We start from the raw sequence: 60,948 nt of genomic DNA on the forward strand, positions 1-60,948 counted from the left end.
AAATTGTAGGTGAAAGTAGACTTTGTTTTAATTTATCGAAAGCTTCTTGGCATTCCGGAGTCCATTCGAATTTAACATCTTTCTTAATTAAGTTATTAATGGGTTTTGAAATCTTAGCAAAATTCTGTATAAATTTACGATAATAATTACAAAATGCGACAAAACGTCTTGCTTCATCTGCATTGGTTGGAATTGGATAGCTTTTGATTGTTTCAAATTTTGCGTCATCCGGATAAATTCCCTTATCAGTTATTTTATGACCTAAGTATGTTACTTCTGTTTTGAAGAATCTACACTTATTCGGATTAAGCTTAAGATTATATTTCCTAAGTCTATCAAAAACCTTAACTAAATTACTGATATGATGCTGTACACTACATCCAGTAACGATTATATCGTCTATATATACAAAAGCAAGTTCTGGTGTTAGCCCGGCCATGGCTATCGCCATCATTCTCTGAAAACTATTTGGACTTATATTCAATCCAAATGGCATTCTGGTAAACTGAAAGTGTCCAGACGGGGTTGAGAATGCAGTAAACTTGCGTGAGTCATTTTCGAGAGGGATCTGATGAAAGCCTGACATCAAGTCTAAAGTACTAAAGTACTTGGCTCTTCCTAGTTGATCCAGTATAGTGTCAATCCGTGGTAATGGAAATTTGTCTGGTTGGATTTTCTTATTCAATTGTCGAAAATCTACGACTAATCTCCACTTTTTATTAACATCATCCGATTTCTTTGGTACCAAAAGGATCGGTGAGTTGTAAGATGATACAGAATGTTCTATTATGTCATTTTGTAACAACTTTTGGACTTGTTTGTTTATCTCTTCAGTTTGAGAATGAATCTGTTTGTAATTTGGTATGTATGATGGAATGTTATCTTTAAGTATTATGTCCTGACTGTAGAAATTGTTTGTAGTAATTGGATCATTTTCGGTGCAAAAAATATCTGAATATGTATTTATGATTTTTCTAAATTCTTTCTGTGCATATGTAGGAATGTTTTCAATCTTGATGGTTTCTAAAATACTGTTAAGACGGCTATTATCTTTCATTGGCTCGCTACGAGTTGTATTTAGGATGTAAAAATTTCTCAGTGGTTCTATTGTAGGGAAAAAATTATTTTCATTGATGACAACATTTTCGTTAGTTGTATTTATAAATTTTACAAATGGATTAGTTTTGGAAATAATTGTATTTCCGCAAAATACACCTGCTTGGATTTGTTGAGAGAAAATTATTGAATCTTCTGTCAATGTTGGTAAATAAATCCTGCGTACTACCTCACTTCGCATTGGTAGCATAAAATTTCTTTCTCTATTGTCTTCGATTGGGTGTGAGATTGTTTCTCCTTCATGCATAAAATTTAATAACCAGTGTTCATAATCAATGTTACATCTATGTTTTGTAAAAAAGTCTCTTCCTAGAATTCCGTCTGCATTTAATTCAATATCTTTCGTTATCAAATGGAATTTATGTTCTAATGAGTTATTTTCAAAATGTATTTTAGTCATGGTTGTGCCTAGAGTGCTGATTGTTTTGTTTGAGATTCCGGTCAGATTTATTCTTTCGTCCGTATATGCTTGTTGTTTAGGTTTGACTTTATCAACTTTAAATAGTGATACGTCAGCTCCTGTGTCCACAATGAGAGTTGAATACTCATCATTAGCCATATCAAGTTTTATTTTGACATAGTTACATGCAGATAAATTTACTGCAAGGATTGGCAATCTGTTGTGGACTGTGTTCGGTCTTCTAAAAAATTGTTACCTTTGTTGCTAAGGTAAGTTTCTCTGCTTTGGGCCATATTGGAATTCAATCTAGAATTCTGTCTCCAAAAATTTTCGGCCTCTTGTTCGTCTTGAGCAATGTAGACTCGTCTAGCATTGGTGTTATTTCCATTGTAATGGGTTATAGCTAGCCTGTCTCTTGGGTTGTTATATCCCATGTTTCGAGGATTGGAACTAAATGCTCCATTCCTGTACCTGTTTTGTTGTTGGTTGTGTAAAAAATTGCGTCTGTAATTGTCGCTGTTTCGCATTCTATTGTTAGGGTTTCGGGGCCTTTCGTAATTGTTTTGTGGATATCTGTTATTGTAGTTGTTATTACTACTAAATCGCGGTTGGTAGCTGTTTTGAGAGTGGTAACGGGGTGTGTATCTATTTTGCCTATTGTATAGCACTTGAGCGTGCGTGGTTGCGCTTTCATTTTCTAGCAGTTTTTGTATTGCTTCTGATATTGAGGTAAAGGGTCTGGCTTTCAGTAATGTTTTTGTTTCCTGGTTTGTAGTTTTTTCTATGAGGGTATCTACTCCTACTTTGATTACCATTTCGTTTGCTATTTTGCTTGGTATTTCTTGCTGTAAGTAGACTTCTTTTAGTTTCATTGTGAGGAGTTCTATCTCGTCACACATTGCTTTCGGTTCCCTTTTCTTAACCGCTTTAAGTTCTGCTATGATTTTGTGAGGATCTGTTTTTTCCTCGCATCTGCTTTTGACATCTTCTATTAGTTCCTTAAATGTTACTATACTTTGTGGTAAACCAATTCTTGCTTTACCTGCTAATCTTGTTTTTAGGAATCTTACTAGCATTGCTTCTTGTTCAACTGGTATAGAATCTTTCACTAGATGTGCTGAATCAATAAAAGTGTTTAATTTATCAGCCTCTCCATTGTATACCTGAACCAGTGCTGTAGCTGTTTTCATATCGAGGGTAGCCATTTTTGCTTTTTTATTCCAAGTTACTAGTTTTAAAATTATTAATGCAATTGTTTTAAACGATATTAATTTTGTTCCTTCTAGTTTTTGTAATATAATTGCTCTGATATTAGCAACAATTTCTCTTGCTACTTTTAGTGCAAATTTTTGTTTATCTTCTTCCAAGTCGTCTACTAATGTTATAATGTTGTTATATACTAATTTTACTTCGTGCAATCTATTGGTTAATGTTGAATGCCTGTAACGTCGATTAGGTGCTTTTTTAAAGTTGCTTAAAATGTTTTTCAACCTGTGTATATAATTGTCAATAATGTCCATTTGCACTCGTTACTAAATCGTTTAATTTTTTCGTCCTTTTTGATTATTTCGTATTTCATTTTACTATAAAAAATCGCTTATTTTATACTTTACTCAATATAGCGTGTTTGATGGTCCTCGATGTCATCCTCGTCGCTTGTAGCTGTTCCGGATAATCCTCATCCATATGTACATGTATTTCTTCCTCGTTGGAGACTCCTGTCTCTTGGGATCCCGCCGGTCAAGTTTATGATCCGTGGTCTCGCCTTCCACTAGTTTTAGCCTTTTTTTTTTTTTATTCACTGTACTATAGGTGTTTTATTCCCATTGTCCATTTACACTCGAGATGCGTTTGCCATTTGTATTGCTCTCATTGTCTGTTTTTTCATTATTGCTTTATATGCTTTCCATAGTGCATATATTAGTTGACACACACACAATATTACGATTAACCACAATTTCCAATCATGGTTCTCATGGGCTTGACTGTGATTTTCTAAAATGTTCATCACTTTTACTTGGGCGTCCCCACTAAACGAAGGGTTATGGTTGTATTTGTCGAACATTGTGATAAATTGAAGTTCCCCTGTTTTCGACACTCTGACTTCCTTCTGCATTTTACTATGATGTTGTAAACTATTTCACTTCACTTTTCTAGCGGTTTACTGTTTGCACGTTTCTTCTGATATTGGTAATTAATTGTACCAATTCCATTATTAACCTTTTTAGCACTTCCCACTAATTCTGCAATTTCCTCCTCGTAGATGGTTTTGACGGTTTCGTCGGGAAATTCCACGAGAGATTTAATGAAATTTTCTAATAAGTCCTTGGACATATTCCTCTGCCAGGCTAAAAACTCTCCCAAATCAAGGTCGTCATCACTATCCATCTTTCACATTTCACCGACTAACTATCGGGCACTTTGTCTATTATTATTATTATTTTTTTTTTTTTTTACTAATGTTTTTATACTGTTACTGCACCACACTTTTTTATCGTTCACCGTTTCAGATTATCGTTCACCGTTCAGATCAATCACTTTTCGTATGTTCGTACGCTTTTTTTTTTCTTGTTTCCGACGATTGCAGCTTATCGTCACGGTCGCCATGTAATATATTTGCTACGATCACGGTCGCTATGTAATATACTTGTATCGCCATGTAGTATATTTGCTGACGCGTTATATAGATGCGTATTGATCACTATGCGATTGTTCTTTCGGGCGGACTACGGGACAGAGTCCCCCATAACACAAATAACACTAGACTTCTTTAGTTGAGCATAACGATCAACTATGACAGTAACCGCGTGTGCACGTAGCTGCGAGTGACTCCGAGTGACTCCGAGTGACTCCGAGTGACTCCGAGTGACTGCCTAGTCAATTGTCAATCTTTATTTTATAACATAATTACGGGTATACATCGTGAGAACAAATTTGATGGAAATTTCCATTCGTCCACATACCGGACTCTCGGATATCTGATGCTTTTGTTTGTCTGAATTTTGATTGGTTGGTTTAACGTTTTCTTGCATTCAGTTCTTACTTGTTAGATGGATTAGTTCTGTTTCCTATAAGCTACATACGGTTGGGTCGTCTCCTGTTGCAAACTTGAACCAAGTCAAGCGCACGGGTGTGGGGTGTATTGCTCAACTGCAATGGTTGATACGCACCTGTACTGTCTTGTAATAAGAGCGTTATGGTTTTTACTTTTGGCATTGCGCAGATTCTTTGCGTGATCGTGGGAATCGGATTGATGGTTACTTTCCACGCGCTCGGTGCATTTATGGTGTATGTTTTTTATGTTTTGCATATTGGATTTGTACCTGCAACTTGTGTGCATTGAATGTGTGCTTGCAACTTGTGAGTGATTAATAATTGTTTTAATCGCGCCTGAGGTTTATGCTATTTGCGTTACTTGTTTATTGCAGTTCTTGTTCTAATATCTCGATAGAGGTGCATGGGGTGAAACATAAATAGATTTTGGAATGTTTTAAGACTGTATAGCAGATATGCTACACCGTAATTATGTTATAAAATAAAGATTGACAATTGACTAGGCAGTCACTCGGAGTCACTCGCTGCTACGTGCACACGCTGTTACTGTCGTAGTTGATCGTTATGCTCAACGAAAGAAGTCTAGTGTTTTATTGGGGACTCTGTCCCAATCCGTACTGAAAGAATGTAGACCTATACATGGTGTGTTGTCCCGTGGTGATCACGTATGACCGTGTTGTATCTATGGGACAAGCAGTTATATTACATGGCGACCGTGACCATAAGCTGCAATCGTCGGAAAGAAAAACGCAACAGTGATCGACCTAAAGCGAGCGATGAAAAGTGTTGACAAGTGCAGTGCCCGTGGCATTCGTCTGTGGTCTTCAGAATGTAAAGTGCAGTTATAGTATGATCAGCGGGAATCGACAAGTACGAGTGTAACAAAAAAAAACATTACGTGGATTGAACGCTACGTCGCAAGTGCAGAAATAGGAGATCCAAAGTGAAACATGGCAAATGAGTAGCGGAGAAACAGACTAGGTGCATACCAAATTGTTACAGTTTAATCTGCAATCTTGCAATGGAAAAGTGCGTGAATTCAATTATAAATCGCTGGATGTGAGTTTAGAGAACCAATCATTCTGCATAGAATCATAGACTTGTTATTGAGAACGGATCATAAATGACAGACGTGACAAACACTTTATTCGGTGTGTAAAAGAGCTAGACGTTTACTAGTAGCGAAACACTAAAAATGACATACAACGGCAGTGTAACGTTTTTAAGAAATCAGATTTTTACTGTGTAATACGTATGGTGCGCAGAAAATGTGTAAACGTCGTATAAAAACTTTCATCTCGCTTAGTGAAAGATATGTGCAAGATGATACATGCAAGTAGCATGTACACAAAATTCGAGTGCGGTTATTCCGAAATGAATAGTGACAGAGAAGATACAGTGAGTGTGAAAGTGATACTAAAAACAATGAAATAGTACTGGTGAAGGAAGAACAACGCAGTGTTAAGAAGAACAGAGCAAGTGGAAAAAAGACAGTGACTTTAATCTAATAATAGTGGAAACTGCTAGAAAAGTGAAGTGAAAGTAAAATGCAGAAGGAAGTCAGAGTGTCGAAAACAGGGGAACTTCAGTTTATCACAATGTTCGACAAATTCGACCATAACCCTTCGTTTAGTGGGGACGCCCAAGTAAAAGTGATGAACATTTTAGAAAATCACAGTCAAGTCCACGAGAACCATGATTGGAAACTGTGGTTAATCGTAATATTGTGTGTGTGTCAACTAGTATATGCACTATGGAAAGCATATAAAGCAATAATGAAAAAACAGACTGTAAGAGCTATACAAATTGCAAACGCAGCCCGAGTGTAAATCGACAATGGGCATAAGACACCTATAGTGTAGTAAAACAAGTTAAAAAAAAAAGTAAAAACTAGTGGAAGGCGAGACCACGGATCATAAACTTGACCGGCGGGATCCCAAGAGACAGGAGTCTCCAACGAGGAAGAAATACATGTACATATGGATGAGGATTTTCCGGAACAGCTACAAGCGACGAGGATGACATCGAGCACCATCAAACACGCTATATTGAGTAAAGTATGAAATAAGCGATTTTTATAGTAAAATGAAATAAGAAATAATCATAAACAAAAGTTAAAGGTCATGCAAAAATTAAACGATTTAGTAACGAGTGCAAATGGACATTATTGACAATTATATACACAGGTTGAAAAACATTTTAAGCAACTTTAAAAAAGCACCTAATCGACGATACAGGCATTCTACATTAACCAATAGATTGCGCGAAGTTAAATTAGTATATAACAACATTATAACATTAGTAGACGACTTGGAAGAAGATAAACAAAAATTTGCACTAAAAGTAGCAAGAGAAATTGTTGCTAATATCAGAGCAATTATATTACAAAAACTAGAAGGAACAAAATTAATATCGTTTAAAACAATTGCATTAATAATTTTAAAACTTGTAACTTGGAATAAAAAAGCAAAAATGGCTACTCTCGATATGAAAACAGCCACAGCATTGGTACAGGTATACAATGGAGAGGCTGACAAATTAAACACTTTTATTGATTCAGCACATCTAGTGAAAGATTCTATACCAGTTGAACAAGAAGCAATGCTAGTAAGATTCCTAAAAACAAGATTAGCAGGTAAAGCAAGAATTGGTTTACCACAAAGTATAGTAACTTTTAAGGAACTAATAGAAGATGTCAAAAGCAGATGCGAGGAAAAAACAGATCCTCACAAAATCATAGCAGAACTAAAAGCGGTTAAGAAAAGGGAACCGAAAGCAATGTGTGACGAGATAGAACTACTCACAATGAAGCTGAAAGAAGTCTACCTACAGCAAGAAATACCAAGCAAAATAGCAAACGAAATGGTAATCAAAGTAGGAGTAGATACCCTCATAGAAAAAACTACAAACCAAGAAACAAAAACATTACTGAAAGCCAGACCCTTTACCTCAATATCAGAAGCAGTACAAAAACTGCTAGAAAATGAAAGCGCAACCACGCACGCTCAAGTGCTATACAATAGGCAAAATAGATACGAACCCCGTTTCCACTCTCAAAACAGCTACCAATCGCGATTTAGTAGTAATAACAACTACAATAACAGATATCCACAAAACAATTACGAAAGGCCCCGAAACCCTAACAATAGAATGCAAAGCAGCGACAATTACAGACGCAATTTTTCGCAAAATCAACAACAGAACAGGTACAGGAATGGAGCATATAGTTCCAATCCTCGAAACATGGGATATAACAACCCAAGAAACAGGCTAGCTATAACCCATTACAATGGAAATAACACCAATGCTAGACGAGTCTACATTGCTCAAGAGGAACAAGAGGCCGAAAATTTTTGGAGACAGAATTCTAGATTGAATTCCAATATGGCCCAAGGCAGAGAAACTTACCGTAACAACAGAGGTAACAATTTTTTAGAAGATCGAACACAGTCCACAACAGATTGCCAATCCTTGCAGTAAATTTATCTGCATGTAACTATGTCAAAATAAAACTTGATATGGCTAATGATGAGTATTCAACTCTCATTGTGGACACAGGAGCTGACGTATCACTATTTAAAGTTGATAAAGTCAAACCTAAACAACAAGCATATACGGACGAAAGAATAAATCTGACCGGAATCTCAAACAAAACAATCAGCACTCTAGGCACAACCATGACTAAAATACATTTTGAAAATAATTCATTAGAACATAAATTCCATTTGATAACAAAAGATATTGAATTAAACGCAGATGGAATTCTAGGAAGAGATTTTTTTACAAAACACAGATGTAACATTGATTATGAACACTGGTTATTAAATTTCATGCATGAAGGAGAAACAATCTCACACCCAATCGAAGACAATAGAGAAAGAAATTTTATGCTACCAATGCGAAGTGAGGTAGTACGCAGGATTTATTTACCAACATTGACAGAAGATTCAATAATTTTCTCTCAACAAATCCAAGCAGGTGTATTTTGCGGAAATACAATTATTTCCAAAACTAATCCATTTGTAAAATTTATAAATACAACTAACGAAAATGTTGTCATCAATTAAAATAATTTTTTCCCTACAATAGAACCACTGAGAAATTTTTACATCCTAAATACAACTCGTAGCGAGCCAATGAAAGATAATAGCCGTCTTAACAGTATTTTAGAAACCATCAAGATTGAAAACATTCCTACATATGCACAGAAAGAATTTAGAAAAATCATAAATACATATTCAGATATTTTTTGCACCGAAAATGATCCAATCACTACAAACAATTTCTACAGTCAGGACATAATACTTAAAGATAACATTCCATCCTACATACCCAATTACAAACAGATTCATTCTCAAACTGAAGAGGTAAACAAACAAGTCCAAAAGTTGTTACAAAATGACATAATAGAACATTCTGTATCATCTTACAACTCACCGATCCTTTTGGTACCAAAGAAATCGGATGACGTTAATAAAAAGTGGAGATTAGTCGTAGATTTTCGACAACTGAATAAGAAAATCCAACCAGACAAATTTCCATTACCACGGATTGACACTATACTGGATCAACTAGGAAGAGCCAAGTACTTTAGTACTCTAGACTTGATGTCAGGCTTTCATCAGATCCCTCTTGAAAATGACTCACGCAAGTTTACAGCATTCTCAACCCCGTCTGGACACTTTCAGTTTACCAGAATGCCATTTGGATTGAATATAAGTCCAAATAGTTTTCAGAGAATGATGGCGATAGCCATGGCCGGGCTAACACCAGAACTTGCTTTTGTATATATAGACGATATAATCGTTACTGGATGTAGTGTACAGCATCATATCAGTAATTTAGTTAAGGTTTTTGATAGACTTAGGAAATATAATCTAAAGCTTAATCCGAATAAGTGTAGATTCTTTAAAACAGAAGTAACATACTTAGGTCATAAAATAACAGATAAGGGAATTTATCCGGATGACGCAAAATTTGATACAATCAAAAGCTATCCTATTCCAACCAATGCAGACGAGGCAAGACGTTTTGTCGCATTTTGTAATTATTATCGTAAATTTGTACAGAATTTTGCTAAGATTGCAAAACCCATCAATAAATTAATTAAGAAAGATGTTAAATTCGAATGGACCCATGAATGCCAAGATGCTTTCGATAAATTAAAACAATGTCTACTTTCACCTACAATTTTGCAATACCCAGATTTTACCAAGCAATTTATAATTACCACAGATGCATCGGATATGGCATGTGGTGCAGTACTATCACAAATTACGAATGGAAACAATTTACCAATCGTGTTTGCGAGTAAAAGTTTCACACCAGGAGAAAAAAATAAGCCAATTATCGAAAAAGAGCTTACTGCTATACACTGGGCAATCAATTATTTTAAACCTTACGTTTATGGTCGAAAATTCAAAATACGAACAGACCATAGACCACTAGTATATTTATTTGGTATGAAAAACCCTACTTCTAAGTTAACTAGAATGAGATTAGATTTAGAAGAATTTGATTTTGAAATAGAATTTTTAGCGGGAAAAGCTAATGTTGCAGCAGATGCACTCTCAAGAATAGTACTTGATTCTGAGGAATTAAAAGCATCAATCCCCAAAAACAAAGAAGCCGCTCAAACCGTACCAATAAAAAGTACGATATTAATGGTAACAACCAGAGCAATGACAAACCAGAAACGAAACAAAACAAAAAAGGAGTGTCATAAAAAGGAAGATAACCAATCGCGGATTGATCAACCAGCGATGTGGCAAACAGATAAACCCACAGAGGTATCCAAACTATTGAAACTAAAGTCGACAAAAACAATGAAAGGAATAGAACTCGAAATATATAATCACAAAGAGAATAAAGCGCTAGGGTCGATAATAATCCCCATAAAAGAAAATTCACATGGAAATGGAAGTCAAACATTAGAGTTTGCTCTTCTAAAAATGTGTAAAATTGCAAAACGATATAAAAGAAACAAAATAGCTATGTCTAATGAAGACATCTTATTCAAATATTATTCCCATGAAACCGTAAAGGAAATTGCCAACAAATACATTTCAGGTTGCAACATCATTCTGTACATTCCAACTAGATGGATAACAGAAAGGGAAGAAAGGCTGAGAATAATCAACGATTATCATATGACCACTTCGGGAGGACATATAGGCCAATACAGACTATATTTGAAATTAAGAGAAAAATACAGATGGAAAAATATGAAAGAAGACATAAAAAAGTTTGTGAGAAATTGTCAAGCATGCATAGTTAATAAGACAAATAGGCATACGAAAGAGGAAACAGTTGTGACGACAACTCCCTCGAAACCATTTAGCGTAATTTCAATAGACACAGTAGGACCATTACCCAAAACCGACAATAATAATCGTTACGCAGTAACAATTCAATGCGAACTCACTAAATATGTAGTAATAATACCGATTATTAACAAGGAAGCAAATACAATAGCAAGGGCTTTAGTCGAAAATTTTATTCTTACTTTCGGAAACATCTTAGAAATGAAATCAGATCAAGGATTAGAATACAATAACGAAATTCTTAGCAAAATCGCTGAAATTTTAGAATTAAAACAAACCTTTGCTACAGCATACCACCCACAAACAATAGGATCTTTGGAAAGAAATCATAGATGTCTCAACGAATATTTAAGATCATTTTCCAACGACCACCATGATGATTGGGATAATTGGACAAAATTTTATGAATTCGTTTACAACACCACAACCCATACAGACACCAACTATACTCCATTTGAATTAGTTTTTGGCAGAACAGCTCATTTACCCCAAGAAATATACAAACAAAAAGTAGATCCAATTTATAATATCGAACAATACTATAATGAAATGAAATTCAAGCTTCAAAAATCACACGAAATAGCCAGAGGAAATCTTATAGCTGCAAAAGAAAAAAGAAAAGTTGCATTCAATGAAAAATTAAACCCCATGCACATTAAGATAGGTGATAAAGTATACCTATCAAATGAAAACAGAAAAAAATTAGATCCATTATACATAGGACCATTCATAGTAACAAAAATTGAGAATACTAATTGCACCATTAGAAATAGTACCACACAAAAGGAAACAACAGTACATAAAAACAGGTTAATTAAATATACAGGAGAATAACTTCAATCATTATCATTCATTACGTTATTCTACTAAAAGGGGGGAGGTGTAGCATATCTGCTATACAGTCTTAAAAACATTCACCCCATGTCTTATGTTGAAATTCACCCCATGCTCCTCTTTCAAGATATTAGAACCAGAACTGCAATAAACAATTAACGCAAATAGCATAAACCTCAGGCGCAATTAAATCAAACATTAATCGCTCACAAGTTACAGGTACTCATTCAATGCACACAAGTTGGAGGTACAAACCCAATAGGCAAAACATAAAAAACATACACCATAGAAGCGTCGACCGCGCAAAGAGCTTACGCAAACTCAATCCATACCCGATCAATACGCAGCGTCAAAAAAACCCATCGCGACCTCATTGCAAGACAGTACAGGTGCGCTTCACGCCAGAGTTGCAACCTTTGCAATATAGCAATAGACCCTATTGCTTGACTTGGTTCAAGTTAACAACAGGAAACGACCTGTCCATACATAGCTTATATGAAACAGAACTAAGCCGCCAAATAAATAAGAACTAGAACTCAAGAAAACAATTAAACCAACCAATCAAAATTCAGACAAACAAAAGCATCAAATTTCAACTAGTTCGATATCTAGGTTAATGGAAAATTCCATCAAATTTGTACTCACGATGTTTACCCGTAATTATGTTATAAAATAAAGATTGACAATTGACTAGGCAGTCACTCGGAGTCACTCGCTGCTACGTGCACACGCTGTTACTGTCGTAGTTGATCGTTATGCTCAACGAAAGAAGTCTAGTGTTTTATTGGGGACTCTGTCCCAATCCGTACTGAAAGAATGTAGACCTATACATGGTGTGTTGTCCCGTGGTGATCACGTATGACCGTGTTGTATCTATGGGACAAGCAGTTATATTACAGCATGCTCTCCTGGTATCAGAGCTTGACAAACTGGTCATTTTTGGCGCGTTTTCTGACTCGATTGACACGGAAAAAGCATCCTCCTGCATTGCATGCTCTCCTGGTATCAGAGCTTGAAAACTGGTCATTTTTGGCGCGTTTTCTGACTCGATTGACACGGAAAAAGCATCCTCCTGCATTGCATGCTCTCCTGGTATCAGAGCTAGAAAAACTGGCCATTTTTGGCGCGTTTTCTTACTCGATTGACACGGAAAAAGCATCCTCCTGCATTGCATGCTCTCCTGGTATCAGAGCTTGAAAAACTGGTCATTTGGAGCGCGTTTTCTGACTCGATTGACACGGAAATAGCATCCTCCTGCTTTGCATGCTCTCCTGGTATCAGAGCTTGAAAAACTGGTCATTTGGAGCGCGTTTTCTGACTCGATTGACACGGAAAAAGCATCCTTTTGCATTGCATGCTCTCCTGGTATCAGAGCTTGAAAAACTGGTAATTTTTGGCGCGTTTTCTGACTCGATTGACACGGAAAAAGCATCCTCCTGCATTGCATGCTCTCCTGGTATCAGAGCTTGACAAACTGGTCATTTTTGGCGCGTTTTCTGACTCGATTGACACGGAAAAAGCATCCTTTTGCATTGCATGCTCTCCTGGTATCAGAGCTTGAAAAACTGGTAATTTTTGGCGCGTTTTCTGACTCGATTGACACGGAAAAAGCATCCTCCTGCATTGCATGCTCTCCTGGTATCAGAGCTTGAAAAACTGGTCATTTGGAGCGCGTTTTCTGACTCGATTGACACGGAAATAGCATCCTCCTGCATTGCATGCTCTCCTGGTATCAGAGCTTGAAAAACTGGTCATTTGGAGCGCGTTTTCTGACTCGATTGACACGGAAAAAGCATCCTTTTGCATTGCATGCTCTCCTGGTATCAGAGCTTGAAAAACTGGTAATTTTTGGCGCGTTTTCTGACTCGATTGACACGGAAAAAGCATCCTCCTGCATTGCATGCTCTCCTGGTATCAGAGCTTGACAAACTGGTCATTTTTGGCGCGTTTTCTGACTCGATTGACACGGAAAAAGCATCCTTTTGCATTGCATGCTCTCCTGGTATCAGAGCTTGAAAAACTGGTAATTTTTGGCGCGTTTTCTGACTCGATTGACACGGAAAAAGCATCCTCCTGCTTTGCATGCTCTCCTGGTATCAGAGCTTGAAAAACTGGTCATTTTTGGCGCGTTTTCTGACTCGATTGACACGGAAAAAGCATCCTTTTGCATTGCATGCTCTCCTGGTATCATAGCTTGACAAACTGGTCATTTTTGGCGCGTTTTCTGACTCGATTGACACGGAAAAAGCATCCTCCTGCATTGCATGCTCTCCTGGTATCAGAGCTTGACAAACTGGTCATTTTTGGCGCGTTTTCTGACTCGATTGACACGGAAAAAGCATCCTTTTGCATTGCATGCTCTCCTGGTATCAGAGCTTGAAAAACTGGTCATTTTTGGCGCGTTTTCTGACTCGATTGACACGGAAAAAGCATCCTCCTGCTTTGCATGCTCTCCTGGTATCAGAGCTAGAAAAACTGGTCATTTTTGGCGCGTTTTCTGACTCGATTGACACGGAAAAAGCATCCTCCTGCTTTGCATGCTCTCCTGGTATCAGAGCTAGAAAAACTGGTCATTTTTGGCGCGTTTTCTGACTCGATTGACACGGAAAAAGCATCCTTTTGCATTGCATGCTCTCCTGGTATCGGAGCTTGAAAAACTGGTCATTTTTGGCGCGTTTTCTGACTCGATTGACACGGAAAAAGCATCCTCCTGCATTGCATGCTCTCCTGGTATCAGAGCTTGACAAACTGGTCATTTTTGGCGTGTTTTCTGACTCGATTGACACGGAAAAAGCATCCTTTTGCATTGCATGCTCTCCTGGTATCAGAGCTTGAAAAACTGGTCATTTTTGGCGCGTTTTCTGACTCGATTGACACGGAAAAAGCATCCTCCTGCTTTGCATGCTCTCCTGGTATCAGAGCTAGAAAAACTGGTCATTTTTGGCGCGTTTTCTGACTCGATTGACACGGAAAAAGTATCCTTTTGCATTGCATGCTCTCCTGGTATCATAGCTTGACAAACTGGTCATTTTTGGCGCGTTTTCTGACTCGATTGACACGGAAAAAGCATCCTTTTGCATTGCATGCTCTCCTGGTATCAGAGCTTGAAAAACTGATCATTTTTAGCGCGTTTTCTGACTCGATTGACACGGAAAAAGCATCCTCCTGCAATGCATGCTCTCCTGGTATCAGAGCTTGAAAACTGGTCATTTTTGGCGCGTTTTCTGACTCGATTGACACGGAAAAAGCATTCTCCTGCATTGCATGCTCTTCTGGTTTCAGAGCTTGAAAAACTGGTCATTTTTGGCGCGTTTTCTGACTCGAATGACACGGAAAAAGCATCCTCCTGCATTGCATGCTCTCCTGGTATGAGAGTTTGAAAAATTGGTCATTTTGAGCGCGTTTTCTGACTCGATTGACACGGAAAAAGCATCCTCCTGCATTGCATGCTCTCCTGGTATCAGAGCTTGAAAACTGGTCATTTTTGGCGCGTTTTCTGACTCGATTGACACGGGAAAAGCATCCTCCTGCATTGCATGCTCTCCTGGTATCAGAGCTTGAAAACTGGTCATTTTTCTTACTCGATTGACAAGGAAAAAGCATCCTCCTGCAATGCATGCTCTCCTGGTATCAGAGCTTGAAAAACTGGTCATTTTTAGCGCATTTTCTGACTCGATTGACACGGAAAAAGCATCCTCCTGCATTGCATGCTCTCCTGGTATCAGAGCTTGAAAAACTGGTCATTTTTAGCGCATTTTCTGACTCGATTGACACGGAAAAAGCATCCTCCTGCATTGCATGCTCTTCTGGTATCAGAACTTGACAAACTTTTTTGTTAATTTTATATGCTGACAAATTGATGTCATTTCAATGTCATTTAAAAAATTCTAAATAAACTTTTAAAGATCTGTTTTTTTCATGATTATATAGAATACTAATGCCCGCATTTGTGTTTCAAGTTTGTAATTTTAATTTCCAATCCAAAAAAAATTATTTAAGATTAAAGACGATAACTTTGCGTTCCTCGTACAAAATGTATGGGATACCCGGGTACGCCGGTCGTAGAGATGAGGGGTATAAAAAGAAATTTGTGAAAATTTTTTTTTCAGTTATCCAAATGCCACATATTGGATATTTTCTGAAAGAGGACTAAATTTCCTAGAGATACAGTAAAAGAAATCAGGTAGCTATCATATTTCAATAAAAAGTTATTCAAGTTTGAAAACGAAAATCATACCCGGGTATCGAAAATCCCGGGGAAAATCATACACGGGTCGTAGAGTTGACGGAGAGGGCCTATGTTTTTCGGTACGTAAATAAAAAGTCTAGCACACACATCTGTTAACTCTCAAGAATGCTGATAATAAATACATGTAGTTTTGAACGTTAAAGATGTGATACAATTTATTCGAAAGAATTACTGCTGACGAGGTTGGCTGCAAGTCCGTCATGACCAACCATTGTGCGGTAGGAACACGGTGGAAAATGAAACGCTCGTATGTTCGTTGTCAACAAAGAGCTGTCAAAATAACACAAGCACAAACACCAACTCGCCGCACATGGTCCAACGAAAGCATGGTTTCACAGCAACAGAACGGCAGTGAGAATAGAATTTGAGTGATTAAATGTGTAGTCCTTTGCCAAGTTTGAAGATTTATCGTTCACAATGAAGTTCGCTTATAAGGTAAGCATACAGTGGTGGTGCATGAGCTAGAATTTCAACAAGAGGAATCTTTGTTACAGTTTAACAACCTGCTCGGAGCGGTGTTTCGGCGAGGCAACCTGTTGTTTACACCCGATGGCTACTCGGTGATAAGCCCGGTTGGAAATCGCATAACCATCTTCGACTTAAAGAAGTGAGTAGATAAATAGAATGAAAATATTGGCAACAAATTTCTAACACATCATTGTTTTCTTTTACAGTAACAAATCTAACTCGCTCTGCATCGAAAGCCAATACAATTACACCGCAATCGATCTGTCCCCCAACGGGTGTCTCCTGGTGGTAGTTAATGAGATCGGTGAAGCGCAGATGATAAGCATGATCTCGCAGACGACCATCCACCGATATAAGTTCCGTGGTGAGGTAAAGCATTTGCGCTTCAGTCCAGACGGTCGTTTTTTTGCCGCTTGCGTAAATACAGCAGTGCTGGTGTTTGTGACACCGGGCGAATCTTCCGGATCGTACGGTTCGTTCGTGGTACACCGTGCGTTCGAGGTTGGTTTCGATGAGACGGTTTATCTAAATTGGGCACCGAATTCACGGGTGCTTGCCATTGGCTCGCGGGACAACACGGTCCGGTTGCAGAACGTAACCTGGCTGCAAACGTTCCGTGCGTTTGTGCTCGGTGGCCATCGTGAAGCGATCGTGGGATGCTTCTTCGAGGAGAAAACACTCGACGTAAACACTATCAGCAAGGAGGGTCTGTTGATGCTGTGGGAGTGCGGAATGGGGCTGGAAGATTTGGATAAAACGCGCGAAGAATTAGCGGGCGAGACGGACGAGTCAACCGGTAAGAAGAAGCGCGTCATCGGCAACGACAGTGACGACGAGGAGGTGCCGGACACATTTACCAATGACAAGGATCTGGAAGGTGAGGACGTTGGTGATCAGCTAGAGCGACTTAAGGATGCGGCATCGTCAAAAGGAGGTGAAGAGCGAGATGAACAGGGAAAGTTGATTGCGCAAGCGAAGCTGCACCCGTTCTATTACAAACGACTTGCACGTCACTATCTCGCAGATTTACCACGTGCGGAGAACCGAAATGCGTACGTTACTGCGGCTACGTACCATCAAAAGTTGCGCATTCTTGTGGTAGCGTTTTCGACCGGATCGTTCTACCTGTACGAACTGCCGGACGTGAATCTTATTCACTCGCTGAGCATATCCGACGCGAGCATTGGTTCGGTGGCGTTCAATGACACGGGCGATTGGTTAGCGTTGGGTGTGTCCTCACTTGGACAGCTGCTCGTGTGGGAATGGCAGAGCGAGCAGTACATTATGAAGCAGCAAGAACACTCGCAGGGTATGAATTGTTTAGCATACGCACCGGATGGCCATCAGTTGGTCACCGGGGGCCAGGATGGCAAGGTAAAACTGTGGAACGTGGTGAGCGGATTCTGTGTCGTCACATTCTCCGAACACACGGCCGCAGTGCTTGCGGTGGAATTTAGCCGTAACAAAAAGTTCCTCGTAAGCGCATCACTAGACGGCACGGTACGGGCGTACGATGTGATCCGGTACCGTAACTTTCGCACCTTCACATCACCGGAACCGGTGCAGTTTGCATCGGTGGCGATCGATTCTTCCGGTGAGCTGGTGGCTGCTGGAGGCCAAGACGTGTTCGAGATATATCTGTGGTCGATGAAGTTGGGACGGCTGCTGGAGGTGCTGAGTGGCCACGAAGGGCCAGTCGTATCGTTAGCCTTCTCACCGCTCGCAGCCTCGTCAGCGATGGTGTCCGGTTCGTGGGACCAAACGCTAAGCATTTGGAATTGTCTGGAGTCGTCCGGAGCGCACGAAACGGTACAGGTGGGATCGGACGTGGTGTGTGTGGCCTTCAAGCCGGACGGTGAGGAAGTGGCCATATCCACACTTAACGGTAACATTACCGTGTTCTACGTGAAGACGGCCGCACAGCTCGCATCCATCGAAGGCAGAAAGGACATGGAGGGTAGCATCTCCAAGTCGGATATAGTTACGGCCAAAAAGAACCTAATGGGCAGGTGAGTTCTGTCGTTACGGAAGGTGCTATTTTAGAAAAAAAAACATTTTAATTGTTCGTTTTGCTCATTTAGGGCTTTCACGTCGATTTGCTACTCGGCGGATGGAGAATGTTTGCTGGCGGGTGGTAAATCTAAGTACGTCTGCATCTATAACGTGAAGGAGGCAATCCTGTTGAAAAAGTTTCAAATCACGCAAAACCGCAGCTTGGACGGCATGGATGTAAGTTTGGTTTCGAGTGAAATCGAGGATAATTGTATTGGACCTTGTGGGGATGGGAAAACTAGGAAAAGGATAGAATCGAGCGGGTCCTTTTAAAAATCGGAACTACCATGTACATTCCTGTCGTTCCGATCGTGTAGTTATGTTTTCTGCGAATAGGAACGGCTTCAATGGACACCCAATACTCTGCAATACCAAAGCTGTAGGGGCAGAATAATGTTTTACCCATTAATCCCCAGAATGGGGTAATACGCCATTGCAAAATTGAATAACTTTCAAATGAATTGTCCAATTAGTAATAATATTTTCAATTGTAAAAAAAATATCTATTTAATTTTCCATTTCTATTCTGTTTCTGCTTCAATTCTCTGTCGTTTCCTTGTTATTTGAGTTCAAAGAAGGCTTTATTTATTCTAAAAATGTTATAAAAAAACTAATTTAATTGACTCTTGTGGTAAGTTATTATTTGGTGGACTTCATAAAGACCGCACCGTAGGAACTGCAAACAAAAAGAAATTTTACCCTTAGTCGCAGACAAATTTCCCGCCATCGTACGTAGGATTATGTGATTATGTTGAAGTATGAGAGTATGAGGTTTTCGCGTAAAAAAATATTAAACATCAGACCATGTAGATTTATCATAACCAGCCTAACAACATTACTAATCACTGCAATTAATGTTAATGTATTTTCTTCATTTCGCAGGAATACATAAACCGACGCAAACTGACCGAGTTTGGCAATATGGCACTAATCGAGGAGCGTGAAGCGCTGGAAGGTGGTAGTGTGGCGCTAAAATTACCGGGCGTAACGAAAGGTGATCTAGCCGCGAGAAATGTGCTGCCGGAGGTGAAGGTGGATTGCGTTCGGTTCTCACCCTCCGGCCAATCCTGGTCAGCCGTTTCGACGGAGGGTCTGCTCGTGTACGCACTGCACAAGGGCATTGTGTTCGATCCGTACCAACTCTCGACGGAGGTGACACCGCGGGCAACGCGCAATCTCCTGCACAAAGAACATAACTACGGCGGTGCACTGCTGATGGCGTTGAAGCTGAACGAAACCCCACTCATACAGGAGGTGCTGGAAAGTGTACCTTACCGTGATAGTAAGTTTAGTGGCGCAAAAAGAACGAAAAAGGAAACACCTAAATAATTACATTATTTATTTTAAATGTTCACAGTCGAGCTAGTGATTGGTTCGCTGCCGGATGAATATGCGCTTCGTACGTTGCAGTTTGTGGCGAAGAATGTGGGCACCAGCCAACATATCGAATTCTACCTACGGTGGTCAAATGTACTGCTCACAAGGCTGGGCCAAGTCGATACACTGCTAGATGCGCAAACGCTGGTGACGTTGCATCAAAATCTAAACCGCAAATATGAACAGCTGAACAAAATGTAAGTAAGCTACCACCTGATCTTTCCTCTACACTCTACAAGAAAAAGATCACATCCGATTGATCGTGTGTTTGGTTTGTTTGCAGGTGCGATTTCAACAAGTACACGCTACAGGTACTGAAAACGCTTTCCAACGCGAACACTTCATCGAAAAAGGCACCCAAAAACGGGGACCAAAACGGGAAGCAAGACGATAGTGAGGAGGATGAGGATACGGTGGCCGATGGACGCAATGGTGACGCGTCATCCGACGATGAGGATGAAAATGAATGGATGTTGATAAAGCAGAGGGCCGGGTTGGCCAAATCAAAGGCTACAGGTTCCGACGAAGAAAGCGACGAATCAATGGACGATGAGAATTGATTCTCATGCTAATTTAACGGTTAAACATCGACGAGTACCGGGTTAACGAGAAGAAACGCACGTGGTGCAGAGTATGCGAGAATAAAATAAGCTAAACAGCATGTACAAATATTAACATGTTTGCGTTCCCAGTTCATGGAAGCAAAAAATCCGATGGCTGTGTGCGGAAAAAAATATCGCTTGTGTGAAAAGGTAAATATCGTTCCTTTTTCTTTCCTTTCGTCCCAGTATCAAAATCGTTAGCTAATCGTATCGAACTTTTTCTTTATACGTTTGTTTTAAGTTTCTTACTGCTAAACTAGTATTTTCTTCCCCGCTTTTTCTCTCTTACACACGCACTCATTCTTTCCCAGCTCTAGGTAACTTACATCACTATTCCGAACGTTATAAAACATCTCTGGATGTAAAGGGTGACAACAAAAAAAAACATAACAACTGTGGCTTTTAACAAGGGTTAGTCTTTCAAGCGTGTCTGTATCGCTGGGAAACAAAAACAAGGAAACAGGAAGTGGAAAGGAAACATGTTTCGTGAGGAGGCATAGTTCTTCTCTACTGTTCTCTGTGTGTGTGTGTGTTTTTTTTTACTTCTGTTTACTACTCTATCGGTTGCACTGTAGCGTTATTTGATTTTGTTGTTGAAGCTCAGTTTTGTATCGTTACTTAAATGACACTATTTACATTATACTGCACCATGCATCGAATTACTACTGTTTTCTTTTCTTCCTTTTGTGTTTTTTAGGCGTCATGTTGCCGCATCAATCGTAAGCCGGGTATGTATGAGTTATGTTTGTTAGATGATTCTCCTCTTCGTTGTGCTAGCGTAGCTCGTGCGCGTGTTTGGTTGGTGTGTATTTATGATTTAATTGCTGTTTGCTTTTCGGTTTATTGATTTACTATGTTTTGTAGTTTACCTTTGGAAATGCACTATGGTAATTATTTGTTTACTATTATATTCCCTTCCTTAACTACCTGCACCGCCCTTATACAATCTGATTTCTGCTTGCTGTGGTCTAAGCTGTTGTTGTGTTTGTTTGTGTTGCTTGCTGGTGTGTTGTATTGTTTCCGTTTTAAATTTTCTTTCTAGCTAATAGTTATCACAATGATTTGCGATTCAATTTTGTGTACAAGTGTTCGCAGCAGGCAAGCGGAATACACCCTCTTCGCAAATTACCGTCCACTCGCGAAACGGGTTGCGCCTTATTGTATAGTTTTACTTCGAAAAAGGCATTACTTCTTGTTCTGCTTTAGTTTGCTACTTTTAGTGTGTATTAGTACCGTCGCTTAGTACGTGGCGTTTTACTGGAGTTTTGTGAGTTTCTTTACACTGCTACAAACAAATAGGCGACACTACATGACGACACAGCGATGTGAAATGGTTCACAAGTTATAAGCTTCCCTTGAAGTTCTGTCGAGTACAAAGCAGAAAATAATTTTTATTACAGTTCTAAAAGGCAGTTGTAATAAGGAACAATCAGGGAAGAAGCTGGTGCTCTGCATATGGTGACCATAACCAGCTTCATAAAGACGAAGTAAATGATTGAATTCTTTAAAAAATAATACAACTAACACGAGAAGGTCTTGAAAAGCTACGATATCTGAGCGTAATTATCTTATGTTATTAGAAATTTAGCTCCATGACTACCCTACGGTACTGACTTTCAGACTTACAATACCAGAACTTAAACAAGACTAAATCGTTGGATGTAAATATGGACAGCCCTGCCAGTATTACGGTAGCGTGGTTAAAAGTAGAGAACGTTGAACGTTGCCAATATTGTGGTAGTCCAATGTCAATTAGTCGCCGCACCACAACCAGTATATTCCACTCAAAGGTGAAATCTGTGCTGCTATACGGTAGCGAAACGTGGAGTGTGTATCTAGCGGAGAACGGCTGCAGTTATTGCCAACAGATGCCTGCGACAAACAAGCTTTAGACTTAGCGTTAGACTGCAGAGGCAAATCGAGAGGTACATGGCGACGCAGAGGTACATGGATGAAGAAATTAAAGAATCCGATGACAATCAGACCTGGTCGCAAGTCAGGGTGATATATGGAAATCGCCCAGGATGGAAATCCGCGGAAACGGAAATGTCGGTCTTCTGCACCAGAATAGACCAGGTGCTTACGAACGATAAGTAAGTAAGTAAGTGCTCACTTTTAATCTAACGCGAAATTTTTGAAATATCAGTCATGCGATATTCAACACCTCTCTGTGGAAATCTTCAACCTAAATGTGTGGCGCCTTCTGTAACAATTCTTTGCTAATCATCGGCTACATTTGTGGACATCAGCACATCAGCTCATGATAAAACTGATAATTGAGTTTCGGAACGCCATGTTAAAATAGAAATAGGCGTGTTCTTTTGATTTGCGAATTCTTGAAGGTTCCCAACAAAAGACTTCAATGCTTCGTATGAGGCTTACCAAATTACATCGAGGTGGTTGGACTGAAGACGCTACCTTATCATTGGAATCTTCCGTGTGGCGAAGAAGTAATAGAAGAATCATTTAAATGTGCATTGATATTCGGGTATTCTGACAGTTTCCAACTTGATCTTCAACTTGAATCAATGGGACAGCAAGACGATCATGCAGATTTAGGAACACTATCTTGTTCAACACCACTCAACACCATAATCAAGCATGCAATTGTTGCATACCAGTGTATCTCTCTTCATTCGTATGCATTTGAGACGTTTCCATAGTTTCGATCAGTTCAGCACAGGATAAAAAGACACCCACAACACTCAACAACAGCCAAACGCCACGCATTAAGTGCAGGAACCAATAACGTGCACAGATAACAGTTGTCCTTTTTGGTGTTCATCGCTTGTTGCATCGCTCTCGTTACCTTTATGGCACCCTCGATAAAAAGATGGCGAACCTACGGCTCGACAAACATAATAGTGGAATAAAGTTTTCCTTTTTATGAAAGGCACAGCGTTTTGATGCGTTAGTTGATCGTATTGTTGTAATCCGTTTTCTTCTGTTTTCATTCTACACACCGCCAATCCCATTACCGACGCAACGCAACGAATTGTTTCCTGTGTGTTGTTAAGTTCTTTTCTTTAACTCTGTGTTTGTCCTGCTTCACGCCTTTAACACTATACGTACTTAAATATATAAGGTACTTATTGCTTTCACAGCTGCTGTTTAAATTCTACTGCCCTTTTTTTACTGTTGTACGTCGCAACGATACAACTACTCTACACCTACGGTTTGGGATGCAGCTTGCGTAGCTGCGGGCGCGCGGGCGATGCCATTTTGTTTAGCGTAACGGTACCTTTTCCAAAATGTACAATCCAAGCAATCATGCTTTCGTACCGCCATTTTGTGCCGCGGTGTGCGTCTGCGTGGGTGCGTTTGTGTTGCTTCAACTTCACTGCTACTAATGCACGTATTATGATATTGTCCTTGGGCCAGCGGTTGCTGTGATCGCCTGCGAGCTTGGTGATAGAGCGCCTAGGGCGGTCTAGTAGCTAAAGTGGTCGTAAATAACGTTTTCTCTTTTGGTTGACGTTCCACTTCAATCGTGGTGTTTTCCATTTCTAAAACCATTCGAAAGTATTCGTCGCTTGCAGACAGTTTGAAAGGTAAACTACTCCTAAACGAGCGCTGTTACAGCAAATAACATCCTTGTCTCCTCTTGTCGTTGTAGTTTTTTATATGTATATATATAATAAAGCTTTCCATTTGTTTTACCTACATCTTCCTACCTAGTCTTTGCAGTGTTCACTGCTTCACTTTGCTTTTGCATTTGCTTACCTATCCGTGTAAGAGATTGTGGAAACCGGTGTAGTAATGTGGTTTGTTTTGTGCAGTTTTGTTTAGAATGTATGCCAGAGAAGCGGGCTCCGTGTGCTGCTTGAGTATTTCATCAAATTCATTCGCGCGGAAAACCCTGCAAAACGTTGACCCGTCCCTAACGGCGTTCCAGTTGTGCATGGTTCCCCTACATTTATATATAACATCATGGACCTGCTTTGAGCGTAGTAGTACTAGTTTGTGTTTTGTCACGAAAGCGTCACTGACAGCAGCATTTTGGGAGTCTTGAAGGCACCGCAAGCCACTCCCACATTACGAGGTTTTAAAAATCAAGATCGGCCAATAAAGCACGACGAAGACGAGAAACAGACCGGGAAAGATGACGCGCGACATCTTGTCGATCTCGCGCCACATAATCTTCTCGATGCCGGTGTCCGTGTCGGTCCAGGCGACGGACAGGATGCTTTGACGGCGTGTCGGTTGTTTGGTTGGTGGTAGCGGTGGCTGTGGTCCACCGTTCCCCTGCAGTGACACCTGGCCCGGTGTTGTTGGCGTTTGGGTCGGTTTCCGGGGACGCACGTTCACCGTACCGCCCTCCCAGTTGGCAACAGTACCCACACACTGGCCCTTCTCCATCGCACTGATGCGCATCGGCAGCACCTTCGGCACCTTGTTCACCTGATACTGGTACTGCACGTCCAGCACCTTCACGACGACAAACTCTCCGAGGGCCGAAAACACGAACAGCATGCAACCGGCCATCCACAGATCGAGTGCCTTGAACGCAAGATGATTCCAAATAAGCATGGATTAAACATTATGTTGGGATTTTAATTTTTTGTCTCAGTATCTCACCTTCACGTAGGCAACCGGCGGAATATCGGCTCTCATCCCGGTGAACATTGTCACGAGCGTCAGCATGCAGGTGACGAGCAGCGTTACCCGACCCGGTATCGCATCCAGACCAAGCCAGAAGCTAAACCAGGACAGCATTACCACTAGTGAGGACGGTGCAAACGTCTGTATCAGATGGTGACCAATCTGACGCTCGAACCGAAAGTATACTGCCAGACGGGAAAAGTTTCCTAAAGGAAATAAGAGAGAGAGAGATTAGAGCACTTTCCACGAACACGAACAGGGCGCCCTGAAGCGGTCATTTTATCTCTCAATGCATACCATACTTTTCCGGCATGTAACCGTCCGTCTCTTCGAGCTGTAACGGTTGCCCGAGATTGTACTGGAGCAGCTTCAACTCGGGATTGATCGTCACACCGTTGTCCGCCCACTTGAGCCTGATCTTTTGGTTGTGGTACGAGAAGCTTTCGATGTAGATCGGACAGATCTGTATATCCATCGGGTACAGCTGGAACTCCATCTGGCAGGCGATGATGGCATGCATCATGCAGGCGTACCGTACGGTGGAGTTTTTGTAGAGCGTCACCGACGAGAACTTGTGCGTGAGGGTTGCAATTTCTGGTTGCGAGAGGACAACGTATAGGGATTTTGTTTTGTTAGTGGGCAGGTGGAGACTATTGCTGTCGACAACTACAGATATCGTTTGCCGTCGTTTGTGGATGATGAAATGATTTCACAAGAGGTGGGAGAGATATAACAAAGAAAAAAAAAAGTCCTAAAACAAGAAAGACATTTACAAACTAAGGTAACTTAATCTTGAAGAGAAACGCAAGAGAGGAGACGCATTTGGAACTACTCTTGCAGTTGTTGGAGATCTCTGTGATTGATCGGTGTGAATCATAGTCTGCTAACTTTTTAAACGAGAATTAAAAAGGTAGTGCGCAGACACCGACAGATATCATCCAAACGCTTCAGAACCATTCCAAACCATCTCGATACGTGCATAACACATAAGAACGCAAACAAACAAACACCTATCGTAGCTAACCGTTCGTCTACAGCCGTAGGCACGCTAAAAAGGTAGCTGAAATAAAGAAAAAAAAAAAAGAATATCGACAAATCATCTTTGCAGCTCTGGCCAGCAGAAACAAGGATGCAAAACCTTCCCACCGTCAAACAAAACCTTTAACAAAGCAACTCATTAACCAGCACCAGCAGCAGCAGAGGACGACCTCCTCATCAACAGCAAAAAGCAGCAACGAAACAACACGATACACCGACGAACAGGTGGGCGCGTGCGCGTGTGGGGAATGTAGATGGACACTAATGCTTGTTTGTGGGATCGTGCACTATCTGCGCGCGTTTGGTACTACAAATGGTGTACTACATCGTATCGGAGAGACACGCTTCATCCTACCGTGAGACGTATATGAGTGTCGCTGTAGATGAGTGTACAGATACAGATGTGTGTGTGTGTGGTGTGATCCTTCGCGATCGAATGTGTGAGTTGTGAAAGTTGTGTATGTGTGTTTTATTTCCAGAGTTCCGATTCCTCGGTTCCGTGACGCCACCATCTTGTTTCTTCGGGTACACTCACCTTGCTGGCGCATGGCCGTCATGCAGCTGATCTTGCCACACAACACCCTATTCATACCTTCATTAATAAATGTTTGACCTGCGAATGAGGTATGTAGCTAACGTGAGCATTGCGATAAATCGTACGAACGACTGCTGATCGAGTAACCGTTGACCAGACTCTACATGTACTGGTCTTACTGGTAGGAGGAATGTTCTTTATGGGAGAATAGTTCTGCGTTGTTGCTGTTGCTAGTTTGCTGCTGCTAGTGGTGTAGTGTTGCATGTGTACCATTCGTTGTGTGTTCGTGGCATGTGTTTGAAAGTATACAACTGCTTTGTGTGCATGTTCAAACATTAACGGAACGGATAGTGCAACTAGAAGCTGCCGTTGTTGCCATGGTATTTCCTACAGCTCAATATGAGGTATGCTTTATCCACAGCCTCCTTAACTTCATGACTTACTGATTTGCTTATATTAGGATAAGCGAATAAAGCCATGCAATGCTGACTATATCATAGGTAAGAAACAAACAAATATGTACAATTGTTCTACAAATTTGACGTAGTCCATGACTGAGGATCTTTGAAGTATTCAGAAAATTAAATTGTTTAAGAAAGCGAAGAAATATGTGAAGTAGCTTTAGTTTTCCACTTTTAAAGGATCACTTCAATATCCTACATATCCTTAAATGTTGTCCACAGAATTAAAACCCCCAAATCGAATTGTACCACTACCTGACTACAACTTCTACTAAATTATGTCGAACATTCTGACTACAAGCCGAGTTAAACAAGATCATCAAGATAAAGATCTCACTTCTCAGAGGCAAGATTTCAATTCTCAGTAATGATTTGCTGTTATGGGACATTTTGATTTGTTTCAGATGCAACCGCAGATTTGAAGAGATCTCCGCTGGACATTTTTCGATAGACTATTAGAATTCATGCCCTAGAAGGAGCTGTGTAATGCAAACTTTCATAATTAGCCAAAGTGCCGGCATTTCCATCATGGACATCATCATTCTCTATCTTCATAAAACGGACTTAAGCTGACAAATTATCCTTCCAACACAAAATCAATTGAAAGCCTAACATCTGACTAGCGGGGGACATTGTCCAATGTTCATTTGTTAACAAACTATAATATTTACATTTCCTTGAAATAGTTCTGTTATTAGCACTTAAAATATGTATCTCACATTCTTAACTACAAGCTTCTTTAAAGGTTCCAATCGCAAATTCCATTTGATGTGTTTTGGTACCAATCGGCATCAAACGACGTTGCAAAACCGTCCATAGACGCTGAACAAAAACACAGAAAAAGTTTACCGTTGGCAAAAGGTTATCATAGACATTTCATCAGCTAATGCAAATTCTCTTGCATCAGACATCTAAGAGCCTGGAGCCCGGGAACCTTGAGCATGAACTTGCGCTGAACCAAGTTGGAGGCACTTTCTTTCCCGCATGCCGCACCTCGTCCTGCACACCATGTGGAATCCTTCGATAGGACATTAACCGGAAGTTTTCCCGATGTGTTACACGGCCATTAAAGCTGGGCAGACATTAAGCGATAAGGGATTCAACACAGACAGGCAAGCATACCGATTCCCCAAGGCTTTTGCACGGTGCAAGGTCGTTGGAAACCACCCTGTATAATGGTTTTTGATGCAGTTGCCGTGGGATTTCGGACAGGGATGATCCCACGATCGATGACTGTCGGCAAGTTTTTACAGCATGGTACAGGCCAAGGTTAACGGTGTGCGTGGATTGCTGCACGAAAACAGTAACGCGCAAAGCGGCACCAAAAGCACAGGAAGGAAGGCTAAAATCAATTGCGATTGTAACGAGGCGATGGCAATTATGGCCAGACAGCGTGGAGATGGGTTAATTTTTCATCGACTGGGCAAGTTTTTTCTCTGACGGTGGAAAGGGGAACGGCTTTAATGGGCATTAGGCTACGTTTAGGTTATTAAACCAATACACTAGGACAGTGGTCGAAATGTATAACGCTGTACTAAGATTGTTAGAGGCACGTGAAGTGTCATAAGTATTAACATACAACAACATAATTAAATGAAGCAATTGAGTGTAGTAAATCTCTTTCATCACACTAGCTATAACAAAACAAGCTACTACTACTACTACTACTACTAACAATGCACAGTGGGTGCAGCTACTTTTGACATTTCAGACACGTTTATAAAGAAGCGTTCAGCACTTGCAGAAGAGAAAAATGGTTTTTACACACAAAAAACACGGACCAAGAGTAAACACGGAAGGTAAACACTGGAAAAGTTACATAAACAACTAAAGAATTAAATAGAACAGTTTTTACATAGTTTTTAAATAAAATAAAAATGCTTAATTAATAGAAACAAGCGAAAGTATAGCAGGAAGCATTATAGAACGAACGAATGAACGAACGGAAGAGCCAGACTTGGTAAACAGACGGATTAAAGAAAGAATGGAAGTTCCACACACCGTCACCACCTTCGTTTAGCGGTTAGTCCATTTAGTCCGGACGTGCCAAATACAGCAAAACATCAGAACAGCCATTTACCTGATATCTTCGAGTTGAGAAAGTACGGATCCGGTTGCCATAGATTATCGAAAAACTCCGGCGGAAGTATCACGTGATCGTCGCCATCCTCGAAAATGTCGTCGTGCAGATCCAGCCTCGATTCCACCCACTTCTGGTGCACGAACATATCTACTCTGGATATGCCGGTGCCGGTGTTGATTTGTTTCGTGAGATTTGTGTGTTGTTGTGGTCGGGCCACGGTTGGTCGGTCGGCCGGTCGGTCGGTTGGTTTGTTTGTTTGTCGGTCGGCATCGAACCCGTTGGAAAGGAGCAGGCACACCAACAAAAAAAAATGGGAAAATTGCATTATTAATCGATTGCTTTCCCATCACGCCCAAACCTCCCCGATGAAGGGTATTTTTTCCACAAGGTTTTGGGTTTGTTTGTGTTGATGCAATGGAAGGTTTAAAGGGCCGGCATGCATGCGTGGTAGTGCATCGAGGTGCAACAGCCTTGGGCATCAACCATTTAGGAGTCACAGGCAGGGTTTGGAGGGTATTGTGAAAAAGGAAGAAAAATTAGCGAATGAAACAGCAATAACAACAACAAAAAAGCAATATTTAGATGTACGATTTGATTGTGAAACATTTATGTATGTCTTCTCTTTCCCTCACTCCAAACGTGCTTGTCATCTCTTTTACTCTATTTGTATTTCACTTTATATCGTTCCTAGTGGTTGTCCCCCTTGTCACTGTGACAATCGGCAAATCCCGTGCAATTGCACCGGAGGTGACACCGATGTCACGGCGGAAGTAGGCTTGTACCCATTGGTAATGGAGCCACCGCGACCCACCCATGCAATGGATTGTTGTTTAGTGTCGGGTGGAGCCCTAAACCCACCCACCACTATCCGGCCCGTTCAACGCAAATTGGCTGGCGATTCGGGGCTCGCGGGGTTGGTCTAATTGAAGGACACCGGGCCCAAATTGTGGTGCGCCATTTTGGTGCCACCGAAGCACCGACTGGCGCGGTGGTAGTGGTGTGGCCACCGCAAGCGCACGTCATTCGCGGCGTGGATACTAAGGGAGCACGGTGTGGTAGTAAACCGAGTGTGTGCATTTTATGTTCATGGCCGCCGTGCACCGCCCGGGTGCATGAGTGTTTGAGTTTGGAATGAGTGAACGGAACAATAAGTAGCGATCGAAACCGACCGTCAGTTAGGTTTTGTCCTTTCTGTACTCGAAAGATTTCAATCGTAGCAATCGTTTTGTATTTCTATGTTGGGCGACTACGATTTATTGGTGGTTGACTTTTTTTATGTGTTTTGCATTTCATTTGCTGATAAGATTAGAAATGTTTGCCCAAAATTTGGGATTTTGGTAACGATTTATTCAAACGAAGAAGTTTTATAAACTTTAATGTGTTAATGTTCAAATAAAAAAACCATTACACTAATATCTTTACACTAATTCTTAAGCAAGCTGTTAATTATAAAAATTAACTTTAGCTTAAAGTCTTGACTTGTAGATTTTATTAGTTTTGATGTTTTGATATGTTTCAATTAGCAATGTGCGAGCCAACCAGAACCTAGCGGGTTGGAGCCATCCGTAAGTGACCTGATCATGTTCGATAGGTACAAACTCATAAACTTGTTCGAGACCCCAGGGCTCTCATGATTAAAGAATTGTCAGAAAGACCCTATCACTCATAGTTTTGTGATCCCTAGTAGCCCGTTTTGACACTTTTTATATTAAATAAAAAATGTTAAATAAAAAAAAAATAATTATAGCTTTAACCCCGGAAGACATTATGCGCTTTTCACGTTAACACTAGAACCACCTACAAGTGCGATTGTTGAGCATCTTAAATTTGACAGAGGCGGAAGAGACCCAGGAGGTTGAAAGCCTCTCTAATAATTGACAACAACAACAACATCTTAAATTTGAAATATTTTCTAAGGGTTCGACCATTCATTTTGTCCATTGCTTGAGTATGAAAATTAAGGATTTACCTAAATCTGAATTACCCTTTAGTTTTGAACAAAATTCCATGTTTTTGGCAATCTCGATCGATGGGGTCTAATTACAAAATGAAATGTTGATGTAATGAAATTGTGGCTGAAATCTCGATTTTTTACAATAACTCATGCAAAAATGAGTTTTAAAAATCAGGACGGTGCAATTCGAAATATCCGATCTCAAACTTGACGAGCCATTGTGATCCGTCCGGTCGAAGATCATTTTCCCTAATCCTGGTCTTTCTAGTGTAGAAAGTATGATCATGCATCTACCTTGATGGGATGATTCTAATGTTGCTTGAATCTGATTCCGCCTCGTGAATCTTTATGAATCGTTCTATCGTTCTATGACCTGAATGAATTAATATGAATGTTTATTCTTACAAATCTTTGAAAATTCATGATAAATCTTGGAGTGATTTATGATTCACTGAGGAGTCATAAATCTGTTCAGAGTCAATTCCTCAATTCAATCATTTGAGTCTATTATTTGAATTACTCCTCACTAAAGATAAATATGCATAACTCTTCTCAAAAGATTCATTAAGCATAACACTGAACGATTCACGTTCGAAGTTGTATTTGTGAATGATGTACCTTATGATGTACTTTACTGTTTAAAATTGATGGAGACGAATCATATGCAGGTTAGAAAAAGCTATTCATTTAAAAACCAAAAAAAACCAGGATCATGCCGCTGCACCGCGTATGCAAAGGTGATGTGTGTACAATATATTGGTTTGGTTATTTGTTTGCTTAGCTGCTTTCGATACCTAAAATCCATATCCTCGACATTTATGGAATTGATATCTACCACGAATATACTGAACTCTACCACAACCGGGCTGCCTTTTTGTGACGGTGGCCGAACCTCTGAAACGAAGAGAGAAGAAGAGGAAGAAATCATTAAACAAATATTGAATGAAACAAAACCCGGTTGATGAGTACACTATTGAAATGTTTTTGGGGTTTTTTTTCCCAAAAGCACCCATAAGCGGATCTCTTGAGCAGGTCAGCTCAAGCAGGCAGGTAGTTTCAAAAATAGTACGTTCTGCGTACAGCTGTACGCCGGTTCCGGTTTTCCATGCGTGCATTTATTTCCGGACCGGAAGCACAACGCACTGCCGGGGGTTTGGATGGCTGTTATTTACCGTGCCAAACGTAGAAAGGCACACCATCGCCAGCGAACGTCTTTCCAAGGGCGCTACGCTGCAGTGACCTTGGGAACTTATTACGAACAGTGGCGAGTGCGCGCGGGTGCAACCATAAATAAGTAGGCACGTTGCAATTGCACTTCCGAAATTCGTAAAACATTTCCTCGTTCGGTTTCGCGTTCTTGGTTTACACCAGGAGTGGTGACCGGTATGAATGATGCGAAAGAAAGCCGAAGGTGCGAAGTGCATTTTAATGAATCTAATTAGCTATTTTTCGCCACCGGGAAGTTCTTTCCTGAAAGGCACGAAAGAACATTTATACAATCGAATTGTGTTTTGCATACGAAGTGAAGTGTGCTGGTGCTTGATTTATTTCCGTTCTTTATTAAACTAATTGCGCTAGCAAACTGGCGCAGTTACATGTTTTGGGCTGTATTTTGCTAGAGGAGATGAATTTTATTCGTTTATCTCTTCATCGGAAGCTTTTAGATTTTAATTGCACACGCTATGAGACACCTTTTCACTCAACTTTAAACCGTTATCGTTTTGTATAGCTGTTTTATGAAACAACTGTCAATTTAGCACATGCACCGAAGCTTTCCACTGGCTTATGCACAGCCATGCAGAATCTATCTTTTATGTGCGCTGTTACTATAAAGTGCGAGTCCTCCGGATCAATATTTTATATTCACAGACATTCTCAGCGCTGTCGAAGCACTGAACTTCGTAGAGGCAATAAAGAGCTCTCATAACTTTATCCGAATAGTCTTGGATATACTAACAAAGCGTTTCGAATATCACTTATTTGACTGCCTGCTGATTGCGGTATCACTGGAATTGAAAAGACAGATCCCATGGCTAAACGAGGTGCCTCTAAGGGCAGCTTTTTCGAGAGATCGATTCCTCTTCCCGAGTTTCTTGGCACTCCACATCAGCTTTGCGTGATTCGCTGGCAGAGTGTGTGGAGGAAGAGGATGAACTCGTGAGGTTCCTGTATTCCATCTAACTGCATGTATCCCTGGAAGATCGTGCATTCATTCGTATGATGTCTAGACTACTGTCGAGCCATAATGCGAAGAATGCGCACCTTCAACTAATAGGAATGTCCAAGGTTTGTAGATGTTGCATTGGGGTTCACGACATCAATCACATCCTCTGGTCATGCGTTGAATACGATGTGGTAAGATCCGGACTTCTAGCAGCATTTTTGGCAGCAGAAAGAACACCTGCTGTGCCGATTCGCGATATTCTGAATCAGAAGGTCTACCAGTACGCACGGATTCTGTTCGACTTTGTCAAAAAGATCGGAATCACCCTATGAATCCTTTCCCATCCTGTAGGTAGTACGCACTATTGTCCATTGTTTTGTTGTTTTATAGTATTATTCTTGTTTTTACAGCAGTAGTTTTGTAGCACTTTTGGTGTCTGTTATTGGTGACGCTTACGATACATCTCTTGCGTAGAGATCTGTAGGACAATATCCACCACATATAGGACCAATCCAAGAGGAGTCCAATATAAGATATCAGTTGATATCCGGGATATATATGCATGGACAACAGTCCGTTGGGAATCTAGATGGCGCTACAACCTCTTCAAGATTTTGGCCTGCTGCAGGACTCATTAACGTCTTCACTCCAGTTCAATTTGGACCTATAACGCCTCCTCTGTTCATGTGGAGGACTTAAAATGGCTTTCACGAATATATCATCTGGGCAAACGTACAGGATAGGGGTGTATGTAAGCTATAGCTATAAGTAGTTTAGTTTAACAATGTTAGTTAAAAATGGATAGATGAATGGATTGGATTAGTATGTAAAATTGTAACAATTGTGTAATTATAAAATAGCAATTAATTAAGAGGTTAGCAATAATTGGGGCTTTGTTTTTGGCTTTTATTCCACTCTTTCTCTTCCATTTCACTAGCCCACTAGCGTCTTAAAGCATTTGGCCAAACAAATCATACTTTTAAATTAAAGTTATGAAAATCCCTCCCCTCCAGTGCAGCACAAATTCGTTTCCAAACAGCAGGCAAAAGTAATCGCTACAAATGGACCAGTTGTCAAGTTGCCAAATTGTCTGTTGAAAACGGAACATAAGCGATAAGCGATATTAAGGATCGAATCCTTTTTTTTCATCGGCCCTCACGGCCATGCTATCCATTAGATAGACAAAGAGAGAAAAAGAGAGCGGATATTGTTTACCGTTTCATTTCTTAATTAAATACAACCCCGCTTCAGCAGGTGGATTTGTGTATTTTCCACTGTGGAATAGTATTGTTTGTATACTAAAGCGGGGTAAACATTTGTTTGCTGCTTTGCAGTTCGAATTATCAATACGGACGGCTATCGTTCTGTTCTAATCTGAATCAATCAAACTGCACATCAAATTAGAAATTACCAAAATGATTGGCATGCTGAAATTCTAAACTTATCGATGGATCCATTCCCACTGCGTTGCAGTTTGGAAGAATAAAAAAAATAGATACGATTAAAGACGTCTAAATGTTCTCCAATAATGCAATCACTGCACGATATTTAACAGGTGCATTAAGTCCAAAAATTCAATAAGTCAGACAAATTGATGAACTGTGTTTTTTATATTTAATTTGATAGACTTAACATGGGCAATGACGGGTTTGTTGTTCGATTGGTTCGTCAATTTTCTATGCAATTTTCCACTTATTAAGCTTATGTGAAGCTTTAGCTTTACACGCCGTACTATATTTAAAACCCTTTTTTCCGTACCGAACTTTCGCGTGTATAACAACACCACCTTTTGTATCCACAGTTTTCTGTCGAAAAGTGGGAATGGTTCTATACACGGAGAATACGTTTTTCAACAGATTTTGACGGATTTGTATACCCTAACGAACTCAATTCATTGGATCACATTGGATCTATTGAACAATTTGAGAGTCGACTCCTGATTTGAATGACTCCTCATTAAAGATTCTTATAAATGAGACTTCGCAAGAGATTCATTAAGCACAACACAGGTGAGTTTCGTTCGACTGTCGCTAAGTAGTATATTACCAGCAAGCCAATAACTGACTTTCTGAAAGTAAAAACTCTCAGATAAATGATGAATTGCCTCCACTAAATTTGAACACGCAAAACGGAGGCGTGCGGATGGCAAGATAATGGTCAAAATTAGGTAGAACTCACTGGTAATTGTCCACATTTATCGAAATTTAATCGAAGTATTAGTCTCCGTTTGCTGCCACAGGCCTAAATTAACATAGCAATGTTCAGTGAGGCCAAACAAAACCAACGGGTTTCCTGAAGAGCGTAAGCGATAAGCCCTTGGAGTGTTGACAAACGGTTGTTTGAACATATGAATCGAATTTCAAGTTCATTAACCGAAACTGAAGGGTTTGTGATTGTGGAACAGATCGAGTTTTGGGGTTCAGGAGATTCAGGAAGAATTATAGTCAGTGGTTGATTTTTCATTAAGAGGAGTTGTAAATCTCATGAAAATCGACAAAATAATGATGGCCAATTTCTACATCAGTATCCTGTCAGAAAATCCTGGAACTAGTCCCCATTTTACTAGTCTACTATGGTCTAGCAGGTTGGTGTTGTCACGGCTATACATTTATTCGATCCTCACATTTCTTTCGTATTAAAACATGAAAGCACTTATATACTGTATATATCTTTAATATACTACTAGAAATTTTCCGCAGGTCATCCCATACATAAATCAGAATAAAGAATTGAATCCAGAAACATAATCCCAAATGGATTCAATTTCAACAGAATCCCAATCGGATCGAATCCTTTTTAGGTTCGGTCAATTCGTATCCGATCAGATTGAATCCTTCAAAGGATCGGATCTTCAAATCTTCCGAATCCCAATCTTCCCATCACTACCTTGCGGTCCGTATTCGGGGAATTCTTATAAATTGGCACAAAGTTTACAAAATAACACACAATAAGAGCCAAATTTCGTACTACAGCTGATAGCATTTTGGTTATTTATTGCAAACCATATAGAAGCTCATGTGGTATATTGCTATAGCCGCATTACAAGCAAAAGAAAAACCACTGAACGCTTCCCACCACCACAGAAAGATTGACGTGAGTTAATATATCACCACGTGGATGCAGCTACTGTATTAGCCGAAGAGGAAGAATTCGCGCATTGAATAAAAGGAAAAAGGAAAGACCATAGTGCCCCACATCACGCAATGTGGGTTTCCCCTCGTGGGAGGAGGTCTGAATGGACAACAAATACTGGGAAATGGGGTTTTTCCAAGACGCGCAATGGAACCTCGGGCACCGACATTTTGATTAATAAATGATGCAATGCAGTCGAATGGATTATTGTGGTGTGTTCGGTAGGTGTTGGATCACCTCTCGCTCGATGCTATAGTTACGATTGGCGAGTAGGATACTGAAGGCTACATTTGCTGCAGCACCAACACTACGGGGCTGTATGGAGTCGTTTGCCGGCGCTCCCAAGCCTCGGGGTTGTGTTGGAATACCAAAAATGAATTTCGCCACCAATGGACCAAACAGGATTATTAGTTGTTTTGGCAATCCAGTGGGTGTTAATTGATCGCAGGGTCATTTATATACACAAGTTACTTGTTTTACTCGTAGTCACTGTGCCTGCAATAAATGGCTGTAAGCGGAGATGTTGTGTGATGACTTAATCAAACGCCAAGCTTTGAATGTTTATTCTATTCACAGTATATTAATGTTGGTTTTCTAAGCGAATTATAAACTGCTTATGTGTGATTTCATTGTCCAAACATTTATTTTCTGCCAACTGTTTCAACTTCGCGATCTCGCTTATACTTAAAAATGTTGCAAAATGGCCACTTTTTACATACTGTCGATCGGTTTAATCGCAACATTAGACCCGAATTTCTCACATCTACCACCGACAGCAGTTCCAAACAGAAGGAAATAAACGAAAGCAGCATCCCAACGGCACAGATTGTCCAGCAAATCAGTAAATCATTCACATCGAATGCATGCACTGTGTCTTCTTTGGGCTTTTTAAACCGGTTGCTCATCTCCAGTGTGTCTCCCTCGTTGTGGTTAAACCAGTTCCGTAGGATCCAATACCGGAAGAGATCACCCTCAACGAAAGCGGTCCAGTGAAAATCGAGCAGTTCGTCAAACGGGGAATAGTAGAACAGCAGGAACGTATCCTGAAACGGAGCTATACGTTCCGGTACCAAATGCAACGCATCCCAACGAATGTGCATCCACCGTTCGGCGACATCGCACGGTAGAACGACGTGACAGTTTGCTTCGTCAGCCGTCAGTTCACGGTCCGGTATGTCATGCTCATGCAGGAAAGTAACCGTGCTAATCTTGTTCACGTATTCGCTGACGTAAACGGGCCAACCGGATCGATTCACCTCGTCCACTGTGCGGAACTCGGGATAGTACAATACCTGCGAAAGTCGAGCGGTCAGTATGGACTGATAGACGGTTACGAGAATAAGGCTCGCGTAGATGTAACCGGTCAGTATGCAATTACCAGCGGAGGTGTCGGTTCTGGACCTCGGCGGTCCATTGATGAACGTCTGGAAGATGTCAAAGTTAACGCTGAGAAACGTGCGTCCCTTCAAGTAACCGTAGCGTTGCAGCAAATAGCTCGTGAGCTCGGAGACGAGCAGCAACGCAAGCCATACACTCCATTGAAAAGGGTCGGTTAAGAGTCGGATGAAGGGAATCCGACCACTTCGCGGTGAGATTATGCAGTGATAACTGAACTGCCTCAACGAAATGCGCCGAACCGGATGCGTGTTGAACGTATCGTACACGATGCCAAAGTCCATCGGTTTATTTTCCCGCCATTTGTGCAGATTGCCCGTGTGGATGCGGTACCGTGCGTTGATTCTGCGGCTCATTACGTCGATGAAGTACCAGTAACGGTTGGACTGAAGCATCCGGTCTGTTTCGTCCCCGCGCGTGAAGTATATCGAGAACTCGTAGCCGTGCAAGTTGCGATACTGTCTTTGGAACAGTTCCTCGAGCGAGGGGAACGTCGGGCGATCTGGTCGATGTAGGAAGGTTGCCTGCTTAAACGAATCCATTGATACGCAATCGAACGTTCCCATCATATCGTAGAAAAGCATCACAATGTTATACGGCCGATTGTACTGCTTGAAACGAAACAGGTCAAATGGATTCTGGTTATGATGAAGGAACAGGACCATCACGATGAATCTTGCATTTCCAAAACGGCTCACTTTCCAGCTGAGAAACGACTGGAACGCTTGGAAACCCTGCGTGTTGGGGAGATTTGATTCTTAGTGCCGCCTTTGCAGTGCGAATCCGCATCACCTTCACTTACGCTTGGCAAGTTGTTGACGAATATGATGAAGTACTTCTTGGACGTCATAAACTGCTCCATTCGATCGTCCTCCATGTTCACCTGGTGGGCACAGGAGTATTCGTCCAACCCGTTCAACACGGTACCGAGGACGTCATTGGCCTGAGGATCTTCGTGGAAGCGCATGAACTTTAGCTGATAGACGTTATCGTTTGCACAGATTGGTCGAAGTAGCTCCAACAAATATCTAGCCACCGGTGCATCTGGACGAAGATATGACCAACTCCAGGAAGGTACGAAAAGCTCATGCTGAAATGCGCTAGTAGCTTGCCAACATCCAATATTGGTGAGGAGTACTAGCAGCAGTGACCATTCTCCTGCAGCCATCGTAGCCGGACTGATGGAAGGCTACATTGCCACCTTCGCACCAATTGGAAACCTGTTTCCTCGTGCTCCGAATTATGCAGTAGAAGACACTTTGAATAATGAAAAATCACACTTTTGATACCGGGATTTGGTTGTTTATTAAAATTGACTTATTTGTGTTTGCAGGGGAAAAGGATTTTTTATTCATTTTCCACTGTCTTACATACTTCATAACCCTGACATCTTTTATATTTTTTAACTGCAAAAGTATGATGTGAAGTATGTGATGTTTCGAGCACTTGACACTTCTGATAATTTGACAACCATTTTAAGGTCAATTTAATCCATTTTTTGACTCAGAGGTGACTTAATCCAACACTATTTGTTATATGGTACCTATTATACGTGGATTCGAAGATACGCAGTTTTTTGTAAATTTGAAAGTTGAGTTAGTTTATAGAACAAAATCTAAGAATAAAAGGTTAAAATTAGTCCAAAATACCTTACTTTGCATTGTGAAACATTTGTATTTAATTTATTTTAATTTAATATTACAAAGTTGTCACCTGATTTGTAGAATATATTGAGTGCAGCGAAGAAAGTCAACCATCTGCCTTTGAAGTATAAACGATGTTACTCCCGGATGTGACTCACGCGGAAATTCTAGTTACGCAAATTTCTCTCGGGTTACAGGTTTTAGGTCCGCTATAATGGCGTGTCTCGGGGACTGCCTGTACATATATTAGTATCAATAGATCAATAATTTTACTTATTTCATTGCCTTTATATAGCATTCCATAACTGGCTTTCGATGTGTTTTAATACATAATAATCAACTAGAGCAGGGTCTTTTAACTTTAGTGCTTCTCCTCGTCTTCTCATTTTAAATGATTGCGTTATGTAACGATTCTTGTCCATGAAAATGAACAGATCGTTCTAGATTTATTTTCACCACATAGCTAGTCAATCAGTAGATAGATAGATTCTTAATTTATCCTCATAACCTACCAAATTTCACGATGGTTTTTAGGATGGTTTTTTTTCTGTAAAAATACGCACTTTTTTCAAAGAAACATTCTCCTGGAAATACTATCAGCCAGTTTCTAAGGTTTATTCCTGTTACTAAATTAGTTTTAAATAACAAAAACACGGTTCATTCACATCTGATAAAACGAAATATGGAAACGAAACATAAATACCCGAGGACGCCGATAAATTTCCACACCAAACAGTGGATATTTAGTTACAATTTTGAATTTAACGGTAAAATCCATACGACATATCGATATCGCCACAAATCACCCCATGTGTGATGGGTTAATTAAGGGTAAATCAAGGGAAAGTTAGCAGTCGTTTACCCATACATGCAGTTTTGACATGCTTACAGTGGCAATTTGGAGTATCCTAATTTTCCCTACGTTTATTGTCTCGTTATTTAATTAAGGGAAAATCATTCACGGATCATGCTGGCATCATTCACTAAGTCTTACAATCATTTTCAAGGCATAAATATAATAATGAAAACACGGGTTTAGTCGTAGCATTGTGGGACGCCATCACACTGCCTCTACAATCAACGAGCCCAGGGCTATAGCCCAGCTATAAGACAACTCCTCGAATGTGTAAATTCACTGATCCGTGCTTGACTGAGTCCTTGTCACCGGGGAAATAGTTCGGATGGGATCTTGTACCGGTGCTCTGCTGTGCGGTTCCGATACCAAACACAGTCTTTACGCGGTTCTCGACGTACGCAGATGCGGAAATACGCGAAATGCGAAGTTTTGTTAGCATTCACTTCGTGTTTTGCACTTTTTGGTAAACTTACTGTAGTTGATAGAGACTTTTATTTTTCTTCTAAACATAAAAATATGAATAAGAATAAGTATTCGATCCCATAATACGGCTTATCAAATATGTTTGAAAGGAGATTCGAGATAATGGGGATGTCACGAATTCATACAGCCTTTGGAAATATGCAATTAATACTTTTGAATTTTAACCTTGAAGGGATTTTTGGCACACCAGAGCATTTGTTGATTTTTGATGGTTTAAGAAAAATATTTAAAAAGCATCTCGAGACAAAAACTGTCCACTGATTGATTGATTTAACAGATTTTAAAATCCAATGCTCAGTTTTCTCCCGTCTGATCGTCCCAAATACACCATCTGTTGTTAACGTTAGCCTACCTTTAACATAGTCTTCCGGCAGTACTACCCGTGGTTTGAGTGTGTAATTTTTCGCCGCCAGCACCTCTGTCAGTAAGCTGCAACGAAACGAGAAGAGAATATATATATGCGTGAGCCGCTGGGTGGTCTAGAACTGGGTAAAGTAAAATCGGAAATGAAACCGATTCCGTTACATCCCGGAAGTGTTATTACTCTAATGGTATTAATCTATTATTAAACGCCCCGTTTCAACGTCCTGTGGGGTGTTTGGGACACACGCAAAAAAAAAAACACAACCTTCGATCGCAGCTCCGATAGCAAGCGAACCCCTTTGGGAACCCGGCAGAGGGAGTGTTTATACAAAGCGCAAGTGTTGCGCCTCGTGTGTGTGTGTGCGATTTTCTTTTCGAATTTTTTGTTCATATCCATATAGCTCTCTCATTTGTAGCGTATCCATGACACACATAGAACACTGACAGTTCTGGTCACGATCGAACGGTCGAAATGGCGCGAAAGGGTGTTAGCATCCCACGTGTGACCGCGAGGCGTGTCAGGATCCTGCTGGGTGGCAGCATTTCTGATGGGAAATGAATTAGCATAAAATGACGATAATGCGAAAGAGCGTTTCGGGGCGAACCGCACGTCCAAAGTTCGCCATTTCAGCGACGTAACTTTGTTGCACGCTATCGGTGCAATTGACAGCCGCAGACAACGGTCGATTCGAATGGCATCGGATGGGGCTAGCCGGACAATTTCCGTTCGGGGCATGAAATGTATCGACATGCCGAAAGAAAAAGCTTAAGCTCTTCCGTGGACGAATGAACTGCTAGCGCTTGGCTTGAACCGAGAATCGACTAATTCTTCTGAAGTACCATATACCGGTCAGTATTGTCCAGCTTGAGTTTGCTCAACCGGATGTATGATTCTTCTGACATGACGACATGAAACAAACAAAAACGGCTCACGTTTTGGTGAGGCCAATCGAGGATTGAGTGTCCGTTGTAATGCCTTTTTATGAGATCGATGAAATGAATGGAATGGCTACCAGTAGATGCGTCATAACTACATCAGCGACTCTCTTCCACTCAAGCATAAAAGGTACTTTGGTACGTTTGCTCAGGAGGAATGGTGACAATCAATTGTTAATGAATAAACATGAGTTGTCGGAGTGTATGGAAGTTAGTTTAGCCAGTGCACTCCAAAATAAACCGACTGCAATTTTAGTAGCAGCAACTTCGAATCAAATATGAGGAATAATGAGCCCCACCGTTTGATGGCTGAACGCCGAAGGAATGAAATATTGAGAAGGGATGAAGAAAGGCAACATACTGATTGCGGTTCGATCAGCGTTTGTTGGCACCGATGCTATCCAACATAACTAGTATGTAGAATTTAAAGTGCGATTGATGGTAGAAAAGAAAAGTGCGATTTATGTATCTCGAAGAAAAGGCTTCATAAAAATAATTTTACATAACGTCATGCTTCAATTTAAGTTGCGATTATTGTTTTTGGTTTGCGAAAGTTGTTTGTTAATTTGATGGATATTTTCAATAAGGTATACCTATACCGATTCATTCAAACGGTTTTTTGCATGACGAAGGTATTATATAAATATTATAAGAAATCATATAAAGAAACCATAGTTTCATTATTTTCAACTGGATATTAAATGTAGATTGCAACAACAAAACTTTTGTTTGGTGATCCGATCTTCTAGTGTTTGTTTTACATCGGTTTTCAGATTTAATTCGAACCCACAAAGGATGTTCAATTACATCCAAAGCCCTGTGCGTTATCATTTTATATGTTTAATAACGGCCCTGTCATTTATCCCTTGGGACTCATTCAGTTATTACGTAACGCAAAATTTTACAATTTGAGACTCCCCCCTTTTTGTAACAATACATTCGATATCAATACTCTTTTGTTTTTAAAAAAATGTTATTTTCTTCTTAAGTAATACCTTCAATTGCATCTTATTTCGACCAATGCAAAACGAAACTAGAAACTAATTCCTAGTAAATTTTAATGGTCACACCATATCGACCATATGCAGGAGCATATATACTAATAATTTGAAACGGCTTCAGCAGCTTCTTCAATCGTTATAACCTCGATGCTGCACTTCCAAAACAATGTTTTTTTTTACAGCCAATCCATATTTTTAATCAATATGATGGTCATGACTTTGATGATGAGAATGGCGAGGAAGTCATTTTCCTGAAGTCTCTTTGCACCTATTATTGATCTTTTGTTTCTAGCACGTCATTCATCACTTTTCAACCTTGCTTTTCTCGGATAAAATACAGATTTTGAAGCACTACATACAAGCACTGATTATAATGTCGCACGCATGTTCTAGTTGTCAAAAAATGATCATAGTTCCGAAAGTGAGTGTCCGAGCACTGAATTGATACACGATGAAAATAGAAGTGCTTTGAGATAGCTGATACCTTTTTTTTTGTTAACGGGGAGATAGCTGATAGCTGATATTGGGGCATGTTCTAGTAGATTTTAAAATAGGCGCCGCTTTTGCTCAAGACACGCGAGGATTCTGAATCTGTTTCGAGCTCTTCATGGGCAATAATTCTTATATTAGGCAACGTGTGACAGTAGATATAAATTGGAACCACCACTACACACCTAAATTAAAAGAAACATCATCTGAGTAAACATCACATCGTATCTGGACTGAGAATCTAAACCTTTGATATTAACTGGTAGATAGATAATAGGATATAAATTTCTATAAAATTATTATTATAATTTATTTTTTTTATAAATGCACTATGACACGCTTTAATCTAAGTTTTATTTTGTTAAGTAATAAAATGTTGAACCCATCTTCCTCATATGCAACAAATTCTAACGCTAACTCCCTTCCCGATCAGCGCTACGTAATAAATGGATGCTCCCTTATAAAATAGACTACTAGGACTAAAAGAACAGAACGAAAACATGAATATTGCTGCACAAATTATTAATTTAAACGTTAAGCCTCAAAGACTCAAAGATAGGGTATCCTCAAAGATTCATGCATTTTCAGATTTATGATTATTGATTCAGATAGGAGTTATGAATTTTTGAGAATTCATGAATTGAATTTAAGGATTAATTTGATTACGTTGGAAATCACATCGCCTAAAAGTTTGCAATTATTGTACAAAGACCTCTTTATATACTCTGTACTCTGAAACGTAAGTAAAGTAGTTGATAGAAAAATATTCCTTTACGTATAATAACTTTGTTATTCAATTCAGTTATTTTTTTCGCACAATTTTACTAATGAGAAATGTTACAGACGAAAACAAACAACTAGCACGCGACCAACCAGCAACCTCGACCTTGTGGTTGGCCGTTTTTCTATGCTTGCCATTCATTAACGATACTCATCGAGTTTTGACGCCACCTAATGGTTTTAATCAAAATAAATTGTATTATCTAAGGCAAACATCTAACGCACGTAGTACTCGCGCATGAGGGGCACGATGACAGAAGCTGGTGGAATATTTTTTTTATAATTGTCGCCCGTTAAAGCACGGACCGGGCCTCGACTTTGGCCGCGAAAACATTTCCATCCGATCAAAGCACGGCGAACCTAAAACAACAAAAAAATAAAAACAAACCCTTGAATGAAAACATTGCACGATGGCCATACAACTGTGTGGTTTATGGGTTTTGACGGCACGAAAAGCGACACGGGCGCGAACATGAAAGCGCGTTGATGATAAACGGACGATAATAACCCCATCATTTGACAATCCATTCCGTTTCAATTCAATCTCACATCGTTCGGCGTGGTTGCAGCACTGTTCGGGCTTGGTGTCTTCCGGGATGATAAAATGATCGGATTTGCACGCATCTCGACTAAAGCGGGGGCAGATATATGGACGGTGCTATTTTGTTGCACGGTCGTGCAATTATTTCACGTCCGGAAGCGACAGTTTGCATGTGTCCGGATTCATTGCAGGCAATCGAATCGTCCTGTTATTATTCTATTGGGCCGATTCGTTTGTGTTTAATACACTGCGGGATTAGTTCTTACCCTTACGGAGAAATAGTACGCCAACGAGTGGATGGCTCTAACAGAAGATTTATCTGCAATATTGTCGCATCGTTGCAAGAAAAAGGTAACAGCAAATACAAGCAATTATGGTGGACGATATTCATTTTTGAATGATGTTTTGAAACTGTCTTGAAAAAATGTTTTCTCCACACAGCGGCGGATCAAACGGTAGGCGGAGTAGGCGGTCGCCTAGGGCCTCACCGTGTTGGGGGCCCCAAAAAATGTGTGTCGATTGTGCGATTTTTGAAAATTTCATTTCATTTTCAAATTTCATTCATTCATAGCACAAAATTTAATTGAAAAGGTAAAAAATTGATCAAAAATATCTTCCTTGGTTATATAAAAACATTTGTTTCTATGTGATAAATTAAATGCAGAAAAGAATATCGACTTTGTGACTCTCAAGTATAAACGAAATTGCACCAGGACCAAGAACACAAATTTTCCAGTTAGTGGAGAAAAATTTCTTCGAAAACTACCAGTTTCCGAACGTATAATACCAGGAGAGCATCCACGGAAGAGGTAGCTCCTTATACAGCAATTTTGCTTAAAAACCGCCGAAAGGTATGCAATGTTTACACACCAACTTTGCATACAAACCAGTTGTTTTCAGATTTTCGATACCAGGAGAGCATGTTTTTCAAGAGGTAACACCTGGTACCAGCCGAGTACCGGGATGTTGCACAACACATGTTGCACAACACATGTTGCGCAACATATGTTGCGCAACATCTGGCTTGCAACATATGTCGCGCAACATATGTTGCGCAACATCTGGCATGCAACATCTTACATGCAACAACTTGGGATTGCAACTTTGGTCGAAAACCGCCGAAAGGTATGCAATGTTTAAACACTAATTTTCCCGTTAATCGAGAAAAATTTCTTCGAAAACTACCAGTTTCCGAATGTATAGTACCAGGAGAGCATCCACGGAAGAGGTAGCTCCTGGTACTGCGCCGAAAGGTATGCAATGTTTATACACTATATAAACGCCGTAAGGTATGCAATGTTTATACACTATATAAACATGTTTATACACTATATAAACATTGCATACCTTGCGGCGCAGTACCAGGAGCTACCTCTTTCGTGGATGCTCTCCTGGTACTATACATTCGGAAACTGGTAGTTTTCGCAGAAATTTTTCACGACCAACGGAAAAGTTAGTGTTTTAACATTGCATAACTTTCGGCGGTTGTTGAGCAAAATTGCTGCATAATTTTACTCGACCAACGAGAAAGTTAATGTTTAAATATTGCATACCTTTCGGCGGTTTTCGACCAAAATTGCTGTACTAGGTGCTACCTCTTCCGTGGATGCTCTCCTGGTATCGGAAATCTGAAATTAGCTGGTTTGTATGAAATTTCGTACCAACCGACGGGAAGTTTGAGCGTGATGTAGGATGCTTTCCGTTTCATCCATCTGCCTTACACTAGCGATCGCTCTCACGAGTTTGATAGTATGCATTGCAATAGTGATGGGCAAACTTATTCCGCACTGCAGGTGCCACCTCTTGAAAAACATGTTTTTCTGGTATCGCAAATCTGAAAACAATTGTGTTGTTCATGGTCTTAAACATCAACATGAGTAAAACAGGTTTCTAAGAAATTTCTCTGATTGTTACCGAAGAAGTAAACCGATTGAAAACGGTACCTTGGGCGAAAAATCGTAGAAGGCGTTGGACTAATCAGGAATCGTAAATGTACGTGAGTCATAGAAAATGTGATCGAAGTAGTGGCGTTATGGCTCTCCTTAGCGCATACAAACATTTATATATACTAGACCGGTTTACAGGGCTGCGCAACAGAACTCTGAGGTGTACGCAATGGAGCTTTCTTTCCGAGACTTTGCTGGTGTTGTTAAATCATGTTTGAAGTACACTTCCCTAACACCGATAATGCCGTAGCAAAATTATAGGCCCCCATTAAAAATTCAGCCCTGGGCCTCCAAGGGGATTGTTCCTCCACTGTTTCCACATATGGTAGAAATGTAACTTTTTGTAAGGATTGTTAAGGAATTACATTGGCGCATTATTTTGGAATTTATAGAATTAATATTTAACTGCAAATGTGAGTTTTAGGTTGAGAAAATTCATAATAGATCACTTCTCCTCGAGTAGTGATCGACGAATTATAGATCAAAGCTCGAAATCGGTATCGTTAACGGATATTTCGGTTGTAAATTATTTTATCAAAGAACATTTTGATTTCATTCACTACAGCTACAATTGGCACGCAAGCAACGCAAGAAATTTCAAACAACTGGCCATTTTCGGAGGGTTAGAGGGTTACCTAGAAGATGATCATCCAGGCAATTGATCCAGCTTGATTGTTGTTGGATGAGAAGCCCAATAAAGATCAATTCAACAAACATGTCTTTGGAGCTACGAATATCTTTGCCAAGAATGCCAAGAGACCACGTCACGGCTTTGAATAGATGATTTAAATAAACCATTCCTGAGAGCTCGAGAAACTATACGATGAACTCACTCTCGTACAGCGAATTAGACTTGTCACACTCTGATGTCTTTAGAATGACACTGGGCGACTCAGCACGCAAAGCTTTCTTATATGTTCACAGGGATAAGACAGGGATAAGGCCATCGGAAAGGCAGGGACATCAGTTAGACAGATGATAGTTCGACTCTTGTAGCAGATCATGATCGCGATGCGGCCGTAGCGACTGAAGTTAGTAAGTTTTTGGGTCCTTTTTCCTATCTCATTGCAGATTACCTCAATCTATTTGATGTTGAAAAATTATCGGTTGTTAATATTTCAATATGTTCATAAAAATAAGAATTTATCTTTACTGTATTGATGAAAACATTGCTTGATTTTAGATTTCTAGACTTAATCTATTTTGTTATGGTAAAGTGATATGTTCAAACCAACGAGAATGTCTTAAACGTATTCTCTCGTCTTGGTGTAACGACCTTCTACTTAGTCATGCCTGTTATTTCTGGCTTACTAGATTTAATTTTACCACGTACCCGGATAGTCAGTCTTTCCTACGGAGGATTGGTCCGGATGCGAGTTTGGAGCGGTCCTATCGTGTGAAAATCGACGTCGCTACCAATACACAACCGGCCGTGTTGTTTATACACCGTTAAACGTATTATGCCATACTTTTACGCCCAACCCACGGACATCATTATTCTTGCCAAGTAATACACTAACGCAATAAACAACACCTGAATCGCATCACCCGACAGCCAACCATTTCGGTAGGATAGTTACCATTCCACCGAAAACAGCTTTATTATGACATACGTACGGCACACTATCGAGTCGCGTGTGTCTACCCGTTTCGGTACACTTTTCTGCTAGGGCAGGCATCGCTTCGAAAGGAAAATAGAAAACAAAAGTTTTGCTCCTTCCTTCGTAAATTGAGACTTAAATTTCGTCAAACTTCAGTTTATGCTGCGCTTCTTGGGCAGGTTTAGTTTATCCAAATGGCTGATGGCGGTAAAGTTTAGTGACAGGGAGAGAGACAGAGAGTGCTTGCGAAGACAGAAAAAAAGAACGAGCCGGTCGGTTCCTCAATTTTATTCACCGTTCTACCGAACAAAGGCAAACCACGAGCAATGTGCAAAGTTTGTGGAACTTTTTCCACCCTGTGGTAGGCACATGGTTTTAAAATAATTGCACCGCGGCACGAAACCCAAGAGGCCAAGATGAAGCCCTGCTTTGCTTATGGCTAGCGTCCGGTTTTATGGGTCATTTCTAGGGTCATCTTCGTACAATTTATGATTTTGCTCGCACACCGTTGTTTTGGTTGTCGTCATGCGAATTATGTCTTAACATTTTATAGAAGAAATTTGGAAGAATTTAACAGCTAGATGAAGAAGTCTTATTATGATGTTTTGCTGTTTAGAATAATGTTAACTTTATATTTAAAACATAACAAAAACAATAGATGAAACAAATTTGGGTTTATTTTTAAATTATTCTGAGTTATTGTTCGTAGTTTTTTAAACGACCACAGTAAAGAACAAATGGTTTAGGATATAGACTTAATAACGACTCACGGCAGTCAACTATATAATGCCTTATATTTATTCCTTCCTGCGTATAAGGTTTGCAAATGGCTTTAAGAATTTTTTCTTCAAATCGCTTGTGTAGCATCAGCCAAATTATTGCCATTTCCGGTGTAACAGTCGACGATAATTGCAGTTTCACTGCTCTAACCCTTATTATACACCGACGGGCTAGGCTGCAAACGGTCCCCCAGAAAAGCGAAGAAGCAAAGTGCACTAAAATGCTCCATTTTCCATTCGATCGTTTTGCACGAAAACTAAGACCATTTTACAACGATGTGTAGTTATTTCGGTTCTGTTCGTTGTTTCGTTGTGCACCGTTGGAAAGTGACGGGCTCGGAAAATCCTCCACGCGGCTTGCAGAACACACAACGTTCAGTGTCGAGATGGATCGGAACATGATGTATGTTTCCTTTGCATGCACTCGATGCCGAACTTGAAGATAAGACCGCCGGGAGACGACTCGTCCGTTTGAAAGTCGACCTTTTTTTTTTTGGAGGAGGAGGGAGAGTTCGTTTCGTCACAAACAAGGTGCTTCTCACGGAAGAAGGCACCATTTCAAGGTATCGTTTGTACACTTAGAATTTGGTTGCCATAAATTAACACCAACCTGGGACGAAAGAAAAATACTCGCTTACAAACAACTGGAATGAATTTGCATTTACTGTTGCAGAGATGTCAAACATACAGAAGGCGAGATAAGTTTATCTGTTTCAAGAAGGATTAATCAAGAAGGTTTGTGAAATTCTATTTTAAATGTTAAATGAGTCAATAAGAGAGTTGAAGTTTGTTAAGCCTTGATTCTTTAAAACATTATTAGTCCTTAAAACTATTTATTCACGTAAGATCCCGTTTCAAATTTCATAATTTCGTCAACCCATCAATGGCAGTTTTTAGTAACTTTGAACAAGAAGGTGTCCACAAGATCATGTTGTGCAAACACGTGAAAAATTGTCTCAACGAAACAGTAACTGACGAAGCCTCAAGTTGAATTCCAAGAGTTACAATTTGTCAAACTCTTATTGGAGGTTTATCTTTTATTGTCTCAGGTAATTCATTAGGTAATTAGGTAATTCTCTACAGTGTTTTCGCCGTGGTGCAATTTGATGTGGGACACTCTTTTAAACAAAAATGAATTAGCCAAATAATTAGTAAAATTAAGAAGTCTTTAACTTTTACGAATAATAAAAAGTTTGTCTATTTTTTTAAGTGTTAGCAACTGTACCAGGTATTCAGTAATCAGGTCTATACCAGCAGCTATCCGGTTTTCACAGGATGTAGACGGTAACCATAGTTATTCGGGATTCCCTTATATTATTCAACTACCACTAAATAAAGTAAAACAAAAAGTCAAAATTTGGTAGGCCTTTTTCAGATTGTGGTGCCACAAACAAATAAAATGTATCACGGATTCGAAAGATGCTCTATTGCGAAGTATGTTTACAACTACTACTAATCAAGCTACTAATAAAGTTGTTGCTTTATTTTTATCGCGCTATTACTTATGGCTACTCACAGTACACTTTTTTAAATTTGTCCCACCAAATTAACTCACAACATTATTTTGCATCCACGGGTGCGAGATTTTGATTGTAATTTTGCATATTGTCTAGTAGAATTCCGTGATGGCTCATTTCCAGTATAGCTTCAAGATATTTGGGTTATTTGAAACATTTATGGAAACCCCAAGGAGTGACATAAAGTTGAACAAGCAACAAAAAATTCACATTTATAATTCGTCTTCGTTTCCTACTTCGTAAGCCTTCGTCCTATAGCATAAACTGTTAAGGAATCGATATTTAGAAAATTGCCTTTGTCAATCAATTAGCGAGGAACAGTAATGTAAAATACATTAGCGGCACACATTCTTTGATATTTTATGCTTCAATAACAGATCCTATTGAAGATCCTACACAATAACACATAATTGATTTCACAAAGTGATACAAATTTATGAGGGGATGAAACTTTATCAATTAACAAAGATGGTTTACAGTCACGAAAGCGTACATTCCGGCAAGTTTTTATCGTGCAAGATCGTTGGCATTTTTGTGAATTCGTTTCCTTAATCGCTTCCTTTCGTGACGATCGATGAGGTGCTGCGTGGTGAATGTAAAGAAACATCAACGTCATCCAACAACTGCTGCAACGATAGGTTTTCCTTGCAGGAAGTGTTTTTTTTTATATTTTGCAAATATATAACAACCTTAATGAAGAAGTTTTACTCTCTTTCAACTCTCTACTTAATGTGCAAGCCATTTAAAAAGCAAAGCGAGGAAAAAGAACTGATGAAGTGCACAATAAAATTCAAGTTTTTCAAATACAAAACATCGCCATAGACAAGATATAACGAAGAATGATGTGAAAAACTGAAATTTATTGACGTTCAACATTTCAGCGTCGGTGTGTGAAAAATTAAGAGCCATATGTTCTGGAAACACCATTCAAAGGAGGAAGAAAAAAGTTTGGCCCCAAAAGAAACCTGTCTGCTTTATAAATAAGGCACAGCACATTTTGCTGGTCCGGTCAGAAGGTGGAGGCGGTTGAAAGTCGATGCCAATAAAATCGTTGCTTGTGTACAAACCCATTCCAAGGGAAAGGCAAGGGAGCTCCCTAGTTGGCATCTTGTCCTTGCCCGAAATTCAAATCTTTGCAAATGGAGCCCATCGGCCCATCGAGCGCTGTATGCATTATGCAGCGCGGCAGGACGGAACAACATAAGTTCGAACCATTTCGGATAGCCACCGTGGAGACGTTGCTGCGGCCACGAACGATCGTTGAAGAATCGGAATGGCGAACTCCACCGGTGGACGACATTGGCAGATGTCCCGAAATAGATCAACCGGTGCGTAATGGTGGAAATCAGTGTCCATTCCAGTCGGAAGACTGTCGGGAAGGAAAATAACCGCATTGCAAAACCCGGAATCAATGCATCCGGAAGTGTGGCACAAAGGCTATCGCGCCCTCTTTCCACATAAAAGGGCCACTGCTTTATGGACGTACAACGGCGGGTTTATTTATTTATTTTACCCCTGCTTGTTTGCTGCGTTGAATTACCTCTGCGTTTTCTTTTTTCCTCACTCGGTTTGTGCCTTCTGGTGGCATCAAGCCATGCCAAGGAAACTGTTCACGCATTCCGGTAGGTCATGGTTCCGGAGTGCCGAGCGGAAGAATCAAAACTTCCACCGGTTCCACCCGAATCCCTAACGTTCCACTTTCTCCCAACGGATGGACGACCTGGTGAAAGAATGTTAGCATAAACCTTCCCCCGGCGTATGCAGAAAAACGTCAAACTTTCCATACCACGCATCACCACGTTAGCCCTACTTCAGGGACAGTAAGTGAGGGTACTCTCCCCATTATGCCTCCCAGCAGGTGAAATGAATGGTGCAGGAGTTTGATGTTTGTTCACGAGCCAGCGCAACGCGCACGGCAGAATCGAACCAAGCGCTCATGAATTATTTATAATGGGAACATTTAATTCCTTGCTCCACGGGCCCCTGGCAGGGAAGCGGACCATTGTTACACACGTTATCCTGTCGTTGAGTCCATTTAGCCCCACCAACCTGAACTCTGCTCTGTGTTCCGTATGTTTATGGAATGCGTCGCTGCAGACTTTTGTGTGGTGGTATTGAAGGCGATGGCCTAGTAGCAGGTATGCTAGAGCTAGTCCTTACACCTGCCATCGGCACGTGCGTCTTCTCTTCCGCCGGCATTCGGTTATTAGCACATGCTTAAGAATGCTACAATGTCCGTCGTGTATGTAAATAAAAACGATTTGATGGTGGTGTTTGCCTATGTTGATAGGCTATCAGAAGTATTTAATTTCCTTAAAAAAATGACATCAAAAAAATAAATAAATCTATCAATACAGAAATTGCCATCACTTTCAATTTCAGATACCAAAGCCAGAATAAAGCCTAGAGGGAAGAAGCTCTTTGTACTTTGGATACAACAGACCTGGAAATTTAATAAATACTTCCGAGAAGGGTAATACTTTCAAACGCAAGCCAGGTTAAGGCCGCAGATGTAATCTAAATTCGAATGTGATCTAAATATTTCTTTTTTTTGTGAACCTACAACTCCAAGAGGTGTCTAGGCTTGCCATTTCTGACTTTCATTGACTTTATTTACTCGTAACTGAATCCTGCGTACGGCTCTAACAGTTTAGTAGTTGCTAAAGATGTAAATCTAGAGAAAAGTCTCCCTCATCATTTGGTGAATGGACATTGTTACCGTGCAAATAGACATGCAGCGATTTTTCTCAGTGCGAAATTTCGCAAAGTAGCTCAATCTTGCAAAAAACCCATTTCGCATTGGAGACAATTTAGCGCCTACTGAGGCTGTAAAATAATTACATCGACAAGCCGTTTTTTATATGTGAACTTATCATCGCATTTCATCGAATAGCATTGCGAAATGTCTCACTGAGAAAAATCGCTGCATGTCTATTTGCACGGTTAGGCGTAAGTGTCAGATGAAGTGAGACGATTTTGGTCGGTGGTTGACGATTAGCGAATCAAGAATGTCCTTTCATTCAGGACGTGTGGCCAGTGGAGGATCAATCCCCTTGGAGGCCCAGGGCGGAATTTTTAAAGGGGGGGCCTATAATGTAGCTACGACATTATCCGTGTTAGGGAGGTGTACTTAAAACATGATTTAATAACACCAGCAAAGTCTCGGAAAGAAAGCTCCTTTGCGTACACCTCAGAGTTCTATTGCGTAGCCCTGTAAACAGGCCTAGTAAGCTAGTCTACTACTGTGTCCGAAAAATAAAGTGACTTTTCGTTTTTTTTCTACATGGTTTTTTTATTAGGCCAAATTAAGGTCATTCCATTCGAAGTAATCCCCTTCCGATGCAATGCACCTCTTTTCCCTCTTCTGCCACTCCTCGAAGCAGGTGGAAAACGCGGATGCAGGAATGGCCTATAGTTCCGCCGTCACTGCGGCTTCTATCTCCTCGATAGTGTGAAAACGGTGTCCCCGAAGCGGCCGTTTTAGCTTGTTGAACAGCCAGAAGTCGGCTGGTGCTAAATCTGGTGAATACGGCGGTTGCGGAACGATATGACGGCCGATATGAGGGCGGAACGATTGTTGTGAAAAACTCCCTCAAAATGATGGCCGTATGGGAGGGCGCATTATCATGGTACAACAACCAGCTGTAGTTTTTCCACAAATCCGGCCGTTTTCCGCCGGCCGGAAATCCCAACACTTTCCGAAAGGTCTCGTATCGTCAACTGACGATTGTTGACCACCAAATCCTTGATTTGGACGACGTAGGGGTCGTCGGTCGAGGTGGATGGACTCCCCGGACGGTCCCCATCTTCGACCTTCTCACGGCCATTCTTGAAATCACTGTACCCTTTGTACACATTTTTCTTCGACATAGAATCTTCCCAAAAGGCTTTTTGTAGCATCCGCAATGTTTCCGCAGCGTTTATTTCATTGCGCAAACAAAATTTGATACAGGTGCGCTGTTCCACAAACTTAACATCTTGGTCAATATGGACAAAAACACATGGCGCAGCTCCGAAAACAAATTTTCACTACTAGCCGGGTTGATGTTGTGACTTGAAACTTGGCAAATGTGTCAAAAACATACAAAGTGACAAACGAAAAATAAAATCAAGAGGCTGCTTTAGGTGCGCGAAATTTGACATCTAGTGTCACCTTACTTTTCGGACACAGTAGTATATATAAACGTTTGTATGCGCTAAAGAGAACCATAACGCCACTACTTGGAGCACATTTTTTACGATTTACGTACATTTACGAATCCTAAGAAGTCAAACGCCTTCTACGATATTTCGCCCAAGGTACAGTTTTCAATCGGTTTGCTTTACGATAACAATCAGAGAAATTTCTTAGAAACCTGTTTTACTCATGTTGATGTTTAAGACCATGAACAACACAATTGTTTTCAGATTTGCGATACCAGAAAAACATGTTTTTCAAGAGGTGGCACCTGCAGTGCGGAATAAGTTTGCCCATCACTATTGCATTGCATACTATCAAACCCGTAAGAGCGATCGCTAGTGTAAGGAAGATCGGTGAAACGGAAAGCATCCTTCATCTCGTTCAAACTTCTCGTCGGTTGGTACGAAATTCCATACAAACCAGCTAATTTCAGATTTCCGATACCAGGAGAGCATCCACGGAAGAGGTAGCACCTAGTACAGCAATTTTGGTCGAAAACCGCCGAAAGATATGTAATGTTTAAACACTAATTTTCCCGTTAATCGAGAAAAAATTGTTCAAAAACTACCAGTTTTCGAATGTATAGTACCAGGATAGCATCCACGAAAGAGGTAGCTCCTGGCATTGCGCCGTAAGGTATGCAATGTTTATACACGAACTTTGCAACTTGCAATGCAATGCGCCGTAAGGTATGCAATGTTTATACACTAACTTTGCAACCAACTTGCAATGTAAGTTTGGTGCATGCAAGAAACTTGCAAGATGGCGCCCAACTTCGTACTTGCATGCAACAAACTTGCATGCAAACTTGCATGCAAGTTTTTGCATGCAATTTCTTTCATGAAAACTTGCATGCAAGTTTGCATGCAAGATTGCATGCAAGAACTTGCATGCAAACTTGCATGCAATATTGTATGCAATATTGTATGCAAGAACTTGTATGCAAACTTGCATGCAAACTTGTATGCAAACTTGCATGCAAACTTGTATGCAAACTTGCATGCAAACTTGCATGCAAACTTGCATGCAAGTTTTCATGCAAGAAATTGCATGCAAAAACTTGCATGCAAGTTTGTTGCATGCAAGTATGAAGTTGGGCGCCATCTTGCAAGTTTCTTGCATGCACCAAACTTACATTGCAAGTTGGTTGCAAAGTTAGTGTATAAACATTGCATACCTTACGGCGCATTGCATTGCAAGTTGCAAAGTTCGTGTATAAACATTGCATACCTTACGGCGCAGTACCAGGAGCTACCTCTTTCGAGGATGCTCTCCTGGTACTATACATTCGGAAACTGGTAGTTTTCGAAGAAATTTTTCTAGATTAACGGGAAAATTAGTGTCCTGGTCCTGGTGCAATTTCGTTTATACTTTATAGTCACAAAGTCGATATTCTTTTTTGCGTTTTATTAATTACATAGAAACAAATGTTTTATATAACCCAGGAAGATATCTTCGATCAACTTTTTACCTTTTTAATTAAATTTTTGCTATAAATTTACTCTGCTGTTAAATTCCCAAAAATCGCACAATCGGCACAAATTGTTTGGGGCCCCCAACACGACGAGGCCCTAGGCGACCGCCTACTCCGCCTACCGTTTGATCCGTCGCTGCGTGTGGCAATTTTGGACATGTCTATGAAAAGTCTTTAGGAAATCGAAGCGGCTGATGTAGAATATGGATCCAACCCGACCTCGGCCTGTAGTGTACGTATGAACTAATGCAAGAATGCATCCTCGAGGTTTAGAATACTCGACTTGCGAACCTGAACGGGGACATTCTAGTTCATTCGGAAGAACTTCATCGTTCTAAGACGTCATTAGACGTTATTCACCGTTTACTACTAAAATATATGTTTTCAAACCCGTCACCATTACATCTGAAAGAGTTCTACGAAACACTCTAAATTGGTAACTCCGACGTGATATGATCATGCTACTTTCTGCTGGTATTGAAGATTACTAAAGGTCAAGACTAAGAAAGATATCTGGAGTATCCTCCAGAGTATCCTGGAGTATATGGTCTGTGTAGAGATAAAAGGTTGCATCTGCATGCTGAGATGCAGTTAATCAATCAATCAAACCTCAGTAATCATTAGAAGGATTTTCTGGCTTGCTTTGTTTTTATTTTTCCGTAGCTGATTTGAAAGTTCTGCTTACAGGGGATTGGTCCAGATAGAGTGTTGGTCCGGTTCTATAGTGGAAACCCGATGCCGCTACCAACTGTACCACCAGGCCTCTCCAAGCTAACACACTAATTAAAGAGAAAATAAAAGCCTTTTGCGTTGAGCCTTTTTTCAAGTTTCAACCAAACGGTTTGATACCCCGAGAAGGCCTAATAAATTCCATAACCAAATGTTGTATCCAATTATCGTCAATATACAATTTTTCAATTAATAAATTTGTCATTTATAGTTACTTTTACTAAATATCAATATAACACTAACCGGAAAAGACATTAAATAGTTGCCAAAAAAAAGAGAAATAATCTATTTGCATCATTTCTGCTTCTGGTACTGGCGAAAAAACCGAACTGGGTTGGTCTAGCCCATATTCAACGTCAACTCCAAAATCGTCCCCTTCTCACCGACATCACCAACAAAGGATTGCAAAAGGGCATTCAAAAAAGTTGACAGAAAATCAATGACTTCCAAACCCACTTCCGCACTGACGAAGCCAAATGTCGCCCATCAATGCCCAAAGTTCAACCCGTCTGGACATGTTTCGATTCCTTATCGATGGTCTTGTATCACCCCGTGAAACACCTGGCCCTTGAACGGATACAGCACTCAGACTAATCACCCAGACAGCTTTCGGTTGACGAGTCGGCGAAACATTAAATGCAACCGCGTTGTTAAGTTCCTTTTTTTCTCACGGGTGCTTTAGTGAGTGGAATTTCTTGGATGAGCTGCTTAATTGTTAAACCCACACGTTAGCACTCGTCCTGAACGATTATGGTACCATTTACTAATATTTAAACATCGTCCTTGTTGTCTTGTTAACTGTTCCCACCCATACCGATCAGTGCAGTCCGATAATCGTAACATCGGAATCGAATTAATTTCAGATCGCAAATGTTTTCGGCCGCCTAGGAGACGAGCTGTTTGACACATCCGAACGTAGAGCACTCTAATTCACATGAAGGGGTTTTGGTGGCTTCTACAGCCCCCCAATTGTTCGAAGGTTAGCTTGTAGCGGCCAAAGCATTTTTTTCTCTCGTATATTGGTTCAAGATCGATAACTGCTATGAAGGCGCCTAAATACAAAAGAAGAAGAATAACTGTGACACGACCGCTACGGCTGACGAACACAGCTTATTGAAGACTTGCTGGTGCTGCACATGCAACCGCTGGCCTTCGGTTAGTCATCGATAGGCTCGCGAAAGCTTAAACTTCGCTGTTTGATTGCCTTTGCGCCGTTAGACCTTTGGAACGGGTTGCAGTCAAAACTGCATCCACAATTGCAGCATTACCCGTTTTTATACCAACGTCGACGAACGGGTGACTGTAAAAAAAAGCAACAATAAAACAAAACAAAACCAAAAAATCAAAGTAGAAATTGATTTTCCCTTTACACCGACGAACAAAGCCGTTCGTTAGCTTTTCGGAGAACCGTAACGACGGTATCAGCATGTGGCGAGTTTTGCTTAAGCACCATTTTTATTATGCATTATGTCGTGTATTATGGGATCGATTCTTCACGCCATACCGTCATCGGAAATCCTTGCAGTGAACTTACAGCAGGCCAAATCAGGCGTGCGTGCGGGATACAACAAGAAAACCAATTCCACACTTCTCACGGGCAAACGTAATACCATCCCCGAATGGCGCCGAGCGCTAAATAATATACCGTGATTATTGTGCTTCACTTCTAAAAACCAACGACACGGTTTGTGGCCGTGGATGGATTGAAGATTACAGATAGTCATGGTTCAAGTTTTATAGGTTCATCTCGGTGAACTTATTTTAACGTATATTTGATTTAAAAGTACTTTTTTCGAGACAGATTCCCATTGCTTCACTCACAGAAAGTTCTATTTTCCTTACGATCGTAAGGAGCTGTTGTAACGTAACATTAGTTATGCTGCAGTGCGTAGCAAACTGTAAGTTTAAACCAGATGATAGAATATTTTTGACAAACGCATTGCATAAATTAAGGCGTTGTTTTCCCTGTGTACTCTGTGGACTAAGCTTAATAAAAAATATGGTGGTATGTTTGTGTAATATTGTGATATGGGTCAGCAATTGTCTGATAATAAGTATGAGTTGTTATGTACGTTAGAATCTTAACAGTTTGACAGCGGTTCATTAAAGTTAGAGTGCTAATTCATAAAAGTTTAAATCATCCGTTGCTATTCCTTTCCCTGAAAGCTTAACCAAAAAATATTAATTTCATATAATGAAGTATCACCATAAAGAAAAGAATTGATTACGTACGATAAGATGATGCGATTTCTTTATGCCAAACCTTAGACTATCACGAAACATCTGTTCAAAAAAGAATGAGCAATCTTTTTACATTCAAACTAGCATTGGATGAATCTGATTCAGATTCATGAATCTAAATAAATCCTTGAACTGAACGAAATAATCTGAATCGCTATTCCAAAGATTCATGAATCCTCTAGAAAAGTCAGCTCAAATTACGCAATAGCGATTTAGGCAAACGAATGCTAGTAGTTCTTATGTTCATTTAATTTGTATAACAATTTTTTACTAATTATTTCAGTAGCAGAATGAATAAATAAATGTTGCTGGAGACCCCTCAAGTTTCATGAATCTTGAGGATTCACAAATTTTTAAGATTTATGAATCTCCTCGCATTCATGAATCTTTTGAGAGTCGACTCCTGATTTGAATGATTCCTCACTAAAGCTTCACATGAATAACTCATTCTAGATGAGTCATCATCATCTCAAAAGATTCAGAAATACTATTACTATTATTTATACTATTACTATAAATACTATTTCAGACGATTCGATTCTTTCATGAGTAACCTTCCGACGTTTCGTGTTTCCATTAGTTCATGGATCACAAAGAGCAGAGTATTTGAGTAAAATTCGCGAACCCTCGTAGAACGACTGAACGAATAAATTCACAAACCACAATACAAACTACAACTATTCAAACAGAGATCGTATCGCCTAATCGTATCTATTAAAATGTTTTTAGTTGGATTATTAATAATTTGTTCAAATTAGTTTATTAAACAATCAATAATAAGAGTACCAAAAGCCATAACAAATTGAATTCATTAGTGTTCTACTAATTCCTTTTGTCTGTCTCAAGTGTTTCGTAACAAAATGTATGTTGTCCCATTAGTAAAATTATTGAAATAAATACTTCAATAGTAAAATTATTGAAATAAATACGTAAATAAATAAATAAAATACTATAATAAATATAATAAATACCAGAAATAATCACTTCGCTGGGACCGTCCCATTACAATGAGCAATGAGTTGTAAATCTGGTAGGTTTAGACAATAAAAACAGTACAGAAGTAAAACAAAATCCCCAAAAACTCACCACAACACAAACAGCTGCACCAGTGCCAACGTGATCGTTGTGCTTTTGGGAGTGCTCCGACTCACGGTGGCTGCCATTTTCCCGGTTGGTGCCGTGCTTCTCAGGCTTCTGGGTGGCCGGTGATGTTGGAGACACACCGTAGGCTCCACCGTCTCCGACGTCGCCACGGCCGACGCCGCCGCCTTCGACGTTGCGGTCGCGTCCACTGCTCTCGTGGTCGTGGTCCGGAGCTCCGCTGGGTAGAGTTTATAATCATTTCATGGTTGTTAAGTGTGTGGCACGCACCGCCGCCACGTCCGGTTGTGCTTCACAGTCACGGAAAGCCACGTTTGCGTGTGTACGTGTTTGAGTGTGTATGTGTGTGTGACACGAATGTGTGCTACATATACACTGATTCAGGTGCGGTTTCACGTCACGTCTACTACTGGCTCGTCTTTCGAGCACTCGCACTACACATCATCACT

General features: G+C 40.3%; 2 protein-coding genes across 3 annotated transcripts; one reads left to right on the forward strand and one right to left on the reverse strand.

Moving 5' to 3' along the window:
• Positions 1–16,274: 16,274 nt before the first annotated feature.
• On the forward strand, positions 16,275–24,577 carry LOC128297091 (periodic tryptophan protein 2 homolog). 2 transcript variants are annotated; one of them, XM_053032654.1, is made up of 9 exons: positions 16,275–16,411; positions 16,471–16,583; positions 16,651–18,453; positions 18,526–18,673; positions 19,379–19,778; positions 19,854–20,070; positions 20,157–20,625; positions 21,173–21,203; positions 24,265–24,577. In XM_053032654.1, the coding sequence occupies exons 1-7, from the start codon at positions 16,394–16,396 to the stop codon at positions 20,431–20,433; spliced, it is 2,976 nt and encodes a 991-aa protein (XP_052888614.1). In that variant the 5' UTR covers positions 16,275–16,393; the 3' UTR covers positions 20,434–20,625; positions 21,173–21,203; positions 24,265–24,577. The 2 variants fall into 2 exon arrangements, with proteins under 2 accessions (XP_052888614.1, XP_052888615.1); XM_053032655.1 differs by lacking the exon at positions 24,265–24,577 and having other exon boundaries at positions 21,173–21,433.
• On the reverse strand, positions 24,509–60,561 carry LOC128297092 (glycine receptor subunit alpha-4). The gene is made up of 7 exons (XM_053032657.1): positions 60,485–60,561; positions 41,174–41,250; positions 31,943–32,042; positions 29,192–29,346; positions 25,375–25,671; positions 25,054–25,283; positions 24,509–24,975 (listed from the first exon to the last, which is right to left on the reverse strand). Exons 1-7 carry the CDS (start codon positions 60,559–60,561, stop codon positions 24,511–24,513), a joined length of 1,401 nt encoding a protein of 466 aa, XP_052888617.1. The 3' UTR covers positions 24,509–24,510.
• Between the last annotated feature and the right edge of the window lie 387 nt (positions 60,562–60,948).

This window comes from Anopheles moucheti, chromosome 2 (assembly GCF_943734755.1).
Source record: "Anopheles moucheti chromosome 2, idAnoMoucSN_F20_07, whole genome shotgun sequence".
Taxonomy (NCBI): Eukaryota; Metazoa; Arthropoda; class Insecta; order Diptera; family Culicidae; genus Anopheles; species Anopheles moucheti.

Excerpts from the sequence above, each read along its gene's own strand:
- LOC128297091 (XM_053032654.1), top strand. Across the intron at positions 18,674-19,378 it reads GCAGCTTGGACGGCATGGAT|GAATACATAAACCGACGCAA; the intron begins GTAAGTTTGGTT and ends TTCATTTCGCAG. Across the intron at positions 19,779-19,853 it reads AAGTGTACCTTACCGTGATA|TCGAGCTAGTGATTGGTTCG; the intron begins GTAAGTTTAGTG and ends AAATGTTCACAG.
- LOC128297092 (XM_053032657.1), bottom strand. The coding sequence starts at position 60,561 with ATGGCAGCCACCGTGAGTCGGAGCACTCCCAAAAGCACAACGATCACG. Across the intron at positions 41,251-60,484 it reads GTGCAGCTGTTTGTGTTGTG|CTTACTGACAGAGGTGCTGG; the intron begins GTGAGTTTTTGG and ends GTTTCGTTGCAG. Across the intron at positions 25,672-29,191 it reads TCTCAACTCGAAGATATCAG|AAATTGCAACCCTCACGCAC; the intron begins GTAAATGGCTGT and ends TCTCGCAACCAG.